This window comes from Xenopus tropicalis, chromosome 6 (assembly GCF_000004195.4).
Source record: "Xenopus tropicalis strain Nigerian chromosome 6, UCB_Xtro_10.0, whole genome shotgun sequence".
Taxonomy (NCBI): domain Eukaryota; kingdom Metazoa; phylum Chordata; class Amphibia; order Anura; family Pipidae; genus Xenopus; species Xenopus tropicalis.
Genome location: NC_030682.2, coordinates 144,167,971 through 144,240,059, shown reverse-complemented (window position 1 = coordinate 144,240,059; position 72,089 = coordinate 144,167,971). Strand labels below are relative to the sequence as shown.

The following is a 72,089-nucleotide window of genomic DNA, read 5'->3' as shown; positions in this document are numbered from 1 at the left end:
CCTGAGGACCAGTGGGAGATTCTCTGGAACTCTGGTAGGTTCGTATGACCCTTCAGTTAGTTCTAGGCCAGAGGTGTTCTACAGAAGTATAGCCAAAGTTGGGCAACATAATAGTGGCTTTAACAATATCTTGATTTTTTTTTTTCACAATTCAAGTTTTTTTTGCACTAAAATGGTTGAAAAACTCAAATGTCTGGTCTTTGTTAAGTACAAAAAAACTGAAAACTCGAATGTAAAACTTTGCCATCTAAAAGCTTGTGAGTTTCTATAGAGGTCAATGGGAGTTGTCCTGGGCAAAGTCAAGCCGTACTTTCAATTGGAGATATTCGAGTTTTATTGGAGTTTGGAAACTCGAGATTTAGAGATCTTTGAGTTTTTTAATACAATCGACCACATTAATAAATAAGCGAGCGAGTTTATTCGATTTAGAAACTCGAATTCACAAAGTCGAAAACTGTTAAATAAGACCATAAATGCAGAAAAAGAAAGAGCCCATGTAGCCCGAATGTTTCAGTCGGTCCCACGTGCCACTGAATCAATGTGTAATAGTTGGCTCTCCTCCAGGCAAGTCCATTTCCCACAATGCATTGCATTTTCTGCAGTTACTGGACCTGTAAATTAGGGGGCATTGTGGGCAATGGAGTCATGGCTGGAGACACTGTTCCATTAATACAAGTAGTTGAGACCAGCAGTAAAGGGAATGGCAAAGGACAGACAGACACTCAGAAGTTTTACAAATAACATTAAGGGTGAAGACACACAGAGCGAATTTTTTGTGGCAGGTATGGATTCACAGTGAATTTGCGCATTTCACCATTGTTTCGCGAAAGTTCACCATTGGAAAAATTTGTCAAAAAGAAGTCGCGGTCGCATCAAATTGGGCAAATAGATGCAGTTGCGACAAATTGGGTGTGGTTGCGTCACAATGGGCGCAGTAATGTCAAATAGGTGCATTCACATAAAAATTGGGTCGTGGAAAAAGGGGCGTGGCTGCGACAAAATAGATGCAGCAAAAAAAAGAAACACGCGCACGACACAAAAAAGACACGGGCGACTAACACACGACAAATGTGTTTTGTGGATTTTTTGCTGTTTCGAGAATTTTACTGCCGTTTTTCAAATTTTTTGCTCATCACTAGTAGCAGCTACTTGTCACAGCTACTAAAATAGACAATGCTGATCATTTACTGATAATTGTCTCTATGCAGTGTCGGACTGGGACCCCAGGGGCCCACCAGAAAACCTTAGACTATAGGCCCACTCTCCAAACTATTTTTCCCCCTTTCCTCACACAACATCTTTATTCTCCCAGTCTCTTTTATTTACACGCTAGCATCTATTCTTCCATCTATTTCTCTTCTTTCTTCCCATTCAGAAATAGGGAATGACCATGAAGCCGGCCAAATGGTCAAGAGCAGGAGGGCCCACTTACACCTGGGCCCACCGGGAGTGTTCCTGGTATCCTGGTGGGCCGGTCCGACACTGTCTATACGTGTGTTTTAGCAGAGGCAATTCTCAGTATTGTCTATGGCAGGGGATTTTCTGGCGTTTAGTAGCCGTGACTAGTAGCTGCTACTAAGTAGCTCCGTGTGTCTTCCCCCTTAAACCACTGAAAATTGTTCATAAATGTATATTGGAAAGTTGCTTAGAATGACCTTTACTTTCATGAAACAGAATAGTATTTGGGTTATATATAGAGGAGAGCATAAACTGTTCATTTTGCTGAAACATTGCATTTGGGGCTTTAAGTTTCTCCAAAGTTTCTGCCGAAACCCCCCCTGTTTGTCCTACGTTCACACTAGTGTTTCTGCTGGCAGCAAAATGCAATTTATAGCAGTCTGAAGCTTGCCAATTCCTTTCCCTGATTCCCTGATGGTCACAGTATGCTTCTATGTAGTCTGTGATTCTGTGTATTCTGGGATTCAATGGATGCAAATGTTATTCTGCAAAGAATAAGATATTGGTTAAAAGCCATAAGGAGAGAATCGAAGCTAAGGGAATGTATAATATAAAGTGTGACTATCTGGAGTTATGTGCTCCTAGAGATGATTTAGAGCAGTGCTGTCCAACTGGCGGCCCGCGACCCCCCTCTGTGTGGCCCCCCACCTGTCTGGCTGCTTTGATGGCTTACTCTTGTGTAAACTTCAAATGGTATCAGTACTGAGATTAACTGCCCCCTGCATTGCTCCCACCTCAGATTCAGGCTGTAATCCCCCTGTATTGTTTAAACATTTAATCCCCTGTGTTGTTCACACATTTTAGTTTCTGCATTGTTCACCCCCTGCAGTGTTCACACCTCAGGCTCAGGCTGTAATCACCCACATTGTTCCTCTGTTCACACCTCAGACAATAGGAGCAGTGCCAGCATTGTGTCACTGTATGTATTACCTGCCCTATGCTGCCTGTGTGTATGACACATAGGCAGGGTAGGGCAGGCAGAGTATGGCACATAGGAAGCATAGGGCAGGCAGAGTATGGCACACACAGACAGAGTAGGCCAGGCAGAGTATGGCACACTCATGCAGCATAGGGCAGGCAGAGTATGGCACACACAGGCAACATAGGGCAGGCAGAGTACTGCCTTTGTGTGCCATACTCTTCCTGCCCTATGCTGCCTGTGTGTGCCTTACTCTGGCTGCCCTATGCTGTCTATGTGTGCCATACTCTGCGTGCCCTATACTACCTGTGTGTGCCATACTCTGCGTGCCCTATACTACCTGTGTGTGCCATACTCTGCGTGCCCTATACTACCTGTGTGTGCCATACTCTGCGTGCCCTATACTACCTGTGTGTGCCATACTCTGCGTGCCCTATACTACCTGTGTGTGCCATACTCTGCCTGCCCTATGCTGCCTGTGGGCAGTGAACCTGGCAGGGGTTTATTCTGGGAGTTTGTTAGCAGTTGGATATAGCCATTAAATGCTTCCTAAGCTGTGTAATTATGTGCTGGGGGTTGCTGTGATACCCACATGGGAGGAAGAGGCATATAGATTTAAGGGTGTGTCTTAATATGACATAATATAATTCTTTCACATTTGAAGTCTGATATCCCTGCAGTGAGTACCAACCATTTGGGTTTTTGCTGCACTACCACTATTAATGTGGGCATGGTCTTAAAAGCTCTTGTGATAACATGGTTGTGGTTTGAAGTGGGTGTGGTTTAAAAGGGGGAGTGGTCAAAACCGGCTTTCAATAGCGGCCCTTCGCTATGTATGCTAGAGAAATTCCGGCCCTCGGCACCGCAGAAGTTGGACAGCACTGATTTAGAGGGAAAATCATCAACATTCATTTTATATAAATATATACAGTACATATATATATATGTATATAACTCCTGGACAGCACTGAATACAGTATATATATATATATATATATATAGAGAGAGAGAGAGACCCAAGAGTTAAATACGTTGGGTAATTGATTTGTTGAATTGTGATATTGAAGAGGAACATGAAGGTGCCCATACACCTTAAGATCCGCTCGTATTATAATTGGATACTACCATTTTCCAAGACCGCCCCCCAACCAATAAAGAAATAACGATACCAAGGAACCATTGCCTATAACAGTCGGCAATATCTTTTTAAAAGCTCTAGGGACGAGAGTAAAGATCTTCCAATAACCCAGAGACACAAACAGCGGCTCATTCTGAAACAGATCTGTTGGTCTTTTTTCCTTTCTGCCAATATATTCTGTTTCTTTTAAGAGGAAACCTTGAAGAAACGAAATGAGTTTTATTGATTGCGCTTACAAAACCCAATATTAATTTTATGCCATCCCAGCGTACAGCTAAGGAGGCTGTTTCCATGCTGCGAAATAAATGTGATTTACAGCCTAAAAAATATAATTGTGGACCATAAAATACTAATTAGAAATGAACTTTCCTATAATCTATCGGCGTGTTCTGTAGAAAAAGTCGTAGTGAATGATTTTCCCATGTGAAGCTCTCATAACCTGTTATAAGTTAGATACCCTACATACATAATGGCTTCACTTTGGGATTGGAGAAGGCCCAGAACATGACTTTGACCACTGCCCAAAGTAGGGACAATGTAGACCACCCGAGGCAAGTAGTTGTAAGAGTCTATAACAGGACTGGGAAATCAGCACCCCAGAATGAGCAATATAAGTCTACAATGAAGCCAAAAGTCTCATCATAAATACTGAAGTCCTCAACCCTGGACCTGCTAATGGTTGTAGACATCCTATAGTGGGTAAATGAGTTCAACATGTCAATTTCCAGTTGTAAGACCATCCCAGTCTTTAGGTAGAAGCCAAAAAGAACTTGACTTTATAAAATTTCAGCCAAAGACAGATAATGGGATAATGCCCATGGTAAATAAATAATACTGGAAACTACCTGAATTAAAGGGAAAGAACAAAGCCATAGCCTATTACAATGATCCCCAACCAGTAGTTGCTCACCAATCCCTTGGGTGTGGCTCCCAGTGGCCTCAAAGCAGGTTCTTATTTTTTAATTCCTGGCTTGGTTGCATAAAAACCAGATATACTGCCCAACAGAACTTTCTGTAGGCTTCCAATCCACATAGGGGCTACCAAATAGCCAATCACAGCCCTTATTTGGCACCCCCAAGAACATTTATCATGCTTGTGTTGCTCCCAAACTCATTTTACATTTGAATGTAGCTCATTGGTTGGGGAGCTCTGGCCTATTACATGGCTCGGAGAGAGGGAGGGAGTATAGGTTTATGTGGTTGTTGGGTTCACTTTGAAGGATTGAACTTGATGGACTTTGGTCTTTTTTTCAACCCAACGTAACTATGTACCTATCAAGAGTTTTTCTGCTGTGTTTCTGTTATATATTACCCTATGTGCATGGATAAACCTGAGAAAAGATTAAACCTTTCCAAATAGGATTTAGTTAAATGCTTGGTAACATTTATCATGCTTGTGTTGCTCCCCAACTCTTTTTACATTTGAATGTAGCTCATTGGTTGGGGATCCCTGGCCTATTACATGGCTCGGAGAGAGGGAGGGAGTTTAGGTTTATGTGGTTGTTGGGTTTACTTTGAAGGACTGAACTTGATGGACTTTTTCTACCCAACTTAACTATGTAGATATCCTATAGTGGGTAAATGAGCTCAACATGTCAATTTCCAGTTGTAGGGCCATCCCAGTCTTGTGTTGCTCCCCAACTCTTTTTACATTTGAATGTAGCTCAATAGTAGGTTAATTGGTTGGGGATCCCTGACCTATTACATGGCTCGAAGGGAGGGAGGGAGTATAGGTTTATGTGGTTGCTGGGTTCACTTTGAAGGATTGAACTTGATGGACTTTGGTCTTTTTTTCCAACCCAACTTAACTATGTAACTATCAAGAGTTTTTCTGGTCTTGCTGTGTTTCTGTTAGTCATATATAACCCTATGTGCATGGATAAACCTGAGAAAAGATTAAACCTGTCCAAAAGGCATTTAGTTAAATGCTTAGTAACATTTATCATGCTTGTGTTGCTCCCCAACTCTTTTTACATTTGAATGTAGCTCATTGGTTGGGGATGCCTGGCCTATTACATGGCTCAGAGGGAGGGAGGGAGTATAGGTTTATGTGGTTGTTGGGTTCACTTTGAAGGATTGAACTTTATGGACTTTTTCAACCCAACTTAACTATGTAGACATCCTATAGTGGGTAAATGAGCTCAACATGTCAATTTCCAGTTGTAGGGCCATCCCAGTCTTGTGTTGCTCCCCAACTCTTTTTACATTTGATTGAAGCTCATTGGTAGGCTCATTGGTTGGGGATCACTGGCCTATTACATGGCTCGGAGAGACCGAAGGGAGGGAGTATTGGTTTATAGGGTTGCTGGGTTCACTTTGAAGGATTGAACTTGATGGACTTTGGTCTTTTTTTTCAACCCAACTTAACTATGTAACTATCAAGAGTTTTTCTGGTCTTGCTGTGTTTCTGTTAGTCATATATTACCCTGTGTGCATGGATAAACTTGAGAAAAGCTTAAACCTTTCCAAATGGGATTTAGTTAAATGCTCAGTAGCAGTGTGACGGCTTCTGGAGGTGCCTACGTATAAAAGCAACAAACGCCGCGCATGTGTTTAATCTAATTTACAGCTCGCGGGGAAGCCTGGAAACTGCACCGACCATTATCTTCCTCGCCCCTTTTCTCACCCTTTGTGAACCTCAAATGTATTGCCTCGTAAACCCCAGCAGCTAGACAGTCATTAAATTCTTGCTAGACAAGGGATTTAGGGATGCTCGGAGAGAAGGAGGGAGGAATCCACTTCCCTTGCCCAAAGATATTTTTTAAGCTTTCCCATTAAGCGCGGCAATTCCTTATAATGAGGTTAAAATCCAAGCGCTGCCGTTGTGGTTCCTGCCCCCGGCCCCGGCACAACACAAACAGCTGTCACAGGGATCTCCACTGAGAAATTAAAGAGGAAAATCTTAATATTCAACCTTTTGGCTCCAAACCTGCCCTCTTCTGCGTCTGCCAAGAAGCATCACGTCACCGCTGGTAATAGAGGGATGCTGACAAGCAAGGGAAGGCAGGAGGCCCTTCACAACGTCTTAGGGAGAAAACTGTGTTCTTGGGAAATGATGGATACGTTACTTGTACCCCAGGGCTTGTTGTTTATGGAACAGAGGCAGAAAAGAACTGAAAACGAGAGGCATAGTTAAGGTGTTAAGAATATATTACTCTCAGCCACTAAATCTCTATGGTATTACTATGTATCTTCTTCTACTGAAATTGGCCTGAATAGTACAAGTACGTAATATTCAACCTTTATTTCCATGTCAACTTAATCATGTTTTTCCCACTTACATTTGGTTTAAAGGGTTTATGTCAAAGTAAAACCTATTTTTTTTTCAAAATGCATTTGTTATTAGAGCTCATCCAACAAAAGTTGGTCCAAAACATGTTTAATTTTGAAATTTGACTAGGGCAAGAAACGTTCTTAGTTACCCAGGTGCCCATAGCCATGTGACTTGGATTGTCTCTCTTTATTGTTATGTTAAAGTGATTTCACCCCTTTCCCCACCAGCAGCCGATCAGCAGAACAATGGGAAGGGAGCAAGATAGCAGCTCCCAGTAGGTATCAGAATAGCACTCAATAGTAAGAAATCCAAGTCCGGCTTGGGACTCCTCCAGTTACATGGGAGTAGGAGAAACAATAGGTTAGCGGAAAGCTGTTCTAATGTGTAGCGCTGGCTCCTTCTGAAAGCTCAGACTCAGGCACACTTTACTGCTGCGCTACAAGTTGGAGTGATATCCCCCCCCAGTAGCCGATCAGCAGAACAATGGGAAGGGAGCAAGATAGCAGTTCCCAGTAGGTATCAGAATAGCACTCAATAGTAAGAAATCCAAGTCCGGCTTGGGACTCCTCCAGTTACATGGGAGTAGGAGAAACAATAGGTTAGCTGAAAGCAGTTCTAATGTGTAGCGCTGGCTCCTTCTGAAAGCTCAGACTCAGGCACACTTTACTGCTGCGCTGCAAGTTGTATTGATATCCCCCCCTTACCCCCAGCAGCCGATCAGCAGAACAATGAGAAGGGAGCAAGATAGCAGCTCCCAGTAGGTATCAGAATAGCACTCAATAGTAAGAAATCCAAGTCCGGCTTGGGACTCCTCCAGTTACATGGGAGTAGGAGAAACAATAGGTTAGCTGAAAGCAGTTCTAATGTGTAGCGCTGGCTCCTTCTGAAAGCTCAGACTCAGGCACACTTTACTGCTGCGCTGCAAGTTGTATTGATATACCCCCCTCACCCCCAGCAGCCGATCAGCAGAACAATGGGAAGGGAGCAAGATAGCAGCTCCCAGTAGGTATCAGAATAGCACTCAATAGTAAGAAATCCAAGTCCGGCTTGGGACTCCTCCAGTTACATGGGAGTAGGAGAAACAATAGGTTAGCTGAAAGCAGTTCTAATGTGTAGCGCCGGCTCCTTCTGAAAGCTCAGACTCAGAGGCACACTTTACTGCTGCGCTGCAAGTTGGAGTGATATCCTGCCCCTCCCAGCATCCCAGATTTCCTGGTGATCTTTATTTGGTCTTTTATATGGTTTAAAATAACATGTCTAAATAAAGGGCTTGATCTTGTAACATTGACTCCAGGCTACAAGGGGAGATATACAATATACAGTGGCGCATCTCAGATACTTTCCAAAGAAATTACTTGTTATACAAACCTTGGGAAAACACACTCAATTTCTGACATGTAAAAAAGCAATTTAACAGGAATATTTAAAGCTGCTCTCATTAATTCATAACATAGTGCGGACGACGCCGGTAAGAGAGGAACGTTCACAAAATGACTGTGAGAAAATCTCATTGGCTTAAAGGAACAGTAACACCAAAAAATGTATATTTTTTAAAGAAATTAAACTATAATGTACTGCTGCACTGGTCAATGAACAAGTCAAGAGATGAACTAAGAATCTAGTGATAAATAGATATGGGCAATGGCCTTCCCAGTGATCATCGTACTGATATTTACAATGAAGATATAGCTGTATGCAGAAAAAAGTGCAAATAGCAGAATAACAGAATTCTTGGCTGTAGAAAAGTAGGATAACCAATTGGTACTAACGGAGTTTCTGTGGTATAGGGTTAATGTTTGACTTTGGGAGGTAATGACTCCATAGGTAGGGGGCTGCTCTCTTGAAGGCTTGTCTACCATGTACATAAGGAGGCAACAAGGGAGAAGGAAAGTGATAGGTCCAAACAGGAGTGGCCCCAATCATACCTGGCTACTGGCCTTCAGTGCTACCACCCAATGCTTTGTGCAGGCAGCAAGCTCCTCCTCCTGTAATGACATTGCTGATGTATGCTAGTTGACCATTGGGGAATTCTGCAAGTAAATGGAAGAAATCTGATATATTCCCATCTAACAATGGCTTTAGGTATATAGGAATTGCCCTGCTGGCTTCTTGTAAGGGGATAACAGAGGGACTATGATAAGGAATTGCCCTGAGAAAAATATAATCTTATACATCGAACAGTTATACGCTGACCACTTATTAGTTTTATTAGACCAATTCGCACGTAGCCAGAGGATAAGAGTGCACAAGCGCCTCCCATTAGCTAGAGCAGGGACACCCAACCTTTCTTACTCGTTAACCAGTCAAATGTAAAAAGACTTGGGGAGCAACACAAGCAACATAAACGTTCATGGAGGAGCCAAATAAGGGCTGTGATTGGCTATTAGGGGCCTCTATGCACCCTATCAGCTTACAGGGGCTTTATTTGGTAGGAAATCTTGTTTTTATTCAACCAAAACTTGCCCCCAAGTCAGGAATTCAAAAATAACTCCCTGGTTTGGGGGCACTGAGAGCAACATCCAAGGGGTTGGGGAGCGACATGTTGCCCTGAGCCGCTGGTTGCGGGTCACTGAGCTAAAGGTTTACCTGAAGATGGGACAAAAAACACAGCAGCGGGGAGCTGCCAAAGAGGCAAAAGGAGAGTCAGAATCAGAATTGTTATCAGGTCAGGGTCAGGGCAGGCAGCACAGTTTCAGGAACAAAGGTCAGAATAATCAGGAGTCAGGAACATGGAGGAATGCCAGGAAAGCCAATAGAACTTGTTGGCCAAGTGTTGGGTAAAGACACTCAGTGTCCTTAAGGCAGAAATGTTGTCACTGAAGTGTGAGCAAACCTGCGCCATAGGATACACCTGGCATCCTGGGAGCCAATCTGTATGTATACGCTTGCAGGACACCATCGCAGTAAGGGGCATTGCAATTTGAAAGGGAAAAGGAAATGCTGGGCCTCTGTACTTAGGGCTCTCTAATGCCTTCAAACCCCAAGCTCCTGTGTCCTAAATGGCTCCCAAGCTAGTGGTTTACTAGAAGGCACTTGTCCTCATCTGGTGGAGTACCAAGTGTTCCTCTGTTGGCCAATGACCCCTTACATGGGTAGTCAAACCGTCATGCAAGATGGACCATCATTGCTCTAGGTACAGTCAGTTTAGTCAATCAATGCCAACCCATGGGAAATGGAATTTTTATTTTCATCAGTTAATAAACTCTTCTATGACTGGCTATAACTTTATGAAAGATTGAAAAAAAGAAGAGAATTTTTGGGACAAAAATGCGACCTACAATGGAATTTGATTTCAGTTTAACTTACAGGGAGAAAAAGTCAGAGGTTTCTACTAAAATTGAGCTTTTAGATCTGCTGTGTCCGAATATCCATTGTAGCCTCACATCTCAGATAGCCGGCAAATGAAACACACGCAATACAAAGCATAGAAGCATCTGGAACACGCAGGCAACTACTTTCATCTCCGAAACCTAAGGAGGCAATTGGAGAGGGAGAGAGGCTGCTCATCAATCCCCGCGGCACCTGTTCCCCTGACAGTGTCCTTAGGAAATGAATGCTGGGGAACCAATGTCCTTGTTTAAACCCACCTGAGAAAGGGATCATTAAAACAAACGTGCAAGGTGCGGCCCGACCTGTCTGGCACAGGCATCGATTCTCTGTCTTAAAGGGTTTTTATACCGAAGTCTCACTGCTGAATTGAGTTGTGCAAATATATATTGTGGCACAGGTTTCTTTTCCAAGCTGTAAGCACATTTGTGGATGTATTCATTGCTGCAACCCTACCTGTACAGCTCCATTACTGGTCATTTGGACCATTTCCCATTGTCTTCTAAGCCAGGGGCGGGCCACCACGCCTAGGGCCCTCGGGCTGGCCACCACACCCCCCCCCCATGAATTGCTGCTCATGTGCAGGGGGGTGCGATGCGATGGGATGGGTCATTACCCCCACTGCTAATGACAAGCGGTGGGGGCAATGACAAAGAAGGAGGACTTGGGGTAGGCAGGAGAGGCCTACCCCTAGTTCCTGCCCTGTTCTAAGCAATGACCCCCACTGGCAGGGTTGTACTGCACCCTGCAGGTGCCCCCACCGGCTGTGTCCCCTAACCCCCCCCCCCGCAGGGTCCCCCACCCGACTTCCTCCCCTGAGGGTCAGGGGAGGAAGGTCAGGCAGAGGGAGCGCTTGAAGGGCCAGGTCTGGCCAGCTGGGGGCCCACTGTGATTTTTTCCGGTGTCCGAGGGGCCAAGTCCGACCCTGCCCACTGGCATATTTTAATGGGATTACCACTCTACAGGAGTCTATAGCTGGGCATACGTATAAAAAAAACTCACCAGCAGATTTTTTTCCCCAACCCCATGCAGGTCTATGTAGACCTTCTGGGGTTGGACTGCATAAACAGGAGGATATTGTCCGTGCCTGATGGAATTTTCTAAGAAACCCAATTGATATATTGGCCCAATATCAGCCAGATATTTGGACCTAACCTGCTTATTGTCAATGTGCACTGACTGGAACCTTATATTGGCCTGTGTATGGCCAGCTTATGGCTTGACGGTCTAATAACAATGGTGCCTTACACAAGCCTTGCTCACTCCCAGGCACCATAAGGAACAAATCTCTCTGCCTGGTTGACTTATCTTGGAAAACGTCTTCCTGACCAGTGTATTGGTCTTATAGGTCAATCCTCCCCATCTGTAGACAGAGTGGCCATGAAAATAGGTAAAAAAATTGGCACAACCATCGGCATCAATGGTGTTTAACTGTATCTGGAAATCCAAAGCCCTGGGAATACCTGGTGTCTAATGACCAAGTGCTGGGCCGGGGGCACGTTGGCCCTGGCGTCACCAAGCCTTGTTGGCTCATTGATGTCATTGGCACCTTTCCGGCCCAGTTACAACAATATAAACAGCTCCATCAGCTTCTGTTTAATGGGTTACAAAGTTTTATTTGCTGATGGACAAGCAGGTCTGGCAATAGAAAATCTAATGGAAAAAGAAACTCTATTAATGATGAAAATGAGTTTATTCTTGATCCCAGCAGAACAGAGAAGCTTTAGAAAGGTCCGGAGAAAATACAATAATGGTACAAGTGTAAATAAGTATCACAGCAAGGGCTGCAGTTATGTTGGCAGCTAACGTGCAATTAGAAGGCCACAAAGTCCCTAAGTATCAATATCCAGACCCATAACAGGAGCACTGGAGACCATGGGAGACGCATATTGGTCTAGTCAGACCGAGCAGCATATCTGGGGTATTACGGCCTTGTTAGAGTTAAACTAAATAAGATTTCATTATGATTTGATTCACAGTTCGAGGCCGATTAAAATTATAAGATTCAGCTGACTTTGTGTCAAGGAGAGGTGCAAATGGATGCATAAATTAGTATCTCAAAACTGCAGATTGCAAATATCATACTTGTAATTAACTGGCCAGATCTATGACATGTGAAACTGTAATTTGGGAATTTATTTGCTTCCAGTTACCCAAGGATCATTAGAGAAGTCTACCCCTCCAGGATCAAAACCTAAACTGTACTCATTATGGGGACATAAAGAGGGGGATAACAGCCTCTGGGAAGGGACTGGGGCTGTGGGATAGCAGGTATAGTAGGGAGAGATGGTGCCTATAGTAGCAGTGGGGGGATAATAGCCTCTGGGAAGGGACTGGGGCTGTGGGATAGCAGGTATAGTAGGGAGAGATGGTGCCTATAGTAGCAGTGGGGGGATAATAGCCTCTGGGAAGGGACTGGGGCTGTGGGATAGCAGGTATAGTAGGGAGAGATGGTGCCTATAGTAGCAGTGGGGGGATAATAGCCTCTGGGAAGGGACTGGGGCTGTGGGATAGCAGGTATAGTAGGGAGAGATGGCGGCCTATAGTAGCAGTGGGGGGATAATAGCCTCTGGGAAGGGACTGGGGCTGTGGGATAGCAGGTATAGTAGGGAGAGATGGTGCCTATAGTAGCAGTGGGGGATAATAGCCTCTGGGAAGGGACTGGGGCTGTGGGATAGCAGGTATTGTAGGGAGAGATGGTGCCTATAGTAGCAGTGGGGGATAATAGCCTCTGGGAAGGGACTGGGGCTGTGGGATAGCAGGTATTGTAGGGAGAGATGGTGCCTATAGTAGCAGTGGGGGGATAATAGCCTCTGGGAAGGGACTGGGGCTGTGGGATAGCAGGTATAGTAGGGAGAGATGGTGCTATAGTAGCAGTGGGGGGATAATAGCCTCTGGGAAGGGACTGGGGCTGTGGGATAGCAGGTATAGTAGGGAGGGATGGTGCCTATAGTAGCAGTGGGGATAATTGCCTCTGGGAAGGGACTGGGGCTGTGGGATAGCAGGTATAGTAGGGAGAGATGGTGCCTATAGTAGCAGTGGGATAATAGCCTCTGGGAAGGACTGGGGCTGTGGGATAGCAGGTATAGTAGGGAGAGATGGTGCCTATAGTAGCAGTGGGGGGATAATAGCCTCTGGGAAGGGACTGGGGCTGTGGGATAGCAGGTATAGTAGGGAGAGATGGTGCCTATAGTAGCAGTGGGGGGATAATAGCCTCTGGGAAGGGACTGGGGCTGTGGGATAGCAGGTATAGTAGGGAGCGATGGTGCCTATAGTAGCAGTGGGGGGATAATTGCCTCTGGGAAGGGACTGGGGCTGTGGGATAGCAGGTATAGTAGGGAGAGATGGTGCCTATAGTAGCAGTGGGGGGATAATAGCCTCTGGGAAGGGACTGGGGCTGTGGGATAGCAGGTATAGTAGGGAGAGATGGTGCCTATAGTAGCAGTGGGGGGATAATAGCCTCTGGGAAGGGACTGGGGCTGTGGGATAGCAGGTATAGTAGGGAGAGATGGTGCCTATAGTAGCAGTGGGGGGATAATAGCCTCTGGGAAGGGACTGGGGCTGTGGGATAGCAGGTATAGTAGGGAGAGATGGTGCCTATAGTAGCAGTGGGATAATAGCCTCTGGGAAGGGACTGGGGCTGTGGGATAGCAGGTATAGTAGGGAGAGATGGTGCCTATAGTAGCAGTGGGATAATAGCCTCTGGGAAGGGACTGGGGCTGTGGGATAGCAGGTATAGTAGGGAGAAATGGTGCCTATAGTAGCATTGGGGGGATAATAGCCTCTGGGAAGGGACTGGGGCTGTGGGATAGCAGGTATAGTAGGGAGAGATGGTGCCTATAGTAGCAGTGGGGGGATAATAGCCTCTGGGAAGGGACTGGGGCTGTGGGATAGCAGGTATAGTAGGGAGAGATGGTGCCTATAGTAGCAGTGGGGGGGATACTTGTACTGCCATACTGTTCTGCCAATATCAACATTTGGGCCCATACTATTGAGTTAAGCACCAGGGCAGTGAGACCCAACCCAGTGGAGCTTTGGGCTAAATGACTCACTATCTCCTTCTTGGTCTCTAAGGCACTTCTAGTCCTTCACTGTCTATTATTATTGCTCATGGGACCTCTGACTAACTTAGACTCTTCTGGGACCCTACATTACACCAGGCTCCAACCCTTTCTCTTTTATTCTCCCTTGATCCTCCCTTGACCAGAAACTCTACCCCACTCCAAAGGACCTTCCATGACTCACAGAGGGTCAACCCTGAGATGTCTCACCAGAAAACTCTTATCTGGCGGGGCAAAAAGCAAGTTTCTTTCCCAAAACCAAGGTACATTTTAGGGATGTCTCTTTGACCACATCTCATTCTCCTACATTCGTTTCCATTCCATCAATTACTCACGTTTGATAGCCTGTGTATCTCTACGGTTAGCGGCTCATCAGGCTGCCGGTTCCCCAAGTCGCTGAAGCAGATTGGACCATTAATACTCCATCTTACTTGATGCTCAGTACATTCCGGTGTTCTCTAAATCCCAGGCTTTCTCAAATCCCCCCGCCGTGTCTGATCATATTACTTTATCTAATAAACAGATAGACATCCCTATAATTCCCATGTCATACCCTCCTTGGCAGGTTTCTAAGAAAGGTCATTAAGTTCAGATATTGATATTGTATTTTCCTCCCTTATCCCAGATAAATCTTGACAAGAATAAACTAAAATTCTTTGCCAGATGCTGCCCCCCCCCCTCTCTGGCTTATTAATATCTCATTCTTAAAGGGGACCTGTCCCCCTAAAAAATAATTCCAAATCGTTTTCTATCATGTTAGTAGAGCAAAATAAACTTTACTTACACCATATAAACTATTTAATTGTTTTTCCCTTCAGTTTTGAAATGGATAATTACAGCTAGCAGGCCGGCGCCATTTTGTAAACACTGTTATGCATTTGTCATCTAGGTGATATCTAGGAAGTGCTGAATGGAAAGTGAAAGTAATTGTAATTAAAAATCTGAGCTGTCAATCATATATTGCCTGCCCCGCCTCTATGCCTTCGGCATAGAGGCGGGGCAGGCAATATATGATTGACAGCTCAGATTTTTAAATACATTTATAACAAGTATAAATTATTTCATTTTAAAAAAGAATTTTGGTTTTGTGTTTCCGTTATAAAGGTCTTTTATTATACAGCTTTATGTGCGTGGGTGACGGGTCCCCTTTAAGCATAATGCACAAAATGCGTTGAAAAAATGTATGCTTTGTATATGGCAGGGCTGCTATGATAACTGTAATTTGCGAGGAAAAAAGTGGCATACAATTGTACGCAATTAAAAAAAAAAAGGGCGGGGGAAAAAGCCCATTTGTCATGTTTAAATAAATCTAATGCACTGGGGATAATGTAGTGTTTCTCCCAGGAAAGAGCATTATCTGAACGTACCAATGTACTCGCGGGGTGGTGGGGGAGACTCGGGGATAATGGAAGTTACTGTGAAAATGTTAAAAAATGGTAAAATAAAATAATTAGGGGTTTAATGGATTTTGGTTATTAATATAACCTGAATAACTTAATCACCTATGGAACGGTGGAAGTTTAATGGTGACTAAATGGTCTTCTTACCCTCATATTCCTATTAGGAACTGTGTTATGGGTTTTCCTACAATTATACAGTGTCTGTCAGTGGTCATTTACTCCTTAAAAAATAGGCTGGTTCTGCGGCTGGTGGGTTTGCCCCCAATAAGGGGTAATTATATCTTAGTTGGGATCAAGTACAGGTACTGTTTTATTATTACAGAGAAAAGGGAATCATTTAACCATTAAATAAACCCAATAGGGCTGTTCTGCCCCCAATAAGGGGTAATTATATCTTAGTTGGGATCAAGTACAGGTACTGTTTTATTATTACAGAGAAAAGGGAATCATTTAACCATTAAATAAACCCAATAGGGCTGTTCTGCCCCAATAAGGGGTAATTATATCTTAGTTGGGATCAAGTACAGGTACTGTTTTATTATTACAGAGAAAAGGGAATCATTTAACCATTAAATAAACCCAATAGGGCTGTTCTGCCCCCAATAAGGGGTAATTATATCTTAGTTGGGATCAAGTACAGGTACTGTTTTATTATTACAGAGAAAAGGGAATCATTTAACCATTAAATAAACCCAATAGGGCTGTTCTGCCCCAATAAGGGGTAATTATATCTTAGTTGGGATCAAGTACAGGTACTGTTTTATTATTACAGAGAAAAGGGAATCATTTAACCATGAAATAAACCCAATAGGGCTGTTCTGCCCCCAATAAGGGGTAATTATATCTTAGTTGGGATCAAGTACAGTGACTGTTTTAATACTACAGAGAAAAAGGAAATCATTATAAAAATGGAATTATTTGATTAAAATGGAGTGTATGGAAGATAACCTTTCCGTAATTCAGAACTTTCTGGATAATGGGTTTCCGGATAAGGGGTCCGATACCTGTACTTCATTTTTTTAGTTCTATTCAGTCCCTCTCTTATTCATATACCAATCTCTCATCCAAACCACTCCATAGTTGCTAAGGTAACTCAGACCCTAGCAACCAGATAGCTGCTGAACTGGAGAGCTCCTGAATTGAAATGAAATAACTAAAAAAAACTACAAATAATAAAAAATGAAGACCAATTGCAAGATGTCTCAGAATATTACTCTCTACATCATACTAAATGTTAACTCAGTTATCCCCTTTAATAACAACTCACTTTTAACAAAGGGATATTTATATCCTGGAACATTTATTAGATCATTAAACTACAGACGTAACAATAATATATTTAATATTCTATCCATATTATCTGTAGAAAAAATTTGCCGTATTTAATTCCTCTTGTTATGTTCAGTAAATTGAATTTGCGTAGGGAGTATTATTTATCTGTTTACAGGTTTATAGAGCATTGCCCTGTTGGGAAACGTCCCCCAAAGACTCCACTCAAACAGAGCCCCCTAGTGGTCTAATTGGCATTACAATGTGTAGAAATATTTGAATAGAATATTTGATTTTACATCCGATAAATGTTCGAACTCAACAAGGGTCAAATATGGGTGCAAGTGCGGCCATGTTGAAATGGGTATAATGGGTGCACCTTGAGTCCAGGCCCGAAGCCTCCTCTCAGGCAATGCCCAATTGCCCTTACTGGAGTTGAGGTCTGGACCAATGAGGAAGCTGCATTCCGAAGGTCGAACACTGTATTGAAGGGTTAAAGAAAGCTCAAGGTCGTATTCAAGCAAAAGATCAGGGCAGGTAGCAATCAAGGTGGAGAGAGTCAGGAACCAAGGAGAATAAGTCAAAAGTCCTATATTCGGCATTGAACCCCGGTCACTGGCATCTATTTTTTTAATTTTTGCACCAAAGCGACCAGACAGGATGTTGCAGCCATGGGTGCCGCCATGTTTATTCAGAAGCGGGACTCTAACCGGAGTGTTCCTGACAGTCTTTAAGTCCCAATTCAAAGTTATCCGCTTCCCCCCAGGACCCAGCCTACACAGTTCCCACTCACCCTTCCAACTGCTCATTTTAATCAGCCTTGGGGTTCAAGGTAAGCGCAACCCCACCAACTGGGACAACCTGCAGGGAGGGAGAGAATGATGCTCCCCCCTGCCCTGCCTGTTGGAAGGAACTGGTGAGACTAACTTCCGGGCACACCCTTAGGCTCCTAATCCATGGGGAGTTGGGACCTGCCCTCCTAGCACTCTCCTGCCATGCTGTCCACCATTGTTCTCCAAGCTTTGGGCTCCATTCTGCTCTTCCTCTGGGTCGCACAAGTGCGCCTATTGACGTTGGGGAACCTTACCTTTCTGTTCTGTGACCCAAAACATCCTCCCATGGGTCTATGTGAGTCCCCTGACCTCACTTTTAAAGGCTCCATTTATGGGTCACGTTCATTTCCTAAATCTTAGGGTACAGTGGGGTTAAGTGCCCTAACGTTTTCCTTCTCTGCAGCAGAAGTCATGTGAGAGCACCTACCCAACCTTCCAACCCCCAGTGATGGCCCAGTCTTACAGAAAGTGAGTCTGGAAAACCCGCTAGATACACAGTCCTGGTACAACTATAGTAATGGCATTACTGTTATTTAGAGGATTTCTTCAGCTGATCAGAAAACCCTGCATAGACTATTGAGCCCCAAGAAGGGCAAAACTAGTCTGTAGTTGGAATATGCTTTAAAGGAGAACTAAACCCCTCCCCGATGGGCCCTGCACCCCCCCCAGTCCAACCCTGTTTACATGGGTTTATCCTATAGGCTAAATCCCACCCACTGGGTGAGATTTAGCCTATAAACCACCCCAGGTACAAAAGCCCCTTAACTGCCCTACATATACCCCCTCACCTCGCCCTTCTCGAATAGCCTATAAATTTGAAAAGTGGCCCTACATCCCCCATGGAGCCCCCGCTGCACCCCCCCACACACCCCAGCAGGGCCCCCCACCACCTGCCGACCCCTTCCCCCGAGCACATGTAAGTTAAACAGACCCAAGGGAGAACCGACAACAATCGGGACTGGGCCAACGGGGCTCATTGGGACTTTTCACTGCCGGCCCAGTCCGACCCTGCATGTAAATGGGATTTCTTGGAGCTCTTTGGGATTAGTTCCCAGAATTCCTTTTGTTTAAGGAATATAAATTATCACTGAAGTGTTGTTTTAAAGTTTGGGAACGGGACTATGGGTTCAGTAAGTGGAACAATAAATCCGGGGTTCCCTTTGATCTCATGCGTTAGGGTTCCCCCCATTCTATGAATATACAGAAATGTAAGCATTCCTCTCACTATCCCCCTTGTAATATTGCTGGCAAAAAAGCTTTTATATTTCTCTTCTTGAGAAAAACATCTTTTTTAAAGCACAGAGCTATCTAGTCCCTCCACCCAATGCAATCGCTCTTGTCATCTTGACACTCGCTCTCCATGAAAAAATGAGAGAGAAAATGGCAGGGAGAGAAATCTCAGCACTGAAAAGAATCATTTAATACAGAGGTCGGGAAACAAACGGCAAGACAAGAGATTGTGGGTCGGGGGGGGGGCTGAGAGCTGAATATCCACCCCCCCGGGGTGCAATAAGAAATAAAATAATAATAAAATCAGTATTTAACCCCTAATTGGGGGCAGAACAGCCCTATTGGGTTTATTTCATGGTTAAATGATTCCCTTTTCTCTGTAATAATAAAACAGTACCTGTACTTGATCCCAACTAAGATATAATTACCCCTTATTGGGGCAGAACAGCCCTATTGGGTTTATTTCATGGTTAAATGATTCCCTTTTCTCTGTAATAATAAAACAGTACCTGTACTTGATCCCAACTAAGATATAATTACCCCTTATTGGGGCAGAACAGCCCTATTGGGTTTATTTCATGGTTAAATGACTCCCTTTTCTCTGTAATAATAAAACAGTACCTGTACTTGATCCCAACTAAGATATAATTACCCCTTATTGGGGGCAGAACAGCCCTATTGGGTTTATTTAATGGTTAAATGACTCCCTTTTCTCTGTAATAATAAAACAGTACCTGTACTTGATCCCAACTAAGATATAATTACCCCTTATTGGGGCAGAACAGCCCTATTGGGTTTATTTAATGGTTAAACGATTCCCTTTTCTCTGTAATAATAAAACAGTACCTGTACTTGATCCCAACTAAGATATAATTACCCCTTATTGGGGGCAGAACAGCCCTATTGGGTTTATTTCATGGTTAAATGATTCCCTTTTCTCTGTAATAATAAAACAGTACCTGTACTTGATCCCAACTAAGATATAATTACCCCTTATTGGGGCAGAACAGCCCTATTGGGTTTATTTAATGGTTAAATGATTCCCTTTTCTCTGTAATAATAAAACAGTACCTGTACTTGATCCCAACTAAGATATAATTACCCCTTATTGGGGGCAGAACAGCCCTATTGGGTTTATTTTATGGTTAAATGATTCCCTTTTCTCTGTAATAATAAAACAGTACCTGTACTTGATCCCAACTAAGCTATAATTACCCCTTATTGGGGGCAGAACAGCCCTATTGGGTTTATTTCATGGTTAAATGATTTCATTTGTTTTATTTCCTTTTCTATTAGGTGGGTCGGTGATGCTATGGGGGAAACAATGAAGGGTTAAACTGGATAGACATCTGTCAATCTAACTCAAATGACTAATGTAACTAATTTATTTAGTATTCAAGTAGAATTGTGTATTCTCTGCCCAAAATTGACATATTCACTGCATGGCAACTATTCCTCCAAAGGGGAGACTGCACTGCATTCTCACTCAGCCCCCAGTATGCCTGCGTGTTGCTTTTATGAATAAAACATATAGTAGAAAGAAGGAATAGCAGAGTATCTGGCTCGCCGTTATTGTAAGTGGAAGGTTTGGGTCGCTATTTATTAGGATCCGGGGTTCCGTTTTCCCAGCCGAAGGCCCGGCCAGTTCTCCATTTCCAACATTAAGGGCCCCTATGCAGCCCACATTGCTTTCTGGCACTGTAGTATTGCCCTATGGGGGGGGGGTAGACATGGTATTGCAACTCATAATCTTATGTTTTTGTAACTCTTGGGATCCCAGATTATATATACATGTGTGAGATCCGTTATCTGGAAACCCATTATCCATAAAAAATATTGTATTTTTCTCTGTAATAATGAAACAGTACTTTGTACTCAGTTCCAGGACAATAATTAATAATAATTAATCCATATAGGAGGGAAATGAATCCCACCGGCTCACCCACTGCCAGTTACCCCCCCCCCCAACTGTGGCAGATGGGGATTGGGTCTAGGCTGGCAGGGCCCACGGCTAGGGGCCCACTGAGTTTTTTCCTGGCGTCCTGCCAGGCCAGTCCGACCCTGGAATGAATTATTTGCTATGTCCACAGTGTAATTTAGTAATAAAAACGACACCAGTAGAGCCATACATGGTCCCATTTAGATAGTAATTACAGCAACCGGCCACTAGGTGGAGACTGCTGTGATATTAGCAGTGATAATTGTAATTATGTCCTTGGCCAACGGCAGCCTGAGAATGTTATGCGCTGCCCAAACAGCAAAACACTCAAGCAACAAAGGCAAATGAGGAGGAGTTGGCCTTGAGGTGAAGTAATCTGTCTTTCATGTAGGATCTCACACTAAATCCCCTCGATTCCTTGTAACCCTGGGCGTATCACTTTGTTCCCTAGTGTCCCAGCATGCTTAGTGCCCCTATAATGGCTGCCTGGCTTAGTGCGCCTATAATGGCCGCCCGGCTTATTGCGCCTATAATGGCCACCTGGCTTAGTGCGCCTATAATGGCCGCCCGGCTTAGTGCGCCTATAATGGCCGCCCGGCTTAGTGCCCCTATAACGGCTGCCCGGCTTAGTGTGCCTATAACGGCCGCCTGGCTTAGTGCGCCTATAACGGCCGCCTGGCTTAGTGCGCCTATAATGGCCGCCTGGCTTAGTGCGCCTATAACAGCTGCCTGGCTTAGTGCGCCTATAACAGCTGCCTGGCTTAGTGCGCCTATAACGGCCGCCTGGCTTAGTGCCCCTATAACAGCTGCCTGGCTTAGTGCGCCTATGATGGCCGCCTGGCTTAGTGCACCTATAACGGCTGCCTGGCTTAGTGCCCCTATGATGGCTGCCTGGCTTAGTGCGCCTATGACGGCTGCCTGGCTTAGTGCCCCTATGATGGCTGCCTGGCTTAGTGCCCCTATGATGGCTGCCTGGCTTAGTGCCCCTATGAGGGCTGCCTGGCTTAGTGCCCCTATGATGGCTGCCTGGCTTAGTGCCCCTATGAGGGCTGCCTGGCTTAGTGCCCCTATGATGGCTGCCTGGCTTAGTGCCCCTATGATGGCTGCCTGGCTTAGTGCCCCTATGATGGCTGCCTGGCTTAGTGCCCCTATGAGGGCTGCCTGGCTTAGTGCCCCTATGAGGGCTGCCTGGCTTAGTGCCCCTATGATGGCTGCCTGGCTTAGTGCGCCTATAATGGCCGCCTGGCTTAGTGCCCCTATGATGGCTGCCTGGCTTAGTGCCCCTATGATGGCTGCCTGGCTTAGTGCCCCTATGATGGCTGCCTGGCTTAGTGCGCTTATAATGGCCGCCTGGCTTAGTGCCCTTATGATGGCTGGAATCAGTCCTTCAGACTGATTCGGCAGCTTATCTGCCCTCATATGGGGACCCCGCCAACTGATATCTGGTCTAAAACTGGTTTTAGGTAAAAGTTTTAGGTAAAACTGCTGAACTTCATTCTGGAGCACAAAGACCTATAGGTGCTAAGCACCAACTTTGGACTGGCCACTGTGAGCCCCTCTGACCCATGCATGGTGTATGGTGGGTGGAGCCTGGCTCTCATTTTACGGCTGGGGGGGACCCAGGGTGGTATCCCAGTGCGATACTCCCGTTTTTGTTTTTTTTTGTACTTTGCAGCCCCTGCCCCACCAATCAGAAATAAAGGCCATTGCAAAATGCAAACAGATGTAATTCTTATTCTCATGCAAAACACTGCCTGGTTGCTAAGGTAAACAAGACCCTAGCAACCAGAAATGCCAAACTGGAGAGCTGCTGAACAAAAAGCTAAATAACGGAAAAACCATAAATAAGAAAATATCATTGAAAACCATTGCCTGCATCATACTTAAATTTAACTTAAAGATCAACAACCCTCCCTATAAAATGTATTATTATATTTAATATTAACGTTTATTTATAAAGCGCCAACATATTCCGCAGCGCTGTACAATAAGTGGGTAAAGCTCATTTTCCCGGCCAATGGTAAAATCCCTCCGGGGAAACAATGGAAACATTGCAGAGCGAGAAGGAAGCCGGCGACGGCCTTGAGAGCGGAACCCAGTTCTTTATCTGGTTCTTAGCTTTGTTCTACCCATGTTCCGTGGCGGCTCTGTGTCACTCGCAGCCGTTCCGCCACCCGCAAGCACTCGTCATAGGTGGAAAGAAAGTGCTGTTCATGTTTCACGGCGAAGTTGCTTTAATTGTTTGTTGCCATGACATTAGTTGATTAGCACCCTCTGACAATATTTACTGTAATCTCTTTCATTGCGTCCTACTCATGGAAGGCTTCTCGTTCCGCTGGCGAAGATGAAAGGAGCCCAAGGGAAGGCGCAACAGCACAGCCTAGTGGTGAGCCGGCAGAACAGGCAGAACTGAGAATATCATAAAATAACACAATAACCAACATTTTTACTGTAAATCTCTCTCAGTTTGTGTTGATAAGGAGACTGTGATATGTGCAGCTAAATCTGTTCAGCCGGCAGTACTCGATTTTCACACTTCTTAATATATGTATGTGCAGTGTATGTCGCATCTTGTGTAATGTGTAACATGGAAACATTTCCACGCAATTGTAACTGAGGCACTGTCTTTTATCATTATCAAACTGTATAAAATCTTGTGTAACCTTGTGGGATAAAATATTGTTTTTAAACCCATGATATTTTATTTTATTTCTAACTTCTAATATCCTTATCATTTACAGTAGGGGGTACATTATCCCTTATAATACATGAGTGATACTCAGAGTTCCCTGTATAACTCAGCCTGCAGCCTTGTGCCTTTATATGGGCACAGAACCCCTCAGTGACTTCTAATATCCTTATCATTTACAGTAGGGGGTACATTATCCCTTATAATACATGAGTGATACTCAGAGTTCCCTGTATAACTCAGCCTGCAGCCTTGTGCCTTTATATGGGCACAGAACCCCTCAGTGACTGCTAATATCCTTATCATTTACAGTAGGGGGTACATTATCCCTTATAATACATGAGTGATACTCAGAGTTCCCTGTATAACTCAGCCTGCAGCCTTGTGCCTTTATATGGGGGGCACAGAACCCCTCAGTGACTGCTAATATCCTTATCATTTACAGTAGGGGGTACATTATCCCTTATAATACATGAGTGATACTCAGAGTTCCCTGTATAACTCAGCCTGCAGCCTTGTGCCTTTATATGGGCACAGAACCCCTCAGTGACTGCTAATATCCTTATCATTTACAGTAGGGGGTACATTATCCCTTATAATACATGAGTGATACTCAGAGTTCCCTGTATAACTCAGCCTGCAGCCTTGTGCCTTTATATGGGCACAGAACCCCTCAGTGACTGCTAATATCCTTATCATTTACAGTAGGGGGTACATTACCCCATATAATACATGAGTGATACTCAGAGTTCCCTGTATAACTCAGCCTGCAGCCTTGTGCCTTTATATGGGCACAGAACCCCTCAGTGACTGCTAATATCCTTATCATTTACAGTAGGGGGTACATTATCCCTTATAATACATGAGTGATACTCAGAGTTCCCTGTATAACTCAGCCTGCAGCCTTGTGCCTTTATATGGGCACAGAACCCCTCAGTGACTGCTAATATCCTTATCATTTACAGTAGGGGGTACATTATCCCTTATAATACATGAGTGATACTCAGAGTTCCCTGTATAACTCAGCCTGCAGCCTTGTGCCTTTATATGGGCACAGAACCCCTCAGTGACTGCTAATATCCTTATCATTTACAGTAGGGGGTACATTATCCCTTATAATACATGAGTGATACTCAGAGTTCCCTGTATAACTCAGCCTGCAGCCTTGTGCCTTTATATGGGCACAGAACCCCTCAGTGACTCCTAATATCCTTATCATTTACAGTAGGGGGTACATTATCCCTTATAATACATGAGTGATACTCAGAGTTCCCTGTATAACTCAGCCTGCAGCCTTGTGCCTTTATATGGGCACAGAACCCCTCAGTGACTTCTCCTTATCATTTACAGTAGGGGGCACATTACTTACAAAAATGTCAACGTTTTGAGCACCAGCTGTGTTCTTCCTCAGGGACAAACCAACAGACCACCACCATACCAAACACTTAAATACCCAAACACCAAAAGGCTACTACAAAACCCCAATACATAGACAACACTGTGACCCAACAAGCAATGATGTAGAGAGTGATATTCTGAGACAAACTGCAATTGGTCTTCATTTTTTATTATTTGTAGTTTTTTTTAATTATTTCAGTTTTTGTTCAGCAGCTCTCCTGTTTGAAGTTCCAGCAGCTATTTGGTTGCTAGAATCCAAATTACCTTAGCAACCAGGGTGGGGTTTGGATGAAAGACTGGTATATGAATGTAGCTGCCCAGAGCAATAGTGTTTGGCTGCCGGGGTCAGTGACCCCCATTTGAAAACTGCAAAGAGTTTGGAAGAAGAAGGCAAATAGTTCAAAAACTATAAAAAATAAATAATGAAGACCAATTGAAAAGTTGCTAAGAATTGACCATTCTGGTTGGGTGGGAGGTAATGTATAATAAAAATCATACAAATTTGAAATAAAATGTATTTTAACTTCCATTGGCTGAGGGGGTAACGACTAAACTGCCGGATATTTAAATGTCAGCCCGGCAGCGAATGTATTTCTGTGAGATATTCACGAACACCCACTCCTCATGTTCCGTCAGACAAAGGCTCCATCAAAGACCTCTCCGCCATTAGGCTACAAGACGGAAAGATCAAACGCGCCCCGGCGCGGATAAAAATCCAATTATGACTCTATAAAGGGAGACTTTCCAGGGCTTCGCTCTTTGGAGGGGTTATGTAAAGATGATATCCGCGATCTCCTTAGCGATGAGACGAGACCCCACTCTGATCCCACCCCCAACCTCTTTTGTCTTAAGGAAAAATTAACGAGTGAAGGAGCAGAACTTTCGGCGATGGAAATTCAGAAATAGGATCTTTAGTCTTTTAAATGGAAACGTCAGGTGCGGGGGGCGGGGCCACGCCGTTACTATGAATATCTTATCAAGGTCGTTGGCAGCCGCTGATGGTATGTATTAATTAATGTCACTTTCCAGATAATATAGAATAAATGCCTTTCATGCCTGTTCAGGGATTTAACCAAGGCGGGAAAGTATATTTCTAAGGGGCACATTCATGAAAACGCAAGTTCGAATCCCGAATGGGACAAATTCGGATTATATTGTATTGACAAAAATACGATAATATAATATCGTATTGGCGATCCGAAAGTCACGAAATTTTCGTACCGAACGTTTGTAAACACCGGGAAAACTTTTCCAATTTTTTTCGCGGAAGTGTAAGAAAAAGTCGCGCAAGACATGAAAAATTCAGCAAAAATACGCTCGGAGCGTTTGAATGAGCGTTCTTGTCTTAATAAATCTGCCCCCGAGTCTCATTTTCTGCTTGATAAGATTAACTTCCCAGCAAGCTGCGCAGAGCCCACTGAGCACGTGCAGTGTCCCAGACTGTTCCAACAGAATCCAAAATGGGGAGCTCCTGTAACAACTGTGAAGACCTATATCATTACTACTATATAGATGCTGAAACTTTTGGCAAGTGCAGACAGTTTACTATATAAATTTAGGCATGTCTAGCCACATTCATTTTTTTGCTTCAGATTCGCTTCTACAATGCCAGAATCTTGGCTGAATCCCGAACCAAATCCTGGATTCGGTGTAATCTTAATGCCAATGCAATACATGGATATTAAGGTGCCCATACACTATAAGATCTGCTCGCTTGGCGAAGTCGCAAAGCGAGCGGATCTTCACCCGATATCCCCACCTACGGGTGGGCAATATCGGGTAGCAAGTAACTTAAAAAAAAAATAATCTGATCGGATTAGATTTGTGGTTATGGGGCAGTCGGTTCTGGGACCGTATCCACGAGCCGATGCGGTCCCCGTTCCGACTGGATTTTCTAACCTGGCCGATCGAGATCTGGCCAATTTCAGGTCAAATATCAGTCGGGCAGGCCCCTCGGTTCTGCCCCTACACGGGCCGATTAGCTGCTGAATTGGTCCAAGGGACCCATATCGGCAGCTATAGTCGGCCCGTGTATGGGGACCTTTAGCCAACTTTGTCTGAGAGAGAGAAGGAGATAAGAATCCCAACATGGTCACCTAACACTGAAGAAACACAGGGGGGCCCCACATTGGGCCCCTACAGCCCCTAAATCCACCCGTTCCAGAGCAATGGCGGCTATGATGAACTGTGAGAGATGAACGCTCCTGGTTCCCCAGAATCAGCCCATTTATAACCAGGATCCCCTGTGCATTTTAGAGTAGGAAGCGCAAGTGATGTATTCGGCCTTTCAGGCTAAAATCCATATTTATTTTTGTGGTTGTGAATAATTAATTGTGTTTGAAGGGAAATCTGCAATATCAAGCAAAATATATCACGGGGCTAATTTATCTTGCACGAGCGGAATCTGGGGATGAGCACTCAGGTGTCACATTAATAAATATTGTGCTAATGATAAGCGCCCGAATCTCTGCCGCGCCACACTGTTAGGGCCATGAATTATTCCCTGTTTGTGCCATACGCTGCCCATCCTCCTCTGTGGCCCCCAGCACTGCCTCCTGCTGTTGAGGGGGAGTTGTGGGCAAGGCTGATGGGGGGGCTTCACACAGGTACAATTGCTAATTACTTATACAGGTAAAGAATCCTTTATCTGGAAACCTTACCCAAAAAGCTCAAAATTACAAAAAGGCCATCACCCATAGACTCCATTTTAATGAAATAATTATTTTTTTAACAATGATTTTTTCTCTGTAATAATAAAACAGTACCTGTACTTGATCCCAACTAAGATATAATTACCCCTTATTGGGGCAGAACAGCCCTATTGGGTTTATTTCATGGTTAAATGATTCCCTTTTCTCTGTAATAATAAAACAGTACCTGTACTTGATCCCAACTAAGATATAATTACCCCTTATTGGGGGCAGAACAGTCCTATTGGGTTTATTTAATGGTTAAATGATTCCCTTTTCTCTGTAATAATAAAACAGTACCTGTACTTGATCCCAACTAAGATATAATTACCCCTTATTGGGGGCAGAACAGCCCTATTGGGTTTATTTAATGGTTAAATGATTCCCTTTTCTCTGTAATAATAAAACAGTACCTGTACTTGATCCCAACTAAGATATAATTACCCCTTATTGGGGCAGAACAGCCCTATTGGCTTTATTTAATGTTCTCCAGCTTTTTAGCAGACTAAAGGGGTTATGTAAAAAAAGGGACTAAGTTTGCCCAGGAGCAGTAACCCATAGCAACCAATCAGCAGGTAGCATTTACTGGTCACCTGTTTAAAAGCTTAACATCTTATTGGTTGCTATGAGTAGAGGTGACTTCCTAAAGCATCCCAGGAGTGTGGCAAAAGAATTAAGCCATAAACTATAGTTTATTGTTTTATATTCTGTGTTAATACTGTGTTTATCTTTACAAGGGGGAGTTCTGTCACAGTGGCACAGATCCTATCTGATCCCCCCATTGTAAGCAGCAGTCCTGCCCTGCTTTATGGCTGAGATTCTAGCTATCTGTATAACAGAGCATTCTGTCACAGTGGCACAGATCCAATCTGATCCCCCCATTGTAAGCAGCAGTCCTGCCCTGCTTTATGGCTGAGATTCTAGCTATCTGTATAACAGAGCATTCTGTCACAGTGGCACAGATCCTATCTGATCCCCCCATTGTAAGCAGCAGACCTGCCCTGCTTTATGGCTGAGATTCTAGCTATCTGTATAACAGAGCATTCTGTCACAGTGGCACAGATCCTATCTGATCCCCCCATTGTAAGCAGCAGTCCTGCCCTGCTTTATGGCTGAGATTCTAGCTATCTGTATAACAGAGCATTCTGTCACAGTGGCACAGATCCAATCTGATCCCCCCATTGTAAGCAGCAGTCCTGCCCTGCTTTATGGCTGAGATTCTAGCTATCTGTATAACAGAGCATTCTGTCACAGTGGCACAGATCCTATCTGATCCCCCCATTGTAAGCAGCAGTCCTGCCCTGCTTTATGGCTGAGATTCTAGCTATCTGTATAACAGAGCATTCTGTCACAGTGGCACAGATCCTATCTGATCCCCCCATTGTAAGCAGCAGTCCTGCCCTGCTTTATGGCTGAGATTCTAGCTATCTGTTTAACAGAGCATTCTGTCACAGTGGCACAGATCCTATCTGATCCCCCCATTGTAAGCAGCAGTCCTGCCCTGCTTTATGGCTGAGATTCTAGCTATCTGTATAACAGAGCATTCTGTCACAGTGGCACAGATCCTATCTGATCCCCCCCCCCCCCCCCCCCCCCCATTGTAAGCAGCAGTCCTGCCCTGCTTTATGGCTGAGATTCTAGCTATCTGTATAACAGAGCATTCTGTCACAGTGGCACAGATCCTATCTGATCCCCCCCATTGTAAGCAGCAGCCCTGCCCTGCTTTATGGCTGAGATTCTAGCTATCTGTATAACAGAGCATTCTGTCACAGTGGCACAGATCCTATCTGATCCCCCCCCCCCATTGTAAGCAGCAGTCCTGCCCTGCTTTATGGCTGAGATTCTAGCTATCTGTATAACAGAGCATTCTGTCACAGTGGCACAGATCCTATCTGATCCCCCCCCCCATTGTAAGCAGCAGTCCTGCCCTGCTTTATGGCTGAGATTCTAGCTATCTGTATAACAGAGCATTCTGTCACAGTGGCACAGATCCTATCTGATCCCCCCCCCCCCCCGCCCCATTGTAAACAGCAGTCCTGCCCTGCTTTATGGCTGAGATTCTAAATAGAAAGATTAGAAAAGGATGATGTTGGGTTGCTTGTTTGGGAAATCCTTGTAAAGCTTTGGATAAATTCAGTATTTTGTATGATAGTCACTGCCTTTGAATTCCTGCGCCAATACTGCCACCACATGGTGCATCTTACAACTAAATAAACACTTGCTATAAAGCCAAGTCGGAATATAATCGGTGCATGTGTCCCTGCACTTTGCTGCATGAGTTCAACATTTTTGCAAACGTATTTGTTTATGTGTTTTTGGTTTTTTTAGGCTAAATGTTAAACTGATGCCTGATCTGCACATTTTTGTATCTGCATCAAAATGTTCAGATATGTTGCATGCTGTAACACAGTGAATATTAATTACAATGAATAAATGTGACCTAATTTCCAGGTTAGCGCTAATATTATCCTTTATTTATAGCACCGACATATTCCACAGCCCTTTGCAGAGAATATATATCATTCACATCTTCCCTGCCTGAGTGGAGCTTACAAGCTAAGGTCCCTATCACATTCACACACACTAGGGGGTATATTTATTATAGTGTGTGAGCCATAGGGCCAAATGATTAAATTAGCCCCATATTGCCCGCCTGTAGGTAAGCATATTGGGAGAAGATCTGCTCGCTTGGCGACCTCGCCAAACAAGCGGATCTTACAGTGTAAGGCCACCTTTAGAAAACAAAAGCAAAGATGTGATTGGTTGCTATGGGCAGCATCACAATTGATGTTGGCTTATGGTACGCCCCTCCAAAGATTTTTTTTGCTAGGGGGCCCAGCACCATATGATCACTGGTCAATGTTCACAGGAGCCAATTAACCTGCCCGTGTGTATCTGGAGAGTTGGAGGAAACCAGAGTAATTGGAGGAAACTCCCTGCTGATATTGCCCTGGCTGAAATCGAACCTTGGACCTCATTGCTGCTAGGTGCATTGTGGCCATTGGTAAATATCACCTATATGAGTACAGGTATGGGATCCCTTATCTGGAAACCCATTATTCAGAAAGTTAAATTAAAAAGAAAAGTCCTTTTTCTCTGTAATAATAAAACAGTACCTGTACTTGATCCCAACTAAGATATAATTACCCCTTATTGGGGCAGAACAGCCCTATTGGGTTCATTTCATTGTTAAATGATTCCCTTTTCTCTGTAATAATAAAACAGTACCTGTACTTGATCCCAACTAAGATATAATTACCCCTTATTGGGGCAGAACAGCCCTATTGGGTTTATTTAATGGTTAAATGATTCCCTTTTCTCTGTAATAATAAAACAGTACCTGTACTTGATCCCAACTAAGATATAATTACCCCTTATTGGGGGCAGAACAGCCCTATTGGGTTTATTTCATGGTTAAATGATTCCCTTTTCTCTGTAATAATAAAACAGTACCTGTACTTGATCCCAACTAAGATATAATTACCCCTTATTGGGGGCAAAACAGTCCTATTGGGTTTATTTCATGTTTAAATGATTTTTAGTAGACTAAAGTTTTGGAGATCCAAATTACGGAAAGGTCCCATACTTGTAATGAATTAAGTGCCTTTCACCAAGAGAAACCTTCCTAAACTGGAAAAGTCAGCTGAAAAGCCCTGGGCTGGGGAAAGAGAGAGGGAAGAAATTGCTAATATACAGATACCAGATCAGCATTTTTGGTACAGAGCAAAGTGTCCCATAGAGAGTAACATTTCTCTTGAAAAATCTTTCTGAGAACACTGTAAGGAAGATTCACCGAGGGCCCTGATTAGCTTCCCCTTTATTCATTGATCCCCAGCCCCCATATAGCAGTGCAAATCATTTACAGAGCTCATTATTTATTTAGTATGTAGAGAGCACGGAGGCTTTAATATCAGGATAAATGAATTAACCCAGAATGTTAATCTTTCACTAGGAAGCAGCACCTACAGCACCCATACATTACATGCTATTCATAGAAACATTACAAAATACAAAAAAGAGAATTAAAGGGAGAATAAAAATGTAGAAAGCCCAATGCGATGTCACAATGATTATTATTGCTAATTCTGAGAAGTGGAGTGAAGTGGAGTGAAGTGGAGTGAAGTGGAGTGGAGTGAAGTGGAGGGAAGTGGAGTGAAGTGGAGTGAAGTGGAGGGAAGTGGAGTGAAGTGAAGTGGAGTGAAGTGGAGTGAAGTGGAGTGGAGTGAAGTGGAGGGAAGTGGAGTGAAGTGGAGTGGAGTGAAGTAGAGTGGAGTGAAGTGGAGTGAAGTGGAGTGAAGTGGAGTGAAGTGGAGTGAAGTGGAGTGGAGTGAAGTAGAGTGGAGTGGAGTGAAGTGGAGTGAAGTGGAATGAAGTGGAATGAAGTGGAGTGGAGTGAAGTAGAGTGGAGTGAAGTGGAGTGAAGTGGAGTGAAGTGGAGTGAAGTGGAGTGAAGTAGAGTGGAGTGGAGTGCAGTGGAGTGAAGTGGAGTGGAGTGAAGTGGAGTGAAGTGGAGTGAAGTGGAGTGGAGTGAAGTAGAGTGGAGTGGAGTGAAGTGGAGTGAAGTGGAATGAAGTGGAATGAAGTGGAGTGGAGTGAAGTAGAGTGGAGTGAAGTGGAGTGGAGTGGAGTGAAGTGGAGTGAAGTGGAGTGAAGTGGAGTGAAGTGGAGTGGAGTGAAGTAGAGTGGAGTGAAGTGGAGTGGAGTGGAGTGAAGTGGAGTGAAGTGGAGTGAAGTGGAGTGAAGTAGAGTGGAGTGAAGTGGAGTGGAGTGAAGTGGAGTGGAGTGAAGTAGAGTGGAGTGAAGTAGAGTGGAGTGCAGTGGAGTGAAGTGGAGTGGAGTGAAGTGGAGTGAAGTGGAGTGGAGTGAAGTAGAGTGGAGTGAAGTGGAGTGGAGTGAAGTGGAGTGGAGTGAAGTGGAGTGAAGTGGAGTGAAGTGGAGTGAAGTGGAGTGAAGTGAAGTGGAGTGAAGTGGAGTGAAGTGGAGTGAAGTGGAGTGGAGTGAAGTAGAGTGGAGTGAAGTGGAGTTCTCCACGTTTGTGTAGGTTTCTTTCTGGATTTTGCTTCAGATAAGACTGTGTGTAGCCTGGGAAATTACCTGGGAAGATCACTGGGGCTATGGGCACTGGTGTAACTATAGAGGAAGAAGACCCCCAGGTTGTGGGGGGACAGGGGGCCCTGACTGTTGAGCCTGCTTCCTCTATAGATGCAAATCTAGATTAGACTAGTAGACTAGACTAGTAGAGAGCGGGTTGGTGGCGTCACAGTGGGAGTGGGACAAATGTAGTGGGCGGGGCTTGTCACATCATGGGTGGGGTTATGACATCACTACATCCATCTAACAATGTCCTGTCCGGTTTTTCTTATTTGTTTTTCCTAATTTGGAAAACCCAGCAGCCAATTTTGACCTGGACTGCCCTTCTGAAAACCAGGCTTTCCGGGCCAAAACCGGGCAGGGGGCAACCCTACACTGGCTATAGGGCTCATTTACTCTGAGGGGTATATTTATCATGCTGTGTAAAAAGTGGAGTGAAGCATTACCGGTGATGTTACCTAGAGCAACCAATCAGCAATTAGATTTCAACAGTTAGAAAATCAAATCAAAGCATCTGATTGGCTGCTATAAACAACATCACCGGTGATGTTTTACTCCACTTTTTACACAGCATGATAAATATACCCCTGAGACACAAGGGAGACCTGGACTCAATGCCTGAATGACGTGAAAGCTAAAGGGTCACCAAGGTGCTGCCCCAAACCCAGTGTTACAGAATGCAGCACTATATTCATGGGAAAAGGAGGGATCAGAGGCGGGCTGGGGGGGTGGATCAGAGGCAGACTGTAGGCGGATCAGAGGCGGGCTGGGGGGGTGGATCAGAGGCAGACTGTAGGCGGATCAGAGGCGGGCTGGGGGGGTGGATCAGAGGCAGACTGTAGGCGGATCAGAGGCGGGCTAGGGGTGGATCAGAGGCGGGCTGGGGGGGTGGATCAGAGGCAGACTGTAGGCGGATCAGAGGCGGGCTAGGGGTGGATCAGAGGCGGGCTAGGGGTGGATCAGAGGCGGGCTAGGGTTGGATCAGAGGCGGGCCAGGGGTGGATCAGAGGCGGGCCGGGGGTGGATCAGAGGCGGGCTAGGGTTGGATCAGAAGCGGGCCAGGGGTGGATCAGAGGCGGGCCGGAGGTGGATCAGAGGCGGGCTAGGGGTGGATCAGAGGCGGGCCAGGGGTGGATCAGAGGCGGGCCGGGGGTGGATTAGTTGGATCAGAGGCGGGCCGGGGGCGGAGGACAAGGTATTACAAATTGACAACTGCATTACCAGTAAATTTGTAATACCAGCCCCGGCTCTGGCTGGTATTTTACTGACTAGGCTAGTGAAATAGCGGCCAGGTGGCCACCCTAGCAAACGTGGAACAAAAGATGGAAAACATGGATACGTGGCGGAAACACAGGATTCCCAGCCTGACATGCACTCATTAACAGCAGCCGTATGATGGGAACATTTAGGAGCCATCCATCTAAAATAGAACACGTCTATGGGAAGGAAAGTAATAACCTCTCTGGGTGCTAAATGCTGAGTGGGGGCAGAGCGGAACAGGGGGCTCTGAGGTGCCCACTCCTAAAGCTTCTTTGGGAAAGCAGCAAATAGTCTCTGAGTGCCGGCTATAAATAGGAGAATATGGGGTTGGGCAGCAGTGGGGCGTTAATGATAACATGAGAAAGTATCACAAAAAAAAGGAAAGTGAAAAAACATCCAAAATGAAAAAAGGGGAATGCTTTTAGGCAGGAGTGTAGGCAAGTGTGTTTGTGAGTGTGCATTTACTCATGTATCAATGGGCTGACGGTAACATTCCACAAATTGAATCCACATGGATTAAAGGGGACATATTTGTATTTTATTTGGCTCAAGAATTTCAAGTGAAAAGTGCATTTCTACATACAATTCCCTACTGTAAATGATAAGGATATTAGCAGTCACTGAGGGGTTCTGTGCCCATATAAAGGCACAAGGCTGCAGGCTGAGTTATACAGGGAACTCTGAGTATCACTCATGTATTATAAGGGATAATGTACCCCCTACTGTAAATGATAAGGATATTAGCAGTCACTGAGGGGTTCTGTGCCCATATAAAGGCACAAGGCTGCAGGCTGAGTTATACAGGGAACTCTGAGTATCACTCATGTATTATAAGGGATAATGTACCCCCTACTGTAAATGATAAGGACATTAGCAGTCACTGAGGGGTTCTGTGCCCATATAAAGGCACAAGGCTGCAGGCTGAGTTATACAGGGAACTCTGAGTATCACTCATGTATTATAAGGGATAATGTACCCCCTACTGTAAATGATAAGGACATTAGCAGTCACTGAGGGGTTCTGTGCCCATATAAAGGCACAAGGCTGCAGGCTGAGTTATACAGGGAACTCTGAGTATCACTCATGTATTATAAGGGATAATGTACCCCCCTACTGTAAATGATAAGGATATTAGCAGTCACTGAGGGGTTCTGTGCCCATATAAAGGCACAAGGCTGCAGGCTGAGTTATACAGGGAACTCTGAGTATCACTCATGTATTATAAGGGATAATGTACCCCCTACTGTAAATGATAAGGATATTAGCAGTCACTGAGGGGTTCTGTGCCCATATAAAGGCACAAGGCTGCAGGCTGAGTTATACAGGGAACTCTGAGTATCACTCATGTATTATAAGGGATAATGTACCCCCTACTGTAAATGATAAGGATATTAGCAGTCACTGAGGGGTTCTGTGCCCATATAAAGGCACAAGGCTGCAGGCTGAGTTATACAGGGAACTCTGAGTATCACTCATGTATTATAAGGGATAATGTACCCCCTACTGTAAATGATAAGGATATTAGAAGTCACTGAGGGGTCCTGTGCCCATATAAAGGCACAAGGCTGCAGGCTGAGTTATACAGGGAACTCTGAGTATCACTCATGTATTATAAGGGATAATGTACCCCCTACTGTAAATGATAAGGATATTAGCAGTCACTGAGGGGTTCTGTGCCCATATAAAGGCACAAGGCTGCAGGCTGAGTTATACAGGGAACTCTGAGTATCACTCATGTATTATAAGGGATAATGTACCCCCTACTGTAAATGATAAGGATATTAGCAGTCACTGAGGGGTTCTGTGCCCATATAAAGGCACAAGGCTGCAGGCTGAGTTATACAGGGAACTCTGAGTATCACTCATGTATTATACGGGATAATGTACCCCCTACTGTAAATGATAAGGATATTAGCAGTCACTGAGGGGTTCTGTGCCCATATAAAGGCACAAGGCTGCAGGCTGAGTTATACAGGGAACTCTGAGTATCACTCATGTATTATAAGGGATAATGTACCCCCTACTGTAAATGATAAGGATATTAGCAGTCACTGAGGGGTTCTGTGCCCCTATAAAGGCACAAGGCTGCAGGCTGAGTTATACAGATCTGGGTTACAGGTTAATCATAATATTTGTGATTTATATAAGGATGTCAGTAATCCCCTTTGAGCTCTATGTGTGTAACTCCACCTGTGGAATTGTTAGTTTATGACTTATCGTACTTGGATATTATATACACTTTGTCACACTGTTTTATTTTGTTTTCATTGTAACACACAGCCCATGCCTCTTGTCACTTATTATTTTTCACTGAACCCTGGGCCCATGTTCTAATGCAAACAAAAATGCCCTGAAACACCAGCCTGGTTTTGTTATATGGAAATATTTTTTGTCAATGTTTACTGCCGGCTTTGGCTGAGAGTCATTTACTGGTTTGCTGAGTTCAAAAACCCAGAGCGCAGTATCGGAGAGAGCCAAAACCTGCCAAACTGTGCCTTTAGTGGGGATATTCAGCTTCAGTGTCACCTGTCTTCACTTCGGAATCTTTATTATTAGAATAGGCACTGAATACCAGTCCCTTCCAATCTTAAATTTTGCGCCAGGCCAGGGTCCAAATCACCCTAGCAACCAAGCAGTGGCTTAAATGAGAAACTAGAATATGAATAGGAGTGGGTCTAAAGATAAATATTAGTCATAAAAAGTAACAATGACAATTAAATTGTTGCCTCAAAGAGTAAAAGTTATTTGACTGCTGGGGTCGCTGACCCCTGGTTGAAAGCTGGAAGGAGTCAGCCGAGGAAAGCAAATAATCCAAAGATAATAAAGAATAAAGAAATGAAGATCATTAGAAAATCTGCTAAGAACTGGCCACTCTATAACATACTTAAAGATAACTTTGGCAGCATAATATTAGAATATCTAAGAGCATTGGGCAATCAGGTCTTTAGTAAAAAATATAGAGAATTTTGAGTCTGAAATTGCCTCCCTGGTGAAACAGACAGAGGGGTTTAATTAAATGCTGTCACGCTGGATATAACACAGAAAATTGCAAGAAAGGGGCACAAGGGATTCGCTATGGCTTTAAAACAAGAAGCAACAGCAGAATAAGTTCATATACAGTAAATGGATAAAAGGGAAACTATACCCCCAGAATGAATACGTAACCAACAGACAGTTTATATTATGTTAAGTGACCTATTAAAGAATCTCCCCAAACTGGAATATATATATCAGTAAATATTGCCCTTTTACATCCTTTCCCTTTAGCCGCCATTTAGTGATGGGCTGTGTGCTCCCTCAGAGATCAGCTGACAGGAAGTGATGCATAGTTACATAGTTACATAGGGTTGAAAAAAGACCAGTGTCCATCAAGTTCAACCCATCCAAGTAAACCCAGCACACACAACCAATCTATACACTCACATACATAAACTATATATACAACCACTAATACTAACTGTAGATATTAGTATCACAATAGCCTTGGATATTCTGCTTGTTCAAGAACTCATCCAGGCCCCTCTTATAGGCATTAACAGAATCTGCCATTACCCCATCACTAGGAAGGGCATTCCCCAACCTCACTGCCCTCACCGTGAGGAACCCCCTACCCAACATCCCCCGGCAGGGCATTCCCCAACCCCCTCACTGCCCTCACCGTGAGGAACCCCCTACCCAACATCCCCCGGCAGGGCACTCCCCAACCCCCTCACTGCCCTCACAGTGAGGAACCCCCTACCCAACATCCCCCGGCAAGGCATTCCCCAACCTCACTGCCCTCACCGTGAGGAACCCCCTACCCAACATCCCCCGGCAGGGCATTCCCCAACCTCCTCACTGCCCTCACCGTGAGGAACCCCCTACCCAACATCCCCCGGCAGGGCATTCCCCAACCCCCTCACTGCCCTCACCGTGAGGAACCCCCTACGCTGCTTCAAATGGAAGCTCCGTTACTCTAATCTAAAGGGGGGGCCTCTGGTGCGTTGATTGTTTTTATGGGAAAAAAGAACATCCCCCAACTGCCTATAATCCCCTCTAATGTACTTGTACAGAGTAATCATGTCCCCTCGCAAGCGCCTCTTTTCCAGAGAAAACAACCCCAACCTCGACAGTCTAACCTCATAGTTTAACCCTTCCATCCCCTTTACCAGTTTAGTTGCAGTCTCTGCACTCTCTCCAGCTCATTAATATCCTTCTTAAGGACTGGAGCCCAAAACTGCCCCCCATACTCAAGGTGAGGCCTTACCAGGGACCTATAAAGGGGCAAAATTATGTTTCATCCCTTGAGTCAATGGCCTTTTTTTATACAAGACAGCACTTTATTTGCTTTAGTAGCCACAGAATGACACTGCCTGGCATTAGACAACTTGTTATCTACAAAAACCCCTAGATCCTTCTCCATTAAGGATCCCCCCAACACACTACCATTCAGTAGATTGTTAGCGTTTATATTATTTCTACCAAAGTGCATAACTTTGCACTTATCAACATTGAACCTCATTTCCCAGTTTGCTGCCCAGTTATCTAATTTTGTCAAATCGCTCTGCAAAGCGGCACATCCTGCATGGAACTTATAGTTTTGCACAATTTTGTGTCATCAGCAAAAATAGAAACAGTACTGTCTATGCCCCCCTCCAGGTCATTAATAAACAAGTTAAAAAGCAAAGGCCCAAGGACTGACCCCTGCGGTACTCCACTAACCAGACTGGTCCAATTAGAAAATGTTCCATTTACCCCACTCTTTGTACTCTATCCTTCAGCCAGTTCTCTATCCAATTACAAATATTATGTTCTAGGCCAATATTCCTTAATTTGATCATTAATGAGGTACTGTATCAAACGCTTTAGCAAAGTCCAAGTAGATGACATCAACTGCCATTCCAGCATCGAGGTTCCTACTCACCTCCTCATAAAAGGCGACTAAAATAGTCTGGCAAGATCTGTTACGCATAAAACCCTGCGGCACAAACCTATAGTATGCAGCTCTAACTGTAACAGGAAGTAGTGTGGAAGCAAAAGGCAGAACTCTGCCCATTCATTGGCTGATGGGGCCTAGCATGTATGTGTGCCTTGGCTTGTTTGTGTGCACTGTGACTCCTATGATCCCAGGGGGCGGCCCTTAGTACTTAAAATGGCAGTTTCCTATTTAGGATTACCCAATGGCACATACTGCTAAAAAAGTATATTTATATGAAAATGGTTTATTTAGATGAAGCAGGGTTTTACATATGAGCTGTATAAGCAATATAGAGACCTACATTATTTGGGGGTATAGTTTTCCTTCATTCACAATTTTGGGGTCTATCTGTATAGTAAACCTGTGTGTAAAGTGATTGTCAGCCTCCATATAAGAAACACTTCATCCACGTAAAGCTTTCCCAGACAAGAATTCTCTGTCTAAATACAAAAGCGGCCCCTTTAGGAGCCAGACAATCTCATTTCAAACCACACAGACTGAACTGTTTCTCGCGGATCCTTGTGAGACGGATGCGACTCCGTACAACGCGGCCTGATACTTTATTCACAATGTGCGCTCGCTGTTGAGAAGCAAAGCCATCTCCTCGGGGTCCCGTGCACTTAGAGACTGAGCGCCAGATTACATACATAGGTGGTACATTTTCCATTTTACAAGGCTTTTGGGGTCAGCTCCTTTTCACGCTGGGGTCTCCCTTCGGCTTTTAACACTCCCAGATTGATTTCCTGTAAGGAGCAATGATTGGAATCACAGCATTCACGCAGGGGAATGTATTTCTGGAAGGCGACTGCAATCTGATTTTATTTATTTATTTTTTTTATACTCCATAAATCTCTACTCTTACAAATAGCCTTCCCACGTCGCGGGCAAGATTTCTGAAGTGCGGTGAAATTACTTCGTTTGGATCCCGCCGGTTTCTACATCTCTCCGATAGAAATTCCCTGCCGGCACGGCACTTTTCCCTCCGCTGTTACTGAAATTTGTTCCACGAAAACGAGGAGATTTTAGCGCGGTTAGAATAATGCGGCGACGGAATGATCCTATTTGCGGTGAATTAAGTAATACAAATGGCTTCCAGCAGATAACCCGCGGAAGCCTCATGAATCATTCACTTATACAGAGATTATTTTACACGTCGGCCAAGCTGGGCCGAGTCGTTAAGAGATAATGATTCACGGGCGGTGACAGAGGCCTCCGCAATCTTGTACGGAGCATCTGGGATGTGTAATTGTTACGCTTTGCTTGTTGGTGTAACGCTCCGGCGGCTGTTGGACGAACAAAGAGGCCAATGCAATCTGTTCAACGAAACCATTACGGCAATCAATTCTACGTCTGTTGAAGAATACAAAGCTTTCTAACTGCCTTATTTTTATCCTGTATAGCACCAATACAAATATGCCTGCACCAGATGATCAAGCCCATAAATGCCACCCAAACACAACTTAAGTTTTTTGAAAAGTAAACATCATTTCAAGCAACTGTGCAATATACATCAATTCAAAAATATGCAGCCTTTCCATGATGTTTAATATAATAATATCTTTGGAACAGTTCCCTAAGCCCTGCCCCCTGTTCCCTAAGCCCCGCCCCCTGTTCCCCTGCTGATCTGGCTGACTACTTTGTGACTCAAATAAAATGGAACAGTAGTCGCCTGTCCTCAGCCTGCCTCCTCCCAATCCCACAATTCTCTGCTGCACACGTGATGTCAATAAAGAAAAGGAACATCCCAGTGCAATGCATTGTGGGTTATGTAGTTCCTGCATGCTGTCTGTAAGCTGTGGAGAAGTTGTTACAATTTGTAACATCAGTGTTTTAGTCCCTCCTCCCCTGCCAGGATTTCAAATGATGCAGAAAGAGAAGAACTATTTTGCAGCATATAAAATGGTATGTATTCATACTTTTTTGAAGGAACAGATTACAGTGATAGGTAAATTAGGGCTTTCTGTGTTGTGTGGGGCTCTTTAACAAGTTTTGGTTCCCCTTTAAATTCTATGGTATCAACAATCAAGTCAGCCAGACCCATAGACTTTACAATGAATGGCATAAGTGGTACAACATTAGACACTGCCCTTGTGCCCACAGCTACATTATTTTTCATGGCACCCAGATCCGGCCCAGTCCGACCCTGTCTTACTGATAAGGCCCTTTATTTAAGACTGTTATTAGTGTTGCAGCAACACATTTGAGATAATGCCAACTAACAGACGCTTGTAATTTTCCCATTGTCTCATTTTAAGCTGACTAAAGTCTCCTGAGAGTTACAGAGAGGTTATTATAAGCTCAAATAAGCAGGACCTTCTGCCACCCATATTGATCAATATAAATATGTAATATGCACGCTTGATATAATCACCTTTCTATTGCATAGTTCTACAGAATATGTTGGCACATCATAACAATGTGGAAATAATAATAATACAGGTATGGGATCTGTTGTCCAGAAACCCGTTATGCAGAAAGTTCCGAATTCCGGGAAGGTCATCTCCCATAGACTCAATTATAATCAAATAATTCCATATTTCCTTTTTTTTCCATATAGGTTCCATAGTAAGGTTCTTTGCTTTGTGTAAAGCAGTGATCCCCAACCAGTGGCTCAGGGGCAACATGTTGCTCTCCAACCCCTTGGATGTTGCTCCCAGTGGCCTCAAAGCAGGTGCTTATTTTTGAATTCCTAATAAGAAGGCAAGTTTTGGTTGCATAAAAACCCAGTATAATGCCAGACACAGCCTTCTGTAGGCTGCCAATTCACATAGGGGCTATTAAATAGCCAATTATAGCTCTTATTGGCACCATCAGGAACCATATTCATGCTTGTGTTGCTCACCAACACTTTTTCCATTTGAATGTCGCTCACGGGTATGAAAGGTTGGGGATTCCTGGTGTAAAGGAACCTTTTCCTGGTAGTTTGCACCCAGGTCTCTTCCAAGAGCCCTCACCCCCCAGATAGGCATCTAAGCATATGCTATATGGGCTGCACCACATATGCCTGTTCAGGGGCATCATTATTTAAAATAGTGACTTCTCTGAACTGACCAATTCCAACACAAGCTTGTGATTTCATATTCCCATGTACCAGACTTAAGTTGTTTGAATTAGAAAATGTCATTTAGAAAGGCCAACTGCCAACTCTAATAGGGATCGCTTCTAAATGCATACTCCAACTTCTTAGTCAACTTTAAAAACCATACATAAAAGGTGATTTATGCTAACAAAAAGCCATTATCTGACCACTTTTCTGAAGCAGATAAAGTAAGAGGGAAGTGGTATGACGCTGCCTTGTTATATATAGAAAGATAAATATAGAACATTTCATCTGTATATCGCTTCCTTTATTATCCTCTTTATGATAATCCCTTGGTTTCAGCCAGACTTGAGTCACTTGTAATCAGTGTGCTATTAAGCGAGTGTCCAAATTTCCTGCTTACTTACCGGTATGGCTTATTTTCTTCTCTTTATCCACACAGTTACTATGGTTTATTTGCAGCAAGAGCTGCCCACGTGTAAATAGTTATTGAACTCTAAGGGCAATGGCACAGGCAGAGTTTGGAGAGCGGCCATCTTCTCAGGAAAACCCAAAGTGATCCCACTAATGGAACCGTCAGTAACACATCACATTGCTGTCGTAAGACCTATCTCAAGATCTATAATCTGGAGCTGCTGTGACACTAAAACCTTTATCTCTGAAGTTGTGGCCTTGAGTTCATTATGGAAAAGCTAACAAAAAGTTCATCAATGTCATCAGTTGTCATTGGTACTTAATGGGATTCTGCCATGATTTTTATGGTATAGTTTTTATTACCATATTACATTGTTTACATTGCAAATAATGAATTCTACCATTTAAATGTTTATATTTATCAAAGTTCAAACGAAAAAAGCTCCAAGCACACCGGATTAAAAAGGGTAAAACCTCATCTTTATTAGTCCATTAGGATACAGGTACCTTTATAGGTACCTGTATCCTAATGGACTAATAAAGATGAGGTTTTACCCTTTTTAATCCGGTGTGCTTGGAGCTTTTTTCGTTTGAACTTTGGAATCACTACCTTGGCTACGGGTTCGGGGCCCTGAGCACCCGGACCACTTCGGGACCTGGGTGAGTGGAACTAATTATCATTGGACTTCACGAGCTTTGGCTCTAAATATTTGTGTTAGGTTCGGGGTGTTCACACCCGGACCTTATTACTTAATTTGGTACGAACTTTATCGGTTATATTGATTTTCTTTATATATTTTGGTTTTCGATAGATTTTGAGTAACAATTTGATTTATTATTTGATTTATAATTTACTTTCAGTTTTTGAGGGTTAACTTAGTTTATATTTATCACTCCAACTTGCAGCGCAGCAGTAAAGTGTGCCTGAGTCTGAGCTTTCAGAAGGAGCCAGCGCTACACATTAGAACTGCTTTCAGCTAACCTATTGTTTCTCCTACTCCCATGTAACTGGAGGAGTCCCAAGCCGGACTTGGATTTCTTACTATTGAGTGCTATTCTGAGACCTACTGGGAGCTGCTATCTTGCTCCCTTCCCATTGTTCTGCTGATCGGCTGCTGGAGGTGAGGGGGGGGGGTATCACTCCAACTTGCAGCGCAGCAGTAAAGTGTGACTGAAGTTTATCAGAGCACAAGTCACATGGTCCTGGGCACCTGAAAACTAAGAACAAGCCTAGCCCCACGTAAAATTTAAAAATGAAATATACAAAAACTCTGTTTACTCTTTTGAAAAAGAGATTTCAATGCAGGATTCTGTTGGAGGAGCTCAGTTAACTGAGGCATTTTTTAAAAAACATGTTTTCCCTTCATGTTTTCACTTGTGTCACATGGCTCATAAAACCTCGTGTTTTGTAAGAAATAAACTGTAAAATACTGTAAAACCCTAAATCTATAGCCTCTGTATAAGAACTTAACCTGATGCCTAGTGCCTTTTTATACTATTAAATCTATGGTTCTATGCCTATAGTTAGCTAAGGGGCATGCACAGAGAGATTTCCAGGTCTCTGAAGTGTTGCTATATTCAAAGCAAAAGTCAATGCTTTGCATCCATTACTGTATTGTATAGAGGTTTTGCTTTATTTTTTAGAATGCAGGAATGGCCCACCCCTTCGTGGGGTCCCATGCATGAACCCCTTTAGTAAAGTAAGGGTGAAGACACACAGAGCCACTAGTAGCAGCTACTTTTTCAAGGCTACTAAATGCCAGAAAATCCCCTGCCATAGACAATACTGAGAATTGCCTCTGCTAAAACACACGTAGAGACAATTATCAGTAAATGATCAGCATTGTCTATTTTAGAAGCCACGACAAGTAGCTGCTACTAGTAGCTTTGTGTGTCTTCACCCTAAATATTCTGCAACATGTCCAAAACCAGTTAAATAAGATGCATAATTCATTCAGAACCAAATCTTCTTGGTCTCGAAAAAACGTGGGTCCCTTATTAGAGACATTTCCAAAATGAGGGGCTTCCTATAGCAGGGTAACAGTTACACTGATATTTTAGAAGCCACGACAAGTAGTTGCTACTAGTAGCTCCGTGTGTCTTCACCCTAAATATTCTGCAACAGGTCCGAAACCAGTTAAATAAGATGCATAATTCATTCAGAACCAAATCTTCTTGGTCTTGAAAAAACGTGGCTCCCTTGTTAGAGACATTTCCAAAACGAGGGGCTTCCTATAGCAGGGTAACCGTTACACTGATATCTTATAACACGTCTTTTTATTAGCTAAGGCGGGGGTCTTAAAATCCTAGAATCAATAGGTGGCTTAAACCCAAGTCTGCAAATCACTGCTCCGCACTTGTGTTCCTGGAATAGATTTTCAGTTTCGGTTAAAGCCCTGATATAACTATTCCTTTAGCATCCCAGGGTAAAATCTTACAGTGCCCACCAGAGACGCTTGGTTTGAGTTTACTTTCTCAGACATACAGTAAAAACCACAAGTAGCATCCCAGACAGAACAGCGCCATTGACAAAATGCAAGGTCACATGGTTCATAAAATGCTCTATTGTTTCCAAATACTTCCCGTTCTTTCATAAAGACTAACTTCAAACAAGAACTCAGTTTGCAGTCATTAGATCTGTGTATTTCCACCCCTCCCCGAGTTCTCCTGCCCCCCACCGCTGCGGCTCGGGCATTCTTGTGAAAGGAAACAAACTTCCTGACTTTCATCTGAGTTCCTAAAATAAATGACATGGGTTAATTCCCTTCTCCCATGAAGAGTTATTTTTAAAGGTTAAACAGAAAGGCTATTTACAGCCCCAGTATGCGCTAGGCATGAGGTTGAGTACAACACTGTTATTTGCCTGCAAAGAAGGAGGAAGGATTGTTCAAGAGCTATACAATATAATATATAATATATATAATTATATATATATATATGAAAAAAAATTATTGCAATAAAATATATAATATTATATTACAGGTATGGGACATGTTATCCAGAGTGCTCGGGACCTGGGGTTTTCCGGATAAAGGATCTTTCCATAATTTGGATCTCCATACCTTGAGTTTACTAAAAAATCATTTAAACATGAAATAAACCCAATAGGGCTGTTCTGCCCCCAATAAGGGGTAATTATATCTTAGTTGGAATCAAGTACAGGTACTGTTTTATTATTACAGAGAAAAGGGAATCATTTAACCATGAAATAAACCCAATAGGGCTGTTCTGCCCCAATAAGGGGTAATTATATCTTAGTTGGGATAAAGTACAGGTACTGTTTTATTATTACAGAGAAAAGGGAATCATTTAACCATTAAATAAACCCAATAGGGCTGTTCTGCCCCCAATAAGGGATAATTATATCTTAGTTGGAATCAAGTACAGGTACTGTTTTATTATTACAGAGAAAAGGGAATCATTTAACCATTAAATAAACCCAATAGGGCTGTTCTGCCCCCAATAAGGGGTAATTATATCTTAGTTGGGATCAAGTACAGGTACTGTTTTATTATTACAGAGAAAAGGGAATCATTTAACCATTAAATAAACCCAATAGGGCTGTTCTGCCCCCAATAAGGGGTAATTATATCTTAGTTGGGATCAAGTACAAGTACTGTTTTATTATTACAAAGAAAAGGGAATCATTTAACCATTAAATAAACCCAATACGGCTGTTCTGCCCCAATAAGGGGTAATTATATCTTAGTTGGGATCAAGTACAGATACTGTTTTATTATTACAGAGAAAAGGGAATAATTTAACCATTAAATAAACCCAATAGGGCTGTTCTGCCCCCAATAAGGGGTAATTATATCTTAGTTGGGATAAAGTCCAGATACTGTTTTATTATTACAGAGAAAAGCGAATCATTTAACTATTAAATAAACCCAATAGGACTGTTCTGCCCCAATAAGGGGTAATTATATCTTAGTTGGGATCAAGTACAGGTACTGTTTTATTATTACAGAGAAAAGGGAATCATTTAACCATGAAATAAACCCAATAGGACTGTTCTGCCCCCAATAAGGGGTAATTATATCTTAGTTGGGATCAAGTACAGGTACTGTTTTATTATTACAGAGAAAAGGGAATCATTTAACCATTAAATAAACCCAATAGGGCTGTTCTGCCCCCAATAAGGGGTAATTATATGTTAGTTGGGATCAAGTCCAGATACTGTTTTATTATTACAGAGAAAAGGGAATCATTTAAACATGAAATAAACCCAATAGGACTGTTCTGCCCCAATAAGGGGTAATTATATCTTAGTTGGGATCAAGTACAGGTACTGTTTTTTTATTACAGAGAAAAGGGAATCATTTAAACATGAATTGAACCCAATCGGGCTGTTCTGCCCCAATAAGGGGTAATTATATCTTAGTTGGCATCAAGTACAGGTACTGTTTTATTATTACAGGGAAAAAGGGAATCATTTTTAAAAATGTGAATTATTTACTTATAATGGAGTCTATGGGAGATGGCCTTTCCGTAATTCAGAGCTTTCTGGATAACGGGTTTCCGGATAACAGGTCCTATACCAGTACAATATGTAGCTTGCGAGGGAGCCGCCCTCTTCTGTCTGTCTTTGGTCTGCCTAATCCCGGGGCGGGCTAATGCGCAGTAGGGTGAAAATGGCCTTTGGCCTTTCACCCAAACCCTACCTGGCTTCTCCCGTGCAATGATGTCACCCACCCTGCAATGATGTCACAAAAAGGCGCAACTAAAAATTCAGAAGCCAGAGGACTCAAAGCCGACAGTATAAGGTCACAGTATTAGGGTGGGGCGAGCAGGCGGAAGAGCTCAACCCGAATCTGCCCATGACCCGCAAATGATGTGAGGTAATGATGTAAAATGGACTCCAAAAAAATTACCCTCAACTGATTATTATCTTGTATGTATATAGGGCCAACATATTTCGCAGTAATTTACAACTATTATTAATTCACATCAGTCCTTTCCCCTGTTCGGCTTATGGTCCTTATTACACTGTGGCCAATTTTATAAGGAACCTGTATGGTTTTTGACGTGTGGGAAACTGGAGCAACCCATGCAAGCACAGGGGGAACCTACAAACAAGTGCTCTGCCTGGAATTAAGCCTTGGTGCCCATGGCTGCAGGGTAACAATACAAACGACTGAGCTGCCGTGCTTTGGTACCCTCTGGGGGGGGGCAGTTCCAGTATGAGAGTATATTTGAATAGTTGTGGTGTTGCTTCTGTCTAAATCCTGGGATACAGGGTACCACAGCCTATTCAGCTTCCCTTTCACTTCCTCTGATTAACCACAAATTTCTGTTACAGTTACACTTCTCTTTAACCCTTTATTTGGCACCACATCCCTAATAAGATTCAAAACTGGGCAAAATGAGTATATTATTAAACTATTGCACGCACTATTCCGGTAGCGCCTTGCTGCGGCACGATACTGTATTTATTTAATCGGTTCAAACAGCTGATGTACTGTTCATCGACTATGGGTTCCTAGTCAGTATATATTTTGCAGTTGATAACGTCTTTGATAGCGACTCAGTTTGCTACACACTATTGGGGTAGACGAAAGAGTAGACGATAGGCAACTGGGCCCACTGGAAGTTTTCCTGGTATCCTGGTGGGCCAGTCTGTCACTGGCGGGGTGTGACATCACGGGGGAAGGCCGCACAACCACAGGGGAGGGGCTATTACGCTGTGATTGTCCAAAACGCTGTATCTTTGAGACTCCTGCCCAGATTTCCAAATTGGGAAAACAATTGTCCCACACAGCCCTACCAAAAACCGGGCTGTCCGGTCAAAACCTGACAGGCTTCAAACCTATTTGTGTCCCTAAATTGAATTTGCTGTGGGGCCCAGTAACTTCTAGTTACACCACTGCCCCAGTTCAGGGTTTTCTCTTATCTAGCACCACGTTGCCATCTTGCCTCCATTTTCCATGGCTCCCCTGAGGCTTATTTAGATTCCAAGACTAAAGGGCCCCATACACGAGCAGATCCGCTCGATGGCGATGTCGCCAAGTGAGCGGATCTTCCCCCGAAATCCCCGCCTACGGGTGGGCGATATAGGGGAACGTTTAGGTAAAAAATAATAATTCAATCGTTTGGCCCTGGGGCCAAACCATCGGATTATGTGGGCGGCAATGTGGCAGTCGGTTCTAACCTGGCCGATCGATATCTGCCCAATTTCAGGCCAAATATCGGTCGGCCAGGCCGCTCGTTCCTGCCCCTACATGGGCCGATAAGCTGCCGAATCTGTCCAAGGGAGCCATATCAGCAGCTAGAATCGGCCCGTGTATGGGGGCCTTAACACAGATTTTCTTAGGAAATGGGAAAAGATAATAGCGCAGCTCTAGCGCCTCAGACACTGAGGAAAAGGGAGACTTCCCAAACAGCAGCTCCCATACAGATATAAAGTGTAATGTTTAATGCACCCATGTTGTACTTTGATGCTTTAAAATGAATGAAACCATTCAGACTGATCAGTGGTGGGAATAGTAAAAACAAGATTCAATGTAAAGATACAGATGCAGCAGAGTAATTTATAAGGGGACGTTTCTATGGGATGATAATATCCCAGTGAGGCACAGTGAGGCACAGTGAGGCACAGTGAGGTACAGTGAGGCACAGTGAGGTACAGTGAGGTACAGTGAGGCACAGTGAGGTACAGTGAGGCACAGTGAGGTACAGTGAGGTACAGTGAGGAACAGTGAGACCCTGGGAGAGAAGTTACACACAGCTCTCAGCCCCTCACACCCCTTTCCCACAGAGCCCAAGGGCGGGCAACGTCACATGACCTGTCATTCCTTTCCCTCCCCCCGGGGGGCGGGGCTAGGAGCGGAGGAAGTCACGTGTCAGAATTCGCTTCACCTTGGAGACGGCGGTGCGATGGAGGTGACCGGAGAGTCACGTGTGTCCGCGCCGTGACGTAGGGCCTTCCCATTGGCTGGCGGACGGACAGACTGAGCCCTGGGAGCGGTGGGAGGGAGTCGGACGGAGGCGCCTATGGAATCATGGGGGGGTGCTCCCCGGAGATGGAACCCTGTAACCTCGCACCCTGCATACTACCGGGGCAACTGTGCGTGTCCCGCCGGGCCCAGCACCGACCGAGAGAAACGGGTGAGAACCGGGGCGAGTGAGAGCCGGGGGGGGGAGGGGGGGTGCAATCACAACATAGTGAGAGAGTCCGGGAACCCACACACGGGCAGAGTTAGCGGCACTGGGGGGTACGGGCAGAGTTGGTATGGCCCGGGGGGTACGGGCAGAGTTGGTATGGCCCGGGGGGTACGGGCAGAGTTGGTATGGCCCGGGGGGTACGGGCAGAGTTGGTATGGCCCGGGGGGTACGGGCAGAGTTGGTATGGCCCGGGGGGTACGGGCAGAGTTGGTATGGCCCGGGGGGTACGGGCAGAGTTGGTATGGCCCGGGGGGTACGGGCAGAGTTGGTATGGCCCGGGGGGTACGGGCACAGTTGGTATGGCCCGGGGGGTATGGGCACAGTTGGTATGGCCCGGGGCAGTCTCAGAAGCGGGAGTGCTGCGAAGCGATGAAGAGAGGTCAGCTTGGTGGGGAGAGAGTCCGGGACTGAGGGGAAATGGCACGAAACCAAGCGAGACGGTGGGAAAGTCACAGTATTGTGAGGAGGGAGGGGGGAGATTCAGGGGGCTCAGAGTGGGGAGGGGGGAGATTCAGGGGGCTCAGAGGGGGGAGATTCAGGGGGCTCAGAGTGGGGAGGGGGGAGATTCAGGGGGCTCAGAGTGGGGAGGGGGCAGATTCAGGGGGCTCAGAGTGGGGAGGGGGCAGATTCAGGGGGCTCAGTGTGGGGAGGGGGGAGATTCAGGGGGCTCAGAGGGGGGAGATTCAGGGGGCTCAGAGTGGGGAGGGGGGAGATTCAGGGGGCTCAGAGTGGGGAGGGGGGAGATTCAGGGGGCTCAGAGTGGGGAGGGGGCAGATTCAGGGGGCTCAGAGTGGGGAGGGGGCAGATTCAGGGGGCTCAGAGTGGGGAGGGGGGAGATTCAGGGGGCTCAGTGTGGGGAGGGGAGAGATTCAGGGGGCTCAGAGTGGGGAGGGGGGAGATTCAGGGGGCTCAGAGTGGGGAGGGGGCAGATTCAGGGGGCTCAGAGTGGGGAGGGGGCAGATTCAGGGGGCTCAGTGTGGGGAGGGGGGAGATTCAGGGGGCTCAGAGGGGGGAGATTCAGGGGGCTCAGAGTGGGGAGGGGGGAGATTCAGGGGGCTCAGAGTGGGGAGGGGGGAGATTCAGGGGGCTCAGAGTGGGGAGGGGGCAGATTCAGGGGGCTCAGAGTGGGGAGGGGGCAGATTCAGGGGGCTCAGAGTGGGGAGGGGGGAGATTCAGGGGGCTCAGTGTGGGGAGGGGAGAGATTCAGGGGGCTCAGAGTGGGGAGGGGGGAGATTCAGGGGGCTCAGTGTGGGGAGGGGAGAGATTCAGGGGGCTCAGTGTGGGGAGGGGGGAGATTCAGGGGGCTCAGTGTGGGGAGGGGGCAGATTCAGGGGGCTCAGTGTGGGGAGGGGGGAGATTCAGGGAACAGAGGACAGGATAGATATTCAGAGTACATTGAGAAGGGCATGAGAGGAGTCATCAAGGAAAGAGGGGGTGGGACAGTGCCACAGAGGCAGGTTTAATTGTGGGGGGGTTAGTTGGTGAGGCCATATCCTTTGCCAGTGTACTGATACCTGTAGGGCTGGGAGAGCCACTCTAACCCCTCATAGACACTTGCACCAAATGATTCCATTTGACTGTAAAGCCGCACAGGCCCAACCAGTGTTATGGGCAGACTGCCTGGGTTACACTTGTGCAGAGCAGTGGCTTTATTTAACATTAGTTCTGGGGTTTCTTCTTCAGTCTGTCAGTTTGCTGCATCCGTCCTGCTTGGGTTTGGGGACAGATTCTAAAATGTATTTGGCGCTTCCAAAAAAAAGAGGAATCTGATATTCTGTGGGGAAAATAAACCACAAGCCATGAAAAGGCAACGGGTCCGGTCAGGGGCAGACTGCGCTGAAATATTTAATTAAAAGTCAATCGTTAAAGCCTGTAACGAGCAGCGTGTACAAATAGAGAGGAAAGGTGAAAGTCGGGGCATCCCGGGTCACTACTGGGTTGAGAAATCTGAGAGCGGCAAGTTCTGGGAAACAATACGGAGCCCGGCACTGAGCAGAACGTGACTAACGAGGCCAAAGGGAAGTCGCTGCACAAGGTTATTGGTGTGTTTAAGGGTGAAGACACACAGAGCTACTAGTAGCAGCTACTTGTCATGGCTACTAAGATAGACAATGCTGATCATTTACTGATAATTGTCTGTGTGTTTTAGCAGAGGAAATTCTCAGTTTTGTCTATGGCAGGGGATTTTCTGGAGTTTCGTAGCCTTGAAAAAGTAGCTGCTACTAGTACCTCCGTGTGTCTTCACCCTTAAGGAAACCTAGGAAGGAATTTTTTCATCCTATTATAGAGCATATTTGAAATGTGTGCTGTTTTTAGCTGCCCATGTAGGGAGAGCCATGTCTTGCAGTGGTAATAAATGCTGTATTGTTTCCCAGCAGCCTTCCAAGGGGCAGTAGGACCCTTAGGTTTATTGTATGCCAGCCGGCTGCTGTGCGGCATTGTAGGCACCTGGCGTCTGAAACGCAAATAGAACGAGTTTTCCTTTGCCGCTTTTCTTTCTCAAACACCCACATCTGTCTTTTTTTTTATATCCATTTATTCATATTAAATGCTGGCATATAAAACTTCCATGGGGTTTCTGACCACGTTATTGCACCAAAGTGTCCAGAAATATGGCAGATTTAGGGCAGTAGGGCACCTGCATTCAGTGGCACTTTCAGTAATGGCGGCGGGCTTTAGGAAGCTACTTGGCGTGGTCGTCGGGTGCTTTTATGAGTAATCAAATCCATTATTTTTCAATTCAAGCCTTTTTTTTATTATTTTGTATTTAGAAAGTGCTAGTGTATTTGTCAATGCTGTACTGTAGAAGGACGGGTGCTTAAAGGGGAACCTGTAACCCTTGAAAATAATTCCAAATCATTTTCTGTCAAGTTTAGCAAGATAAACTTTACTTACTACATATAAACTATTTATTTTTTTTTCCCTTGGAATTTAAAACCACAGCCAGCAGCCATTTTGTGAACACTTTTATTAAGGCAAAGCTTTGTGTCACCCCAAACTCTTATGCATTTGCCATATAGGTGATTTCTAGGAAGTGCTGAATGAATTGTACTTAAAAAATCTGAGCTGTCAATCATATATTGCCTGCCCCGCCTCTATGCCGAAGGCATAGAGGCGGGGCAAGCAATATATGATTGACAGCTCAGATTTTTAAGTACATTTATAACAGGTATGGATGATTAAATTAAAAAAAGAATCTGTGTTTCATGTTTAATTTGTAAAGGACTTTTATTATACAGGTATAGGACCGGGACCAAGGGTATTCCATATAAGAGGCGTTTCCGTAATTTGGATCTCCATACCTTAAGTCTACTAAAAAATCCATAAAACATTAATTAAACCCAATAGGACTGTTCTGCCCCCAATAAGGGGTAATTATATCTTAGTTGGGATCAAGTACAGGTACTGTTTTATTATTACAGAGAAAAGGGAATCATTTAACCATGAAATAAACCCAATAGGGCTGTTCTGCCCCCAATAAGGGGTAATTATATCTTAGTTGGGATCAAGTACAGGTACTGTTTTATTATTACAGAGAAAAGGGAATCATTTAACCATGAAATAAACCCAATAGGACTGTTCTGCCCCAATAAGGGGTAATTATATCTTAGTTGGGATCAAGTACAGGTACTGTTTTATTATTACAGAGAAAAGGGAATCATTTAACCATGAAATAAACCCAATAGGGCTGTTCTGCCCCAATAAGGGGTAATTATATCTTAGTTGGGATCAAGTACAGGTACTGTTTTATTATTACAGAGAAAAGGGAATCATTTAACCATGAAATAAACCCAATAGGGCTGTTCTGCCCCCAATAAGGGGTAATTATATCTTAGTTGGGATCAAGTACAGGTACTGTTTTATTATTACAGAGAAAAGGGAATCATTTAACCATGAAATAAACCCAATAGGGCTGTTCTGCCCCCAATAAGGGGTAATTATATCTTAGTTGGGATCAAGTACAGGTACTGTTTTATTATTACAGAGAAAAGGGAATCATTTAACCATGAAATAAACCCAATAGGGCTGTTCTGCCCCCATAAGGGGTAATTATATCTTAGTTGGGATCAAGTACAGGTACTGTTTTATTATTACAGAGAAAAGGGAATCATTTAACCATGAAATAAACCCAATAGGGCTGTTCTGCCCCAATAACGGGTAATTATATCTTAGTTGGGATCAAGTACAGGCACTGTTGTATTATTACAGAGAAAAGGAAATCAGTTTTAAGAGTCTATGGGAGATGGCCTTTCCGTAATTCAGAGCTTTCTGGTTAACGGGTTTCTGGATAAGGGATCCAATACCTAAACAGCTTTTTATGTAAAAGGCACCCCCATTTCTTTTCACGCAAGCACTGTTTAGATGGTACGGACATGGATTACATTCTTTGCATTTCCATATTATTATATAAGATAATAGTTCAGTGCCAGGTCGGGGGACGCAATTCTCCTTGCACTCCTAATGTTTCTTGTTATTAGTGGATTAGAGAAGGGTGCTGCCATCTGTATGGGGCCAGATGTTCAGCTGTGTTCTAGGGGCAGATTCCTGGATTATCGTGTCCTTAGCAGGGAATAAGCAATAGCAGAGTATATTTGCTTACCCCTGATTGCTGGAAAGAAGGGCTCTCAGGATAAAGGGGCCTGACACACACACACAGCATTCATGAAGCTCTAACACACAGGTATCACTGTTCTTTAGCTCTCACCTGTGACCGGCCATTGAGGAACAGAAGCTTTTGCCCGGAGGTTGTGCAGCTCTTTTTGTGTTATCAGATCCAGCCCAATATCATGTTCTGTTCATATTCTGTGAGATTATGGTTATTTTTCAAACATTCGTTTGGCTGGAATTGTCTCTGTGATTTATATGAACACGTAGGTCAGATAAAATGGGAAAAATATATCCCTGTATTGTTTCTATTGTACAGTACAGTATGGGGGTACAGCTTATTGTGTGCCCAGAACATTCCTTCTCTGTATATTTGTATTTATACATATGGGTAGGAGGTGCCATAGTGTTTCCCTTAGACAGTACAGTATGAGGGTATAGCTTATTGTGTGCCCAGAACATTCCTTGTCTGTATATTTGTATTTATACATATGGGTAGGAGGCGCCATAGTGTTTCCCTTAGACAGTACAGTATGGGGGTACAGCTTATTGTGTGCCCAGAACATTCCTTCTCTGTATATTTGTATTTATACATATGGGTAGGAGGTGCCATAGTGTTTCCCTTAGACAGTACAGTATGGGGGTACAGCTTATTGTGTGCCCAGAACATTCCTTCTCTGTATATTTGTATTTAACTTGCCCGAATGAGATCTGGGCGGTTTCAGGCCAGATGTCGGTCAGGCGTGCCCATACACCAGCAGATTAACTGCCAAATCGATCTAAAGGACCAATATCGGCAGATAGAATTGGCACCTTTACGTAGAAATTTGTTTCAGCTCACATGCGTTTCACATATTCGCCTGGCACTAAGCGTTAATTGGGCCTTCCAAGCAAACAGCGACAGAGCGGAGCACTTTAACACCACACTTTCTAAGCCTGCTTTCCAGGAAATCTCTGGCTGTTTAAAAGCATACATTCCCCAAATAACTGGCTTGACAGCAGAGATATTAAAATCTGCTCTGCACACAGTCTTTCAGGGCCGAGGAATTTATTAGCGAGATTATAGGCTTTCGTTTCTTTTATAGCTTTACATTTGCAATATAACTCAATTCGTTGGAAGGTTTTGTTCCGAACATGAGGAAGTCAGTTTATAACCTTCCGCCCATTGGAATCTGAAGGCCTTTTTAGACAGTTTGGCCCTTTACACTGATTAGTTGGATAACCCGAATGTCATCCTGCGTGTGGCTGCCTTGCCTGATCCGCTCCATGGCCAGACAGTTTGGCCCTGGAACTGATAAGCTGGATAACCCAAGTGTTATTCTCTGTACTGCTGCCTTAAATAGTATTGCTTCTATTCTTTTAGGGCACAAAGCTACACCTGTGCAACCCAAACTAAAAATATTGGCTGCCGATTCGACTCCTTCAAACCGATTCAGCAGTCCCTGTGTATGGAGACCCCTGACGGTCCTACCCGACCAATATCGGGGGGGGGGGGGGGAAATTGTCCAAGTGTCGACCGGGCAGGATTGATTTTCCTGTTGGATCAGGGACTCTGACAGCTCCATATATAATGCTATGCCTAAGCTTAGGGCAATTTTTTTTTACATAGCTTTAAACAGCAGAGCCAAAGTGGCACAGTCCACAAATCGGAGGATGTTCTGAACATGAAATAGTTGGCAGCACCAATCGTATGAAAGTGACTCCCATTGTAGGTCCCCCAAGGATATCGTCAGATACACAATTCATGCACAAATTTTATTGTTATCCGACCCAAATTTTTGGACCTGGTACAAAAATGATTGGGACGATAATTCTGAGCCCACGCACAGTCCGAAAATCTTTATTGGTACATGTATGGCTAGCTTTAGGGTGAAGACACATGGAGCTACTTAGTAGCAGCTACTTTTTCACGACTAATAGACTCTAGAAAATCCTCTGCCGTAGACAATTATCCGTAAATGATCAGCATTGTCTATTTCTGTAGGTGCTACTAGTAGCTCCGTGTGTCTTCACCCTTAGGGATCCATTGCCTGGCAAGTGTTTGCAGGTGATTTCCATGCTACTGTGCTTAATCTGAGATAACTGACTTCCTTAGGTAATTAGCGTTTTATAACTTCCAAGGGAATCAACCAATTGCAGTAGTTCACACTCCCATCTGTTGTTTAAATAGCCTTATCTCTCCTTATCTCTGGAATTCCATCCCTGCATTCCTCCCTTCCACTCTTCCATGCTGCCAGTATAGAAACCTAAACAAATGATCAGTTTCTGGCAGCGGCAGTGATCACTTTTCTCCATGTAAGACTATGGGTGGGGAACCTGCACAACTCCTAAAGAGATAGGGAGAACTGGTGGGGGGCAATGCTGCAGAGAATTACAGTACCTGCAAAGAGTAGATCATAAGGATATTATTTGAAGGGAAAAGCATAGAAAAGTCTACAGAAGGTAGGAAAACAGAACTTATAGGTAAGAGAAGGGAAATGGGGAAAGAAAAGTGAGAAAGATCATCGGTGGAAATGTAGGCAGCAGCGGGGAATATGAGTCAAGAGAGACAACTGAGGGGAGTGGGAAACGAAAGGGAGAAAAAATGGGGTAACGGGAAAAGGGGGGAAGGTAGTTGTGTATATAAGTTTAGAGCAGAAGTGAAAGGGGGAAAAGCAGAATGTTAAGGTGATCATACACTAGCCGATTTTTTACTTTAAAACGATCCAATAATATTGTTAGCTTATTGTATAGTTTTTACTTCCAGAACAATGCAATATTGTTAGCTTATTGTATAGTTGATGGTGTACGAACGATCGTCGGTCCACTAATTGGCCCAACATTATCGGCCAAAAAAATTGATCAGATTTAGAGATAAAATGTACCAATTGGTGTAAGGTGAGTGCCAGACATTTGTCGTTGAACAATTGTTCCCTGCGCATATCATGATTGACAGCGGAAGTCAACGAACAATATCGGATTGTATGTAGATGTAAGATATTTCAGTATTTTATGTCGATGGCGTCTTTTCAAATAGTCGTTGTCCGTGGATGGCATATCGTATGGCAAACCGATCGTCAAACGATCATGTACCGATTAGATCGTTCCTCTCAGAACGAGTGAAATCGGCTCGTGTATGGCCACATTTACATGTGGGAAGAGGAAGGGAACATTGGATGAGTTGGGGGAAGAAAGAAGGCAGTAAATGGGGGGGGGGGGGGAGAGCAGAAATGCTATAGGGAGAAGAAATTGGAGTTATGGGTAGAAGGCAAGTGAGATGGGAATAAGGGAATAAATTCCCTTATTGGATTATGGATCACCAAGCGGGTAAAGATGGCCTTACAGGGCCGTTAAAAGCTTCCGATGGACAGAGGTGGCAGTTTATTGGCCTGTGTATGGGGCTCTCAGATGGGCCTTCCCAACCAACATTTGGCCGAAAATTGATTTGAAAATCCCATTGGGATTAGAAACATATCAGCTTGTTGATGCAGTCTTCGCCCACCAGTGATCTGATTGTTTTGCCCGAGGGCTAAATGATCTGGCCAATCTGATATCATCCACCTTAAGGTGGCCATACATGTAGCAATTCCGATCTTTCGTGTGACCATTGGTCGCACGAAAGATTGTTCCCTCCACTGACGTTCAGGGCTGAATCGGCGGATATGGAGGTAGAAACAATAGAAATTCTACCTCCTTCTGCCGATTCAGCGCTGAACTGCTCGGGCACCTTCAGTGATGCCCGATCAAAATCTTTTAACCTGGCCAACTGACGAGTCAACGCCATCTTATCTGCAGCCTTCTGCGATATCGCTTGGCTCTTTGAGCCGCCATACACGCACCGAATATCTTACAAAACAAGCTTTTTGCACGATAATATCGGTGCATGTATGGCGGCCTTTAAGGTGGGAATATTGGGGAAAATCTGCTGGTTTGGCCAAAAGAAACAGATCTTTCATTTTAAAACTCAATAAGGAGCCATCTCTATGCTTCCCCAATCCTAGCAGATGGACAGCGTCCAGCTATGGGGGGTGGTGGCTTATATATCAAGACAGGGGAACATAACCAATCAGCTGACTGCTCTCTTTAATTGACATTGCCGGAGAGTGCATGTCGCTCTATATCTCTACATATCATTTAGCTGATTGGATCAATGTAAAACAAATATTTTAGGTTTCTCTTTTCTGTGACTTTGACCTTGGGTCCGGCTGAGGTCGCCTGTGCTTGTTCCCTCCCCCAGGAGTCTACGAATGCCGGTGTGCAGGGAAGGAATGCTTTTTGCGTGACACTGTACTCTATACAGGATTGTTAGGGGAATGTAAATGCAAGATCAGCACTTCTAAGAAATATGACCATTGTTATTATTGTGACTGTCGGAGGCTTAAACAAAGCGGCTATAGGGCCTCTATTAATCAAAATGCTGCTCACGTTGCATGTTTCACTCGCGCAGGCTGAGTTGTCCATTGGTAAAAGCACATTATATTCAAAATTAATTGTTATTATTATTGTTATTTTTTTATAACTACAATCATGGCATGCCGACGGTGTGAGCAAGGAAAACGTTGGTCCTTGTGGATCCAAGTCCGGGTTGGGACTCCTCCTTTTACATGGGAGTAGGAGAAACAATAGGTTAGCTGAAAGCAGTTCTAATGTGTAGTGCTGGCTCCTTTTGAAAGCTCAGACTCAGGCACACTTTACTGCTGCGCTGCAAGTTGGAGTGATATCCCCCCCTCCCCCCCAGCAGCCGATCAGTAGAACAATGGGAAGGGAGCAAGATAGCAGCTCCCAGTAGGTATCAGAATAGCACTCAATAGTAAGAAATCCAAGTCCGGCTTGGGACTCCTCCAGTTATATGGGAGTAGGAGAAACAATAGGTTAGCTGAAAGCAGTTCTAATGTGTAGCGCTGGCTGAAAGCTCAGACTCAGGCACACTTTACTGCTGCGCTGCAAGTTGGAGTGATATCCCCCCTTCTCACCCCCAGCAGCCGATCAGCAGAACAATGGGAAGGGAGCAAGATAGCAGCTCCCAGTAGGTATCAGAATAGCACTCAATAGTAAGAAATCCAAGTCCGGCTTGGGACTCCTCCAGTTACATGGAGCTCCTAACTAATTTACAAGAACAAAAGCCTCAGACAGTTGTATTGGCTCACTAAGAACATTTTGCCATAGGGCTGGGCGATATACCGTTTAATACCGAATACCGGTGTTTTTTTAAAAACTATATTCATTTTTCAGATACCGCAATACCGGGGTGTCAGGGTACTCATCCGTGCGGCCCGGTCTCGCGCGCGTCCCGTTGTCCGCGGGACGTTTCGCACACACGTCCAGGTGCGCGTGCGTCAAAGCGCAAGTACATGTCAAAGCGTGCACGTCTGCTACACGCTGACGGCGCCGGTTCTGCGCATGCGTGGGGGGGTATTTAAAGCTATCAAACGCCTCCTCCTGTGCTATGTTGTCTGCGGCCTTGCCTGGGAAACTAAGCCTGCCTGATTTACCTTACGACTTTCTGTTGCCGATCCTTCGCTTGCCTGACTCTGATTTTCAATACTGCAGTAATTATTCTCTAATTTATTAGGAAATGGGGTTAACACCTAATCATGCATGGAAAAAAAAATACCGTCAAATACCGTGACACCGATATAATTTTGAAAAATACCGTGATATAAATTTTTGGTCATACCGCCCAGCTCTATTTTGCCAAGTCCCATTTCTGTGGGATTCTATAAAAAGCTCATGTTTTTGTATCAGATGTTTGTGGTTTGACACCATTGTTGTGCCCTTCAGCCCAGTCATGCTTTAGTTACTTTACACGGTCACCTCCCTCTGTACCGCACTGCTGCTCTGTAGTCGGAACTACATATGTGCAATGTTTAGAACCCAGCGCTACGGTTATAGTATTGTCTCACTGTATCCCCAGATCCAAATGGCATTTGCATGGTATGTGGCTTTATCCAGCCAGTCATTTTTAATTAACTGCATTTTAAATTGAGGAGGCGGGGTGGGGGCTTAACCCATGCTGCTGAGTAGTTATATACCAGGGTAGCACCCTGTGTGTGCCAGAGTGCATATAAGGATGCAAGTTCTCAAGGCTGGCTAAGGAAAGAGTTAACGGGAGGTAACTGATTAACTGATCAGAGCAACACAAAGCAGCTTGTCATGTAATGCAATGAAAGGAAATGATTGTTGTCCCCCCCCCCCCCCCCACTGCACCTCAGGTCTGTGAGGCAAACCACATTCCCTGCACCAAACTGAGCAAGAACTATCTGCTACATATCAACTGCACATACACAAGCCCTTCATATGTAAGTCTGTAATCTGAAATTATATTTGTAATATTATATTTAGACTGCCTTGGTACTTGGGAAAACTGTTCCCAAGTATTCAGCTGTTCCTGCTGAATTGTGCTTAGTACAGGGGAATCCCTATGCTGCCATAGTTTTATGGTATCTCTCTGTACAGGCTATGAGCAAACTTAGGGGTCTGTTCCTGCTGAATTGTGCTTAGTACAGGGGAATCCCTATGTGCCATAGTTTTATGGTATCTCTCTGTACAGGCTATGAGCAAACTTAGGGGGCTGTTCCTGCTGAATTGTGCTTAGTACAGGGGAATCCCTATGCTGCCATAGTTTTATGGTATCTCTCTGTACAGGCTATGAGCAAACTTAGGGGGCTGTTCCTGCTGAATTGTGCTTAGTACAGGGGAATCCCTATGCTGCCATAGTTTTATGGTATCTCTCTGTACAGGCTATGAGCAAAAGTAGGGGGCTGTTCCTGCTGAATTGTGCTTAGTACAGTTTCAACCTGCCCAGTGTTGGCCATAACAGTTAGTGGGCCCCATACACAGGTCAGTGAATTGCCAACTCCTTTTGGATGGACCAAGCTGGCCTGTCTATATCCAATTTATGGATAGATTAAGATCTTTCTGTAGAGGCTGTGAGATAATCTAGGGAGTGGATGCTAGGGGCAAACAAACATACATTAACATGAAGAACTTGGTAATTACATGACAGATGTAGTAGCTCCAGTTTGTACCTAAATATTAAAGTAAGTAAATACAGGAATGTCCTATGTGAATTATAAGCAATAGTTTCATACTCGGCTATCCAATCCAATAGTCGGCAAAATGGAAGCTCCTACCTTCATGGCCTTTTCCGAATACTGGATCCTATACCTGCACTGTCTAATGGAAACAATATTCCAGCTCCCTTCCCTCCAGGTTGTGAGTACAAAATAAGCTGTAATGCCATAGTTTTGCTGCCTTGCACCTCTTGGGTTTGTATGTTTTCCCCCGAAATTGTGTGTGTGTGTGAATGTGATAGATTGTTAGCTCCTCTGGGGCAGGGGGCTGACGGGAATGATGTGTAATCTGTCGAATGTGTGATTACTGTATAAATAATAAACTGCTTGCTTTAATTTCAATATTCTTCAGTACAGGGCAGATTTATTATTGATCGAACTGCTGTAAATCCTTATCGATTCTTCAGTTTGATCTCCTTTGTAATCTATCAAACTTGCCTAGCGGAAAATTGATATTTAATCTATTAAATCTCATACCTGGGGGCAATTTGTCAGAATGTGTTTGAGTGCTCTGTGCAATCAAATGTCTTTATATGGGGGAGCGTTAAAGCTCAGCGCTGCCCAGCACAGCACCCAGCACTATCACCTATCCAAATCTGACCGGGGAGAAAAGATTCAGATAATAAAGCAAATTGCCGAATACAAAAGTCTCTGTAATGTTTTTCTGACGGCCCATAATAAAAGTCTGTGCTGCTGTCGTGTTTCTTCTTGCACCAGGGTTTGTTTGGGAGGGATTAAACCTCTGTTTATAGGCAAATAAACCATGCGTGTCGGCACAACAAAGGCAGTCACGCGGTTGCCATTTTATGAAATGTCAGGATTGCAAATAATTGTAACCCAACTGGGACATTCTAGGTTTTTAAGCTCCAAAAATGATGATTTTCTGTACGACCTTTGGCATCTGGTATAGCGCGCCGTGTCTGTCCCAGCCTGCCTTGTTCCTTGCTGCTCGCGAGACGCTTTATCTGATAACTTTTAAATAACCTTTTCAAATTGTACAGATAAGGACCTGGGAAAATGCCTCGAACTGGCCTTCTCTGGACATGGCAATAATGTTACAAGAATTTACTTTTTTTTTTATGTAGTGTTTGCAATTAACCTCCAAAAAGTGCAATGTTTCTACATCCGTGTTTGTAGAAAGGTCACGGATGAATCAGTAAATACATAACGTTGAGTAGTTTGGATTCCCAGAGTTTCATTATAAGCGCCATTAAGCTGGACGTGTTTGGCCAAGTCGACAAATGAGCAGATGTTTAATCAATAGGGAGATCAGTTTGACCCTGTTGGTTGACCCTCGGTGAGTTATTGGGTCACGGGGGCAGCTTGTGCTGACCTGTGCATGGTGCACTCTGCTTGATGTGGTCTTTCTGCCCAATTAGCGTGATACTAATTGGGAATTGCTTGATTTTTGGCCCATACCTCGTTGAGGTAAAACCCTAGGTTCAATTTGGCCTTATTACTTGAAAAAGGCAGTGTAGAAATTCCAGAACTCCGGCTGCTTATTTTGGTTTCCAGAGCGTTCTAGGTTGGCCCACATTGCTTGGGATGTAAAGCCAGAAGGACTGTTTTTTTTTCACTGTTTTTTTTTTTCATTGATGGAACCCTCTCCTGATGCCCTCAGGTCCACATTCCTCATATTCTTCCGCTTGGTCCAGAAAGTCATGAAAGCCAAGAAAAAGTAATGGGCAGCTCAATACCTTGCTGACTCAATCAAGAGTGGCCATTGTAGTTCCCTTTGCTGTCCATGATTCCCAGCAGTCCAAGTGGAATGTGGTAGGGAGGACATCACTGGAAGGATCCATTAATGAAATTACATCTCATGCAGTATGGTGCAAGACCAACCCAGACCTGCCTTGGAATTCACAATAAGAGGATGGAGCTCTGAAATTTCTGTTGCACATTATTTTTTTAATGAGGCCTAACTAAACCTAGGCTTTACTTTCCTTGCAAAGCTCTTCTTATGTCGTAACCCCCTTGTACAAAGCCAGTGGTGGCTCAGCCTTTGATGAGGGACTCGATTTCCTGTGGCAACTCCTTGTGACCCTGGACAAGACACTTAGGGCAGCGGCAGACGGGGAGATAAGTTGCCGGACAATTTCCGGAAGTCGCCCGAAGTTGCCTTGCGACTTCCGCAAATCATAGTGACGCGTATGCCATCCCACCAGTGATTTACATTCTTGCTGGTGGGATGGCATTGTGGGGAGATTAGTCACCCGCGGCAACGAAGATTTGTCGCGGGGCGACTAATCTCGCAGTCTGTCACTGCCCTTAAAGGGGACCTGTCACCCTAAGAAATAATTCCAAATTCTTTTCTATTGTGTTTGTCAAACAGAATACACTTCACTTACTCTATATAACTAATATAATCCTTATTTCCTTCAGTCTTGAAATTACACAATCACTGCCAGCAGGCAGGCGCCATTTTGTGGACACTGTTAGCTTTGTATTACCCCAAAATCTTGTTTATGTGCCAGAATGGGGGGCCAGATGCCCATACCCATGCACTGGCTACACAGTTAGTTGGTGAGGAGGGACGGGAATGTGAGTTCTGAATATAAAGTGAAAGCAATTGTCTGCCTTGCCTCTATGCCTAAGGCATGGAGGCGGGGCTGGCAGTATATGATTGACAGCAGGGATTTTTAAATGCCTTTATAATGGGTTTGGATGTGTTAATAAAACAAAATGAATTTGGGTTTCATGTTTAATTTGAGAAGGACTTTTGTTATACAGCTTGGTATGTCTGGGTGACAGGTCCCCATACCTAGTGCACCTTAAGGGCTATGGCATACGGGGAGACTAGTCACTGCGCGACAAATCTCCCCGTTATGCCATCCCACCAGTCGCGGGCGACTAATCTCCCCGTGTGCCAGAGCCCTAAGGGCTCTGGCACACGGGGAGATTAGTCGCCCGCGACAAAACTCCCTGTTCGCGGGCGACTAATCTCCCCGAGTTGCCTTCCCCTGCCATCCCATCGGCGACAATGTAAGTCGCCGGTGGGATGGCAGACGCGGCGGGGCGATTTCGGGAAATCGCCGAAAAAGACTCGCCATCCTGCCAGCGACTTACATGTTCGCCGGTGGAATGGCAGGGGAAGGCAACTCGGGGGGATTAGTCGCCCGCGAACAGGGAATTTTGCCGCGGGCGACTAATCTCCCCGTGTGCCAGAGCCCTAATGCTGTAGGCCTTCCCTCCAGCTTGCCCAACCTACAGTATATCTGTCAAAAAGTTAGGCAGTATAGATAATCCCATTATAAAAATGCAGCTTTTCCTTTGTTTACAAACACTTTTTGTACCAACTGTGTTTATTTTCTCTGTTGTGTAAAGAGAATATAGTGTGTATACGGTATCTGATGGCGAGAGAGGCCGTTCCTGTGCTGGCAACTTGCTGGAGAATTAGGCAGGCTGCTAAATAATGGAATGTGGCAGTACTAGGTCATCTTACCTCCCGATCTCTCCTTGACACAGATATGATCTAATGTTTCTCTTGCATTGCAGAGTCGAGCTCCTCCGAGAAGAAAATTCCGCTCCGACATGGCTGGATCCCCATCACCCGGTTAGAAGGTAAGAGTTCAGAGTTACCCATTTGCATTTGTCTTTGTCAAGACCTTCCAAATGCACATACTTGGACTTATATAAACACTGGGCAGATTTACACCTCTGGGCAGTATCCCATAGCAACCAATCAGTGATTTCCTTTGTTCAGCCAGCTGCAGGTAGAGCACTGAAAGCAAACATCTGGTTGGTTGCCATGGGATATTGCACAGGTGCAGTTTATAAATAACCCTTATTCTCTCTATTGCTTTAGGGAAACTTCCCCCCCAAAATTTTTGCAGAATATTTTTAAAGAGAAACATAATCTCATATATAGTATATGTAGTCAGAACCAGCAGTGCTGAGGATAGCAAAGGACAGGCAGATACTATTTTCAGTAGCAGTTACATATATAAATAGCTGTTAATTCTAAACAACTTTTTAAATATATACGGGTATGGGACCTGTTATCCAGAATGTTCGGGACCTGGGATTTTCCGGATAAGGGATCTTTCTGTAATTTGGATCTCCATAACTTAAATCTGCTAAACCTCATTTAACCATGAAATAAACCCAATAGGGCTGTTCTGCCCCAATAAGGGGTAATTATATCTTAGTTGGGATCAAGTACAGGTACTGTTTTATTATTACAGAGAAAAGGGAATCATTTAACCATGAAATAAACCCAATAGGGCTGTTCTGCCCCAATAAGGGGTAATTATATCTTAGTTGGGATCAAGTACAGGTACTGTTTTATTATTACAGAGAAAAGGGAATCATTTAACCATTAAATAAACCCAATAGGGCTGTTCTGCCCCCAATAAGGGGTAATTATATCTTAGTTGGGATCAAGTACAGGTACTGTTTTATTATTACAGAGAAAAGGGAATCATTTAACCATGAAATAAACCCAATAGGGCTGTTCTGCCCCCAATAAGGGGTAATTATATCTTAGTTGGGATCAAATACAGGTACTGTTTTATTATTACAGAGAAAAGGGAATCATTTAACCATGAAATAAACCCAATAGGGCTGTTCTGCCCCCAATAAGGGGTAATTATATCTTAGTTGGGATCAAGTACAGGTACTGTTTTATTATTACAGAGAAAAGGGAATCATTTAACCATGAAATAAACCCAATAGGGCTGTTCTGCCCCCAATAAGGGGTAATTATATCTTAGTTGGGATCAAGTACAGGTACTGTTTTATTATTACAGAGAAATAAGGAAGGAAAGGAAATTAATTTAAAAATTAGAATTATTTGCTTATAATGGAGTCTATGGGAGATGGCCTTTCCATAATTCAGAACTTTCTGGATAACGGGTTTCTGGATAAGGGATCCCATACCTGTATTATAAATTTTCACATATTTAAGTGTGGCTTTATCACGCAAAATTCTGTTTGGACTTGCATCAATTTTAAAGGACATGTCAATCCCAAAAAAACATGTTTAGCCTAATAAAATAAAACACATAATTCTAAGCAAAAATGTATACTCTGGGTTGACTTGTCCTTTAAAGGGGGAATGACAGGTGGGTGTAGGTGACTTGTTTCACATAACGAAGCAGACAGGCTCCCTGCAGTTCTGCTCTTCAGCGTCTCTCTCTCTCTCTCTCTCTGCGTTTTTAATATTTCAGCGTTCCCAGCAGGGCGCTGACCGGCAGAATGAGAGTGACAGGTTAGACAGGCCCATCAATCATTCATGCTGAGCCAATCATCTTCCTGCTGAAGCGGCGTCTCTGGAAATAAATCAAATTCAAAACTTTGGCGCAAACTTTTTTTTGTATTTAGCTGAGGGATTAAACACCTCTTCCATTTTGAGGCATGGAACTCTGTGGTACCTACTGGCACCTTGATGGGGTCCTGGTATGCTTCCCTGGAAAATTACACTGGGATTCTATGAATGAAGGAATATTCATTGTGGGTTGAACACTTATCAATAAATAAGGCCTGTGGTCTCTCTTACAAATGCCTTTGTATTACTGTACTGTAAATAAGGTGACCCTGTATAAACCAAATGGGATGAGCAAACTTAGGGGGCTGTTCCTGCTGAATTGTGATTAGTACAGGGGAATCCCTATGCTGCCATAGTTTTATGGTATCTCTCTGTACAGGCTATGAGCAAACTTAGGGGGCTGTTCCTGCTGAATTGTGCTTAGTACAGGGGAATCCCTATGTGCCATAGTTTTATGGTATCTCTCTGTACAGGCTATGAGCAAACTTAGGGGGCTGTTCCTGCTGAATTGTGCTTAGTACAGGGGAATCCCTATGCTGCCATAGTTTTATGGTATCTCTCTGTACAGGCTATGAGCAAACTTAGGGGGCTGTTCCTGCTGAATTGTGCTTAGTACAGGGGAATCCCTATGTGCCATAGCTTTATGGTATCTCTCTGTACAGGCTATGAGCAAACTTAGGGGCCTGTTTCTCCTAATACTGGAGCAGTGAGGGAGACAGAATCTGAATAGGGCTGCTATAGCCTTAAATTGGATATAAATTCCCTTTAGTAGTGACCATTTAAGTTGTCCTTTAAAGCAAAGAAGCATTCAGACCATACACAGGAGTGTAGATTGGTACATTGGACACTTTGCAGTTGTCAGTTTTTATTCCTATTTCTGTTCAGTTTATTTTGCTGTTGGCCTCGCTGCTGCTGTAACTCAGTATGACTTATGCGTTTCCCTTCCCTTTTAACATTGTTTCAATTCTGTTTCAGGTCCCTTCCCCGGATTTTTTTGCCTCCGGCACTTCCTGAAACCACAACCGGTTTTGTAGTTTGTCGCTGTAAACATCCCCGACTGGAAGCTGTGAGGCTGCATTTGAGCTTTCAGTCTGGTGTTTGCTGCTACCGGCTACAGACGCTTCTCCCCCTCGCAGTGCGCCGGCCTGTTCTGTAAACCAATGCTCTCCCTAAATTACTTATTAACTTATAAACTTAATTATCAGTGATTTATTAACCCATTGCATGGCAGAACATGACATTCAAACCACTAATCACACTGGTTTCATTTCAGCTTTGTAGTTTTGCCTGGCATGTAAAGGGTCAAAGGTTGCTCCCCCCTCCACAGAGAACTCCCCTACATGGGAAGCATGGCACCTATGGCAAATGCTGTGGATTGGTTGGGGATTACAAGCAAGAGATCCCTGATTTGCCATAGGTGGATCAGATAGGCGCTGTCTCTATACTCTGAGAGACCAATGAAGCAGTCAGACTGTCCCATACACCATTAGGGCGAAGACACATGGAGCTACTTAGTAGCAGTTACTTGTCACGGCTACTAAACGCCAGAAAATCCCCTGCCATAGACAATACTGAGAATTGCCTTTAACACACACGTAGAGACAGTTATCAGTAAATGATCAGCATTGTCTTTTTTGTAGCTGTGATAAATAGTTGCCACTAGTAGCTCTGTGTGTCTTCACAGATTAGTCGCCCACAATAAACTTAAGTACAACAGGTGACTAATCTCCCCAAAACGCCTTTCCACTGCAGCAATTTGAATCGCAGGTGTAAAGGCATAACATGATGCTTCGTTTTTCCGAAGTCGCACAATTTCACACAACTTCGTGAAAACAAAGTGACACGTATGCCTTTCCATCGGCTGTTTATGTGGGCAACTTATCTGTCTATGGGGCATTAGCCCTAAAGGTGGCCATACATAACAATTTGCAGGATAGAGGTTCAGGGCTGAATGTCAGATATTGAGGTATAAACAATAGGACTTCTGCCCATATCTAACAATTTAGCCCTAAATGTAGCTTTTTTGTGTGCACTTTCAACAGCGCCCAATCAAAATCTTTTGTCTTGCCCATTCGTTGAGACGACTGATATCCAAGGCTTTTTCGATATCTGTCATATCGACATGCACCAATTATCGTACGAAACCTTGTTTTGTACGATAATATCGGTGCATGTATGGCCGGCTTTAGGCAGGGCTGTCCAACAGGAGGTCCATGGGCTGGATTTGGCCCTCCAAAGGATTTTTAAGGCCCCCCCCCCAGTCTGCTCAGAGGCTCCATAGACTTCACTATATAAATTAGAGAGCACTGGCCATAGGGATCCCCAGCGTTCTTGAGTGAATAAACCAAATATACGACACACAAAGCACCATTGAAACATGTTACACATGTAGGATGTTTAGGATTACATGGCAGGCTGCCCGCATTACCTACTCACACCCTTACAGAAGGCCACGCCCATACTGCCCCTGGCTGATATCATTAGGCCATGCGTCTATTCATACACGGCTCCTGTATGGAGCTCCAGTATCACTGTAGTAGTTGCAGCATTTTCCAGTGAGTGCATTCCATCATTGGGACCCCCCTCGACTATATTTAATGCAGCTCCCCCCTTAATTAAAAACACAGTCATTTAAACATCTGAAATTCTACCGTTATTCTTTATTAGAAAAACATTAAACCGTCAGTACAGGTGATTCCCCCCCGGGGGGGACCTGTTTCCCAGTCTTGGGTCCCCAGATGTTGCTGGACTGTAACTCCTACACCACTTGCTGGGGGCTGTCTAAAAACATCTGGGACCCCCGGGGCAGAGAAACAAGGCTCTAAGGAAGGAGGCCGAGTTCCTATTGTGCATTATCCACATTCCCAAAGCTTTCAGGAAGATCATTCCGGCATACAGAAACTTCAAAATCATTTTTCTAGCAGTATGTCCTCCCCAATTGCTTTGATAAACAGAAGTCACATTTAGATCAGCAGTTATTTAATACTGGGAGTTGTAGTCCAGCAGCAGCAGCAGTTTACCTTTCCCTTGGTGTAATTAAAATGTCATTAGTAATTATAATAATTGTGGCTTCTGCAGGGAAAGCTTCTCTGTTATTATTATACTTGTCAGGTCATTATTTGCACATGTCCGTAGGGCAGGATTCTAGAAATAACACATTTCGGGAAAAATCTAAATGAATGGAGATTGCCAAAAAATAATAGGCGGGTTGACATCAGTGGGAAAAATGGTTTCACAAAAGTTGGGTATTAATAGCCTATAGCAGGGGTCCCCAACCTTTCTTACTCGTGAGCCCCTGTCAAATGTAAAATGAGTTGGGGAGCAACACAAGCATCATAGGGGTGCCAAATAAGGGCTGTAATTGGCTGTTAGTCTGCAGAGAGGTAACCAAACAGCCTATAGCAGGTTATGTTTGCTAGTTTATTTTGTTTTTATCTAACTAAACTTGCCAGCGAGCCAAGAATGCAGAAATGAACACATGCTACGAGGCCACTGGGAGCAACATTCAAGGGTTGGTGAGCAGCATGTTGCCCCTGAGTCACTGGTTGGGGATCCCTGGCTAATAATATTAAACTAATTCCCCCTTCCCAACAACATCAACCAAATTGTAAAAAAGAAGTGATAAGTTTGACCATAGCTGGTAGCCAAATGCAGAGATGTGCAGCAGGATTGGTGGCCGCTATGTTTGGCTGTATGACATTTGGTGCCAAGGTGGAGATGGCTGATACAGGGCCAGGTTGGCTTTAAACCACTAATGTGAAGCCTCAGACAGTTGATACAGCCAAACATGGCATCAATCCCTAGGTCAGTGATCCCCAACCAGTGGCTCGGGGCAACATGTTGCTCCCCAACCCCTTGGATGTTGCTCCCAGTGCCCCCAAACCAGGGAGTTATTTTTGAATTCCTGACTTAGGGGCAAGTTTTGGTTGAATACAAACAAGATTTTCTACCAAATAAAGCCCCTGTAAGCTGATAGGGTGCATAGAGGCTGCCTAATAGCCAATCACAGCCCTTATTTGGCTCCTCCATGAACTTTTATGGTGCTTGTGTTGCTCCCCAAGTCTGTTTACATTTGACTGTGGTGTGATGTGTAGTAGTTTGAGTAGGGGGAGTATTTGTTATCCAGGGCACAGATATTAAGGTGGCCACACACGTGGGGATTTGCGATCTTTCGTGCGACCATCGGTCTCACGAAAGATCATACAATCAGCCACAAACCGTTCAGGGCTGAAACGGCAGATAAGGAGGTAGAAACAATAGGATTTCTACCTCCTTTTGCCGATTCAGCGCTTAAAGCAGATTTTGGTCAGACGCCTTCTATGGCGCCCGATCAAAATCTTTTAACTGGCCCGATCGGCGAGTCAACCGATATCAGCAGCTTCCTGCGATATCGGTCGACTCGCCGACTTGCCATACACGCACCGAATATCATACGAAACGAGGTTTTGTACAATATTATCGGTGCGTGTATGGCCAGCTTTAGAATCATCTCTAATTGAACCCAGAGGTTCCACCTGTTTGGTGAGGTCCCCAAATGAGCAGATCCTTTCCCCATAAACCCACTTAGAGATGGGCAATCGCTGTTTGATCCGAGTGATTGACCCTTATGCTGAAAGATCATATAACATTTATGGGATGCAGGCCAACGGGGCAAGGACTAATGTGCTCCTCACCTCAACACAGACAGGCCCATCTACCCCGGCTCAGACTGTTGGCAGCTTTCATTGGCCCATGTATGGCCTCCATTGGGGTTTGGCCACAGAAGCACAATGTTAGAGGCGAAAGAAATAAGACACATGAATAACTTTGTTAGAAGGGGACTGCAGTAGTCAAATGGGAAGCCCTAAGGACATGGATAAGACTCTTACCCCATTTGTAATACAAAGCACACAGTTTGCCCAGGAGCAGTAACCCATAGCAACCAATAAGATGCTAGCTTTTAAACAAGTTATCAGAAAATGCTACCTGCTGATTGGTTGCTATGGGTGATAAGAAGTGTAGCTAACTTTGCTCCTGCTATTACATTACCCCATTAAATTGGCAAGTCTTATAAAGGTAAATGTGAAGGATAGGGGCAAATACCCACGTACTAATGCTTTGTGCTGTTCCCGCTTCTCTCCTTCAGGGTTTTTTCAGCATTTGCTTTCCCTTTGCAGAATGTACCCCACCCTGGCGTCTCCTTGCTGCCAGAATCCTGCGTGATAGCTTGCTCAAACCCATACGTGTACGAACTGGCCTGCCGGGCCCTCGCCGCCTCTCGTGCCCGTATTAGTCTATGTAAACATCCTACACTCAGCTCGTATGTATAACCTGACTGGGTGGGGGGTGTTTGCCTCGACTGATCTGGAAACTCCTCCAATGGAATGTGGAAATCGATAGCGTTGGTAGAAACAGTGGGGCTTGTTTACTAACACCGGGCAAACTTGCACCTGGGTAGTAACCTATGGCAACCAGTTGAATCTGTTTCTATTGTTTTACGTGCAGCTGGCTATGGGTTGCTACCCAGGGGCACATTTGCCCAGTGTTAGTAAAAGGAGGCCTGCTGTTTCGGAATTCATTTCTCATGTAATTTTGAATTACTTTATTCCTTATGCAAATAAACTAAAATACAAGTA

At 44.3% G+C, this 72,089-nt stretch overlaps 1 long non-coding RNA gene and 2 other non-coding genes across 3 annotated transcripts; all 3 read left to right on the top strand.

Moving 5' to 3' along the window:
• Positions 1-49,270: 49,270 nt before the first annotated feature.
• Positions 49,271-70,338, top strand: LOC116411685. Its single transcript, XR_004223284.1, has 3 exons — positions 49,271-49,494; positions 64,704-64,769; positions 67,450-70,338. It is a non-coding gene; the product is annotated as an uncharacterized LOC116411685 (long non-coding RNA).
• On the top strand, positions 67,507-67,587 carry mir30d (microRNA mir-30d). The gene has a single exon (NR_049642.1). It is a non-coding gene; the product is annotated as a microRNA mir-30d (primary transcript).
• Positions 70,339-71,739: 1,401 nt separating the features above from the next.
• mir30b (microRNA mir-30b) lies at positions 71,740-71,819 on the top strand. Its single transcript, NR_049558.1, has one exon. It is a non-coding gene; the product is annotated as a microRNA mir-30b (primary transcript).
• The last annotated feature ends 270 nt before the right edge of the window (positions 71,820-72,089 follow it).